At 43.8% G+C, this 72,089-nt stretch overlaps 1 protein-coding gene across 1 annotated transcript; it reads right to left on the bottom strand.

Moving 5' to 3' along the window:
* Window positions 1-31,564: 31,564 nt before the first annotated feature.
* On the bottom strand, window positions 31,565-51,490 carry OPRK1 (opioid receptor kappa 1). Its single transcript, XM_084848076.1, has 3 exons — window positions 51,237-51,490; window positions 35,000-35,352; window positions 31,565-32,097 (listed from the first exon to the last, which is right to left on the bottom strand). The coding sequence occupies exons 1-3, from the start codon at window positions 51,488-51,490 to the stop codon at window positions 31,565-31,567; spliced, it is 1,140 nt and encodes a 379-aa protein (XP_084704202.1).
* Window positions 51,491-72,089: the final 20,599 nt, after the last annotated feature.

Below are 72,089 nucleotides of genomic sequence, written 5' to 3'. Positions count from 1 at the left end.
TTAAAAGGCTTTATTTATTGGGGGGGAGGTAGTATTTGATTTAGAATTTGATGAATGATTCTGTTTCCAGAAGAACTTTGTTGCTGGGATATAAATAATAAATTCAGAATGAAGAACTGTCCCCTTTATCAGCTGTACTCATCCATGCAGTAATGGAAAATTGCCTAGGCAACAAGTCTAACTGTTGAGGTTAAACACCATGAGGTTTTTTTTCTTAAAAAAAAAAAAAGTCAATAGCAGAAAAAGTCAAGGTTATTTTTTTCCATTAAATAGACCACTGTGTCAAAATCTCTTAAATGCACAATTAAAGCACTTGTTGTATGTTCTATTGAGTGTGTGTGTGTGTGTGTGTATAGATAGAGGTAGAGGTAGAGGTAGAGGTAGAGGTAGAGGTAGAGGTAGAGGTAGAGGTAGAGATATTACAGCTGTGCACCCCTTCAGTCCAAGGCCAAAACCCTGGGTCAAAAAGGGCCACTTTGGGCCATTTTGGGAGCCTTCCGAGGTGAAGTGGAGGGGGCACAAAGTGACCCAAAGTAGGTGGGGGACTCTCCAAAGTGCTCAGTGCACTTTGGAGCTTCACACCCTGGCCCAGCTGTTCTGGTGCCTCCAGCTCCTTACCTGAGGTGAACGTCACCTCCGTCGCCACCATCATCACCACCTGCCACCACCAGCTCCTGAACCCTGGACGCACACTGGCTCTTGTTGCAAGGAGTCGCCATTTTAAAAATGGCAGCTCCCGCTAAAAAGAGCCGGCATGCATCCAGGGCTCAGGATCTGCCGGCAGCAGGTGATGATGATGGTGGTGGGAGGTGATGATGGCAGTGGCAGTGATAGCGGTGGTGGTGGTGGAGGCTGCCTCCCCCACTGCTGCTGCCTCTATCACCACCGCCGTCATCACCGCTGCCCGCCGCCTCTACCTCCTGAGACCTGGCTCTTTTCGGTCAGAGTTGCCATTTTAAAAATGGTGACTCTCTGTAACAAGAACCAAAGCGTGTCCAGGGCTCAGTGGCTGGCAGCAGCAGGCAGTGATGACAGCAGAGGTAATAGTGGCGGAGGTGGTGGAGGAGGAGGCAGTGGCTCAGGTAAGGAGCTGGGGGTTTGTGTGGGAGTGTCAGGGGGAATGAAGCAGGATTCAGATGGCCGAATCCCACTTCGGGGTTGGGGCTGAGTTGGGTTGGGGACCCCCCCCCCCGAATCAGCTTGAGCCAAATTGGGCCTGCCTCCGAAGCCATAAAGAGGCTCCCGAGTCAGATCGGGGGGGTCCCTGCTCAGCCTATATATATATATATATATATATATATATATATATATATATATATATAATATATATATACAGTCAGGGCCAGAAATATTGGAACAAGGATAACCGTTTTGGCAGTTGGTCTCTGTACACCACCACATTGAAGTTGAAAGGAAACACACCCAGATGGGAGCGAAGTCAGGACGTTCAGCTTATAGGGGTGTACGAAACCCCACTTACCTGGCTCCGCCGGGTTCCACAGGTGGGGGAAGGTGATCTGTTCCTCCCCCCAGAATCCTCGACAAGGGGGGAGGCGATCCATTCCTCCCCCCCCCCCGGAATCCTGCCCGGCCAGGCTGCGGAGCCGCCGGCCAGGCCAACCCGCAGGGGGGCTTCCAACCGCTGATGGGCTGCTGCGGATGCAAATGGTGTCCTGCGTAGGAGATGCCATTTGTGACCCTATGCAAGCCCATGATAGGCTACGTAAATATTTACGTAGCCTATCACAGCTAAAGCTGGAGCTGGAGCCTCAGCCAGGTAGGTTCTGTTTCGCGGGGCTTTCGCGGGGGGGTGGGGCGGGGGGCTCTGTTCTGCCATAAATTCCGGGGGGCCGAATTCACTGGCATTCGGCCCCCCTGGGATCCATGGCAGAATTCTCTAACTTCCCTATTCAGCTGTAATTCGAGGGGTATGACAAAAGTGGGGCACTAACCATTCAGGAAGTACAGCCAGTGGCATACACACACACCCATCGTTGGTGGCTCATAAGTAATGGAACAAACCAACATCATTTCAAACTTAAGGATCGCCTTTACTACCTGGATGAAAATCCTTTGCAGTCAATGACTGCCTGAAGTCTGGAACCCATGGACATGTCCACATGTGGAGTTTCCTCCTTCGAGATGCTTTGCTAGGCCTTTACTGCAGCTGCCTTCAGCTGCTGCTTGTTTGTGGGTCTTTCTGCCTTCAGTCTTGTCTTCAGTAAGTGAAAAGCATGCTCTATTGGGTGGAGATCAGGTGACTGACTTGGCCATTGAAGAACACCCCACTTCTTTGCCTTCAGAAACTCTTGGGTAGCTTTTGCTGTATGTTTTGGGTCATTATCCATCTACAATATGAAGCGGCGTCCTATCAGTTTGGCAGCATTCAACTGAATCTGAGCAGAACGTATAGCCCTATACACTTCAGAATTCATCCTGCTGCTTTGATCAGCAGTCAGGTCATCAATAAACACCAGTGACCTGGTTAGGGATGGTGGAGAATTTCTCCATGAATCTCCAGGAGGCCGAATGCCAACGCATTCGGCCCCCCGAAATTGGTGGTGAAATTCTCTGCCACCCCCCCGCCACCCCCCCGGGATGGGACTTACCTCCTTCGAATGTCCCTCTCGGCGGCAGGTCCCAGCGGCATTTCGGTGGCGTTTTGGCAGGGGCGGCGGCCGGTCTTCCGACTGGCTGCCACCGCCGCCATTACAAAGTACATTTAAAAAAAAAACACACACACACATGTGATAGGCTACGTAACGATTTACGTAGCCTATCATGGCTAGATTTCCAAAGTCAGCTGTGATAGGCTACGTAAATCGTTACGTAGCCTATCACGGGTGACTTTGGGGAAAAAAAAAGTGCGTATGCAAATGGCGGCGCCCATGGGCGCCGCCATTTGCGTTCCTTATTTGGGCCCGGGAAGTCTACGTAAAGATTTATGTAGACTACGGCGAAAATAAGGGCAATGCTATTTGCGTTGCCCTTATTTTCGCCGTAGTCTACGTAAATCTTTACGTAGACTACCCCTGCCCAAACAAGGAACACAAATGGCGGCGGCCATGGGCGTCGCCATTTGCGTACGTGCTTTTTTTTTTTCCAAAGTCACCCGTGATAGGCTATGTAACGATTTACGTAGCCTATCACAGCTGACTTTGGAAATCTAGCCATGATAGGCTACGTAAATCGTTACGTAGCCTATCACGTGTGTGTGTGGGGGGGGGGTTTACATTTACTTTTGTATTTCGCGGCCGGGGAGACGGGGCGCTCCTCCCCGGCCTGAATTTCGGGGGCGAGGGATGGGGCGCCTCCCCCCCGGCCTGAATTTTGGCCGGGTGGGGCGGGGCACCTCCCCCCCCGGCCTGAACTTCGGGGGGAGAACCAAAGCGCCTCCCCCCCACCGCAAAGCAAGCTGCGGGACCAGGTAAGGGACTTTCGTCCATCCTTAGGCCTGGTTCCATTGGCAGCCATACATGCCCATGCCCTAACACTGCCTCCACCATGTTTGACAGATGATGTGGTATGCTTTGGATCATGAGCTGTTCCTTTCCTTCTCCATACTTTTCTGTTCCTATCATTCTGGTACAAGTTAATCTTGGTTTCATCAGTCGAAAGAATCTTATTCCAGAACTGGCCAGGCTTTGTTAGGTGTTTGCTGGCAAAGGCTAATCTGGCCTGTCTGTTCTTGAGCGTTACCACCAGTGGTTTGCACCTTGTTGTAAGGCCTCTGTATTTACATTCATAAAGCCATCTCTTGACTGTAGATGTTGACAGTGACATGCCTACCTCCGCAAGAGCGTTCTTGACCTGGCTAGATGTTGTGAAAGAGTTCCTCTTCACCATGAGCAGAATTCTGCGGTCATCTACTTTAGTTGTCTTCCATGGTCTTCCGGGCCTTTTGCTGTTGCTGAGCTTGCCAGTTAATTCCTTCTTTTTCAGGATGTTCCAAACTGTTGTGCTGGCCACTCCCAATGTTTTTGCTATCTCTCTGATGGGTTTATGTTGTTTCCTCAACCTAATGATGGCCTCCTTCACTCGCATGGACACCTCTTGCACATTCCTTTTCAACAAGGTTTCCTGGCACAAATCCTGGTAAAGCTGCACTGAAGATTATGAAGATTCCATAAGAAGAAGTTGCCCCCTTCCTTGTGCTGCCATTAAGATGGGGTCTGCCAGGACTTCATTTGCAATTTCACGATGTCTTACAGCCTGGCGCTATCAGGAGTTCAAGCATAAAGTGCTCTGTGAGCGCAAATAATGTCAGCTTGATTTCAGGGAGGCATTCCATCATCCATTCTACTAAAAATTTGATAACATCTTTGCCCTCTGACCATTCTTTGATTCCTCTAAAGCAAATATTTGCCCGGCAGCTTCTGCTTACCAATGCTTCAGGTTGCTCCCCAACTTGTCATTGATTTCACTAGTTTTCTGATTGTTTTTTGTTGGTGTCATCCAAGGTTCATGGCCTCACTAGCTGTTTTGGAGATGTCATTAAGTCTTTAGACCACCCCTTCTATTTGTGGTTAGAGTGGGTTTATCACCAGGGACCAATCATTCCTAAATTGTCTAATCTGCTCTGCCACCTCCGCATTGAATTGTATTGTCCTTACTTGTTTTGGCTGGCCTTCTCATTATCTCATCCTCTCATAGAATCATAGAATAGTAGGGTTGGAAGGGGCCTACAAGGCCATCGAGTCCAACCCCCTGCTCAATGCAAGAATCCAAGTCAGAACATCCCTGACAGAGGGCTGTCCAGCCTCGTCTTGAATGCTTCCAGCGTGGGAGAGCCCACCACCTCCCTAGGTAATTGGTTCCATTGTCATATTGCTCTAACAGTCAGGACATTTGTCCTGATGTTCAGCCGGAATCTGGCTTCCTGTCACTTGAGCCCATTATTCCGTGTCCTGCACTCTGGGATGATCGAGAAGCGATCCTGGCCTTCCTCTCTGTGACAACCTTTCAAGTCCTTGAAGAGCACTATCATAGGCTCCTAGGCCCCATTTCATTGGTCTGGTTTGTGGCCAAAAATAGGCCTCAGCTGCCCATCACAATAGCTAGAGATGCACCAGGACATGTCCTTTTCAGTTCCACTAGTTGTGTGAAGGTATTGCCTTTGATTATTATGCTAGTTTGGATGAGCTGATTTAGAGTGCCATCTTGGAGGATGATGTCACCCACTCCCCCCACGCCAAGCACATCCTCACCGAGCATGTGAGGAGGCACTACTGGACAAGATAATTTTCAAGCCAACAAATTGAAAGAACTCTCATAAACTCATGAGCAGGGCTGGCTCCAGGTTTTGAGGAGCCCTTGGGCAAGACATCCTAAGTAGCCACTTTTCCTCAGTGAGTCTATCTTCTCATTGCTATTGTCACCAGCTGTTATTGTTCTGCATCCTTTTTTTTAATCATTGCTACCACTTCATTGTGTGACAGGCAGGGAGCCAGTAAGTAAGCAGGGAGTGGCATCTACTGCTCCTTCTTCTCAACACCTTCATTGACCAGACCACAGCAAGAGGCAGGTGAACAAGCAGGTTGAAATGGTGAAGAGGATGAGCAAGTCCAGAGGGCTGTTTTTAGTGGGCCCCTGCTGGGGTGTGGGCCCTTGGCAGGTGCCCAACCATGCCTACCTTTGAAGCTGGCCCTGCACATTAGTTGTTAATGCATCTGGTGAACAAAAGGAGGATCCACCACCATTACAATGGCATATAGCTTGGAGCTCTCATTGCTAAATTTACCCCATTATCTGAAGCATGTGGAAAACATGGATTCTTCTATCTGATAAAAGATGCACACACATGAACACATTTTCTCCCAAATTGAAGCCTTGGTAGAAAAAAATGTTGGTATCCCTGTTCCCAGATCCTTTAAACAATTTGAGTATCTGGCTTGAGCTGTCTGGAAATACTATATTGATGTGTGTCTGTGTCTAGAATGGATGAGGTATTTATGGGATATTTGTCTTCCCAGACTGACTTTATGAATACATTAGAAATCCAACCACCAGCACTACCCGCAAAAAACCAGAGGCTGTAACATTTTTGCCTCCTGAACGTTACATCACAGCCTCATAAACATTCAGTTGTCCATTTCTATCTGATACTGTGTTATGAAAATCTCCTCTTCGAAGCTTTGGAATGGACCACCACACATTTGCCACCCATTTATCATCTCTGATATCTGGTGTTTTTTGTACTTTTGTACAACGCCTTCCTCCATAAAGATGATATTTATTTATCTTCCTGCAGCAATGGAAGGCCTGAGAATGGTAATCATGAAGAATCTCACAATTTTGTTTTTATTTGTTTTCTCTCTGTTGTATTGTGCATGCAAATAAATGTTTCCTTCAAAAGATGTTTTATATCTTCTTCTGCATGCTTACCCTGGGAACATCTTTCAACACTGGAACCAGATTGCGGGTGATGTTAATCACTTTGTTCCTGTTTCATCCAAACTTGTTCAACCCTGTTTAAAACAAGCACCCCCTTTCTTTAATCAGCACTCCTACTACTAACCAAAATCCATACTGGCTGGAGATTATCTGACTTGTAGTCTAACACACCTGGAGGGCACCAGGTTGGGGGAGGCTGCCTTACCTGAATACCAACAATGTGCGTGGCCAAAGGTGAAGTGTGCCCAAGTTAAAAAAAGGGAAAAAAAGATCCAAGCTGCCTCTTTGAATTTAGTCTTCATGGATAAACCTACCTGTACACTACGCTCAGCATCTAAGGCCCTCCTCCAGGTACCTCCTCCAAGGGAGGCTCAGAAGGTGGCAACAAGGGAGAGGGCCTTCTTGGCTGTGGCAACTGGATTGTGGAACAAACTCCCCAAAGAGGCCCACCTGGGCCCAACACTGTTATCTTTTAAGCTCCAGGTTAAGACCTTCCTCTATTCTCAAGCATTTGGCAACATACGATAAGGTTTTTAATCAGTTCTTGGGGTTTCTTATTGATTTTTAAAATTTAGATGTGTGTGTCTGTGTATATGCTGTCTGTTTACATGTTTGTATGTAAACAGTTTTTATATTATACAACATTATATTCCAGACACTCTTGGATAAAACTGATTATCTAGATCCATTTCAGTCAGAGTTCAGGCCAGGTTTTGGCACAGAAACAGCCTTGGTCACCTTGTATGATGACCTGTGTCAGGAGAAAGACAGGGGGAGTGTGACCCTGTTGATTCTCCTTGATTTCTCAATGGCTTTCAATACCATCGACCATGGTATCCTTCTGGGACAACGATCTCAGTTGGGAGCGGGAGGCACTGTATTGCAGTGGTTTCATTCCTACTTGGAGGATTAGCTCCAGAAGGTGGTGCTTGGGGAATATTGCTTGGCCCCATGGATTCTCCAGTATGGGGCTCTGCAGGGGTCAGTTTCGTTCCCCATTCTGTTCAACACCTACATGAAACCACTGAGTGCAATAATCCGGAGTGCACTATCATCAGTATTCTGATGACATGCAGCTCTATTTTTCATTTTCATCTTCTTCAGGTGAGGATGTGGATGTGCTGAATCAGTGCCTGGCTGTGACAATGGATTGGATGAGGGCTAAAGGTCAATCCAGACAAGACTGAGATGCTGTTGGTGGGTGGTTCTACTGTTCTGGATGGGATTGCACTCCCCCTGAAGAAGCAGGTTTGTAGCTTCGGGGGTCCTCCTGGAACCATATTTGGTCTCAGTGGCACAGAACGCCTTCTGCCAACTCTGGTTGGTGGCCCAGCTAAGCCCTATCTGGACAGGGATAACCTGGCTTCAGTTATCTATACCTCTAAGTTAGATTCCTGCAATGCGCTCTACATGGGGCTGCCTTTGAAGATAGTTCAAAAGCTGCCTCTCATGCAAAATGTAGCAGCCAGACTGATAACTGGTATATGAGTTTTAATCGATCTTGGATTGTCTTACCATTACTGTTGATTGCTTGAGATTGTGTTCTTGGAGGTTTTTTTAGATATATGTTGTCTTGTGTATATTGACTGTTCATGTGTGTTTTTATGTAAATGGCTTTTAACCTCTGTATACTGTATTTTTAATGTTTTTCATCTTTGTAAACTGCCCAGCAAGCTCTGGCTATTAGGTGGTATAGAAATGTAATTAATAATAATAATAATAATAACAATAACAATAACAACAACAACAACTGGGACTAGAAGGTCCGCATATATAAGACTCTGGCCCGCTTGCACTGGCTGCCCATATGCTTCCAAGCTCAATTCAGGGTGCTAGTTTTAATCTATAAAGCACTACATAGCTTGGGACAGCAATACCTGATGGCACGCCTCTCCCAAAATGAACCTACCCATACTCCACATTCAGCATCTAAGGTCCTCCGCTGGGTGCGTCCTCTGAAGGAAGCTCAGAAGGCAGCAACAAGGGACATGAGCTCCCCAATGAGGTCACCACCAACGTTGTTATCTTTTCAGTGCCAAGTTAAGACCTATCTGTTTTCCCAGGCATTTGGCAGCACATGATGAGTTTTAATAGGTCCTGGATGTGTCTTTAGTTATGACTGACTGTTCAAAGTTATTTTTAGTTATATCTTGCTTACGTATATTGTCTGTGTGCTTTTATGTAAATGGCTTTTGAATTTTTATATGATATTTTAATGTTTTAACTTCTGTAAACTGCTCAGAAAGCTTTGGTTATCGGGTGGTATAGAAATGTTAACAACAACAACAACAACAACAACAACATTGCATTTTTAAGGTATTTAATTGTGTATAACTCCCAGACAGCTTTGGCTGTTTGGCAGTATAGAAATATAATAAATGAAATGAAATGGGGAAAAAACTGTGGAAGGTACTGTAAAGTACTTTATCATGCCAGAGCCACACTGCCCAAGCCATAGGTTGCATTAAAGTCTTTTTTTATCAAGCTAACTCCATCTTCAATTCAGAACAGGTCCTCACTACCATTACATGATTTTCTTTACTGCATTAGGAGCTGTCATTACCCTCTACTTCTAAAAATATATTGTTTCAGCTCCACAGAGCTCTCCGTTTGCTTTCCTTATCTTTTTGCTAAACAATAACTTTAAACAATGATTTTAAAGCATTGGCCCATTGGTTATTTTGCGCTGGGATAGAAAATGTGTCGCAAATGTATTCCAGAGAAGATAGATGACCGTGTGACGGAATGAATTCAGCATCTGGCAGGGATGCTGAACGTCATTAGTGCCATTCCACAGACTTAAAAAAATCTACATATTTGACAAAGAACTACCAGAAATTGCATGCAAAAAATACATGAAGATGAAATGTTTATTTTCCTAGCATCTTCATAGGTCTCATCTGACAAAACAGAAGTGCAACAAATCTACAGTTTGTTTGTTGTCTCCCTGAAGGAAAAGGGGATCACCCTACCATCTACTTTACATTGTGGGGAATTTTAAATGGTCCAAAAATAAGAATACTTTTGGTCAGTGCAAAGGAATGGGCAATGAAGCATAACATTTCACCAAATTCATTTGGTGTAATTGACAATGTATGTTCTGAAAAAAATCTTAGCTGCTAAATCTAGTAGTGAGAGCAGTCGTTTGGAACAGTGATCCTGGATTTTATTCCCAGCTTTGACAAGGACACTATGTGGTGTTGTATTAATGTCTTTCCATCTGACTTCTAATTCAGAATGCCAGTATTATTATCATTTGTACCAATAAATGGAAATCTATGTAGTGGTCCGTTTTCAAGAGACTTTTTAATGGGAGGGGAAGGAGGCATAAGACATGTTATTTTTGTTTTTAATATAATCACTCTTACTCCACTGTTTTGCCCAAATGGGCTCATTCTTATGTCTTAGAATAAACAATAGCAGTTAGTATTTTAAAAATGAACTGCTCTGGGATTATTTTGATGAAGGGGAGATTTTTGTTGTTTATTCGGTCAGTCGCCTCCGACTCTTCGTGACTTCATGGACCAGACCACACCAGAGCTTCCTGTCGGCCGTCGCCACCCCCAGCTCCCCCAAGGTCGAGTCCGTCACCTCCAGAATATCATCCATCCATCTTGCCCTTGGTCGGTCCTTCTTTCTTTTGCCTTCCACTTTCCCTAGCATCAGCATCTTCTCCAGGGTATCCTGTCTTCTCATGATGTGGCCAAAGTACTTCAGTTTTGCCTTTAATATCATTCCCTCAAGTGAGCAGTCCGGCTTGATTTCCTGGAGTATGGACTGGTTTGATCTTCTTGCAGTCCAAGGCACTCTCAGAATTTTCCTCCAGCACCACAGTTCAAAAGCATCTATCTTCCTTCGCTCAGCCTTCCTTGTGGTCCAGCTCTTGCAGTCATAGGTTACTATGGGGAATATCATTGCTTTAACTATGCAGACCTTTGTCGTCAGTGTGATATCTCTGCTCTTAACTATTTTATCAAGATTTGTCATTGCTGTCCTCCCAAGAAGTAAACATCTTCTGATTTCCTGGCTGCAGTCAGCGTCTGCAGTAATCTTTGCACCTAGAAAGACAAAGTCTGTCACTGCCTCCACATTTTCTCCCTCTATTTGCCAGTGATCAATCAAGCTGGTTGCCATAACCTTGGTTTTCTTGAGGTTTAACTGCAACCCAGCTTTTGCACTTTCTTCTTTCACCTTCGTCATGAGGTTTCTCAGCTCCTCCTCACTTTCAGCCATCAAAGTGGTATCATCTGCATATCGGAGATTATTAATGTTTCTCCCAGCGATTTTAACTCCAGCCTTGGCTTCATCAAGCCCAGCATGTCACAGGATGTGTTCTGCATACAGGTTGAATAGGTAGGGTGAGAGTATACAACCCTGCCGTACACCTTTCCCAATCTTAAACCAGTCCGTTGTGGTCTGTTCCGTTGCTACTTGGTCGTTATACAGATTCCTCAGGAGGCAGACAAGATGACTTGGTATCCCCATCCCACCAAGAACTTGCCACAATTTGTTATGATCCACACAATCAAAGGCTTTAGCATAGTCAATGAAGCAGAAATAGACATTTTTCTGGAATTCTCTTGCTTTCTCCATGATCCAGCGAAAGTTGGCCATTTAATCTCTAGTTCCTCTGCCTCTTCGAAACCCAGCTTGTACTTCCGGTAGTTCTCGGTTCGCATACTGCTGAAGCCTAGCTTGTAGGATTTTGAGCATCACCTTGCTGGCATGTGAAATGAGCGCAATTGTATGATCGTTTGAACACTCTTTGGCGTTGCCCTTCTTTGGAATTGGAATGTAAACTGACCTTTTCCAGTCTTGTGGCCACCGTGGAATGTTCCAAATTTGTTGGCATATTGAGTGCAGCACTTTAACAGCATCATCTTTTAGGATTTTAAATAGCTCAGCTGGAAGACTGTCATCTCCGCTAGCTTTGTTGTTAGTAATGCTTCCTAAGGCCCACTTGACTTCACTCTCGAGGATGTCCGGCTCAAGTTCAGTGACCACACTATCATGGCTATCAGGGACATTATGATCTTTCCTGTATAGTTCTTCTGTGTATTCTTGCCACCTCTTCTTAATCTCATCTGCTTCTGTGAGGTCCCTGCCTTCTTTGTCCTTTATCATGCCCGTCTTTGCACAAAATGTTCCCTTAAGATCTCTGATTTTCTTGAAGAGATCTCTAGTCTTTCCCATTCTGTTGTTTTCCTCGATTTGTTTGCATTGTTCATTTAAGAAGGCCTTCTTGTCTCTCCTTGCTATTCTCTGGAACTCTGCATTCAGTTGGATATATCTTCCCTTTTCTCCCTTGCTTTTTGCTTCCCTTCTTTCCTCAGCTACTTGTAAAGCCTCATCAGACAGCCACTTTGCTTTCTTGCATTTCTTTTTCTTGGGGATGGATTGAGTTGCTGCCTCCTGAACAATGTTACAGACCTCCGTCCATATTTCTTCAGGCACTCTGTCGATCAGGTCTAATCCCTTAAATCTATTCCTCACCTCCACTGTATATTCAAAGGGGATATGATTGAGCTCATACCTGAAGGGTTTAGTGGTTTTCCCTAATTTCTTCAATTGAAGCCGAAATTTTGCAACAAGAAGCTCATGATCTGAGCCACAGTCAGCTCCAGGTCTTGTTTCTACTGACTGTATGGAGCTTCTCCATCTTTGGCTGCAAAGGACATAATCAATCTGATTTCAATATTGACCATCTGGTGATGTCCATGTGTAGAGTCGCCTCTACACATGGACACTCTACGAAAAGAGTGTTTGCTATGATCAGCGTGTTCTCTTGGCAAAACTCTATTAGCCTTTGTCCTGCTTCATTTTGTACACCAAGGCCATGCTTGCCTGTTATCCCAGTGATTTCTTGACTTCCTACTTTAGCATTCCAATCCCCTATGATGAAAAGGACATCTTTTTTGGGTGTTAGTTCTAGAAGGTGTTGGAGGTCTTCATAGAACCGATCAACCTCAGCTTCTTCAGCATCAGTGGTTGGGGCATAGACTTGAATTACTGTGATGTTGAATGGTTTGCCTTGAATTCGTACTGAGATCATTCTATCGTTTTTGAGATTGTACCCCAGTACTGCTTTTCCCACCCTTTTGTTGACTATGTGTGCTACTCCATTTCTTCTAAGGGATTCTTGCCCACAGTAGTAGATATGATGGTCACCTGAATTAAATTGGCCCATGCTTGTCCATTTTAGTTTGCTGATTCCCAAGATGTCGATGTTCAATCTTGCCATCTCCTGTTTGACCACCTCCAGCTTACCTTGATTCATTGATCTGACATTCCAGGTTCCTAAACAATATTGTTCTTTACAGCATCGGATTTTCTTTTCACCACCAGACACATCCACAGCTTAATGTCCTTTCGGCTTTGGCCCAGCCGCTTCACTCTTTCTGGCACTACTTGGAAATTCCCTCTGCTCTTCCCCAGTAGTATATTGGACACCTTCCGACCTGAGGGTCTCATCTTCCGGTGTCATATCTTTTAGCCTTGTCTTTAACCCTGTTCCATGGGGTTTTCTTGGCAAGCATACTGGAGTGGGTTGCCATTTCATTCTCCAGTGGACCACATTTTGTCAGAACTGTCTGCCATGACCTGTCCATCTTGGGTGGCCCTGCATGGCATAGCTTATGGCTTCACTGAGTTACGCAAGCCCCTTCGCCACAACAAGGCAGTGATCCATGAAGGGGAGTATACATGTATGCACCCCTTTTTAAGACATCCTTCCAAACATGCAGCCATTGGGGTTAGAGTCAGCAGGATGTGTGATGTTGGGGGAGGGGCCAGCAAGGACAGTCCGCATATAGACAAAAGGCACTGAAGTACCAGGTCAGAAGCACTGCCAAGGCCCTGCACCAGAGCAGTACTTTGGCTTCAGAAATGGGGGCAGGTCTAGTATACCCATGAACCTTCTCATGCAACCGCTGCTCCTGATGATAACCAGGGAGAGACATATCTTGCCTTTGGTGTTCCTCCTCAGAGGAAAGCCTCTGATGCTTCTTAGCTCACTTTATACTGGGGCTCAGAACCTCAGGCCTGCAGGCTAGATCCATCCTGCCTGTAGTCCCGATCTCCTTCACTCACCTAATGACTGCTGATCATTTGGTGGTTTCTTGGTTAGCACAGTTTTTTCCCCATTCTGAAAAGTTGAGAAGCTTCTCCCAAGGCTTAGTTAGCAGCAGTAAGAGCTTTACGCTAAAACACGCTGGTATTTTTAGTATTTTGGCCCTCCCTGTTTGCCTTTGGCTCTACCCACCACTGGAATGCAGTCCCTGAGAGCTTTTCCAAAATTGAATTTCACCCTCAGGCTGAAAGAGGCGTAACATCTTTGCTTTGTGCTGTGAGTGTCTCGGTTTCCCTGCCCTTAGCCATTACCCGTGATAGCTTCATTCTTCATTCTTCATTCCATGCACCCCTACCCCACTCTCAAGAGCAATCCTGGAGATATCGCCACATCACATGTGGCCATGGTTTCTTTGAGATCATGCTATGCCCCTCCTTTGCGATTAAAGGAAAGGCAAAAACATTTCTGTTTCCTGTTTACTTGGCAAGTACCTAAGCAGGAAACTAATATACAGAAAGATTACCCAAGAATTGAAAATTAATACTGGGGCAAAGCAAATCTGTGATTTGATTCCAGAGTGCACAGCTGCTACATGTGCCAATCAAATAAAATTAAAATATGCATGCGAGGAGAATAAATTAACTTGAAAGTGTGCAATGACTATGATTTCCACAGTGAAGATAATAATTCCTAATTACAAGAATTAGCAATTTAATACTATGTCTTGATCCTAAGCATTGTAAAATGCTGAGCATGAAGAAGATAGAGCTCAGATCTTTCCAGCCCTTCCTGACTTTCTGTCATAATTAGAGATATGATTGCCTCCTCCCTCTCACAGGTTCTCCAGTTCCTCCCATTTGCATGCCTAATCCTACCTCTTCTTCCTCTTCAACATTCAAAGATCTCATCTTCCCTTCTATACCATTACCATTGTCTGTATTTGAATCATTAGTTATCTAGACTCATCTTCCCATCACCTCTTTTTTGCATTCTATCCACCTCATGGTATTCCCCTCATTTCATTCACAATGTTTCTGCTAAATTCACCTCCTTCTCCTGCTACAATAAGTATATTCCACCATGACCTGGGTCCAGCTGATCCAGGGACTACAGAAGCAAGCAAGCTCCCAGAGAGAGAGCGACCAGAGAGAGCGAACAGGGGAAGCAAACAGGAGTTGGCCAGGGGAGTTTCAGTGATAGAAGAGACAAAGGAAAGGAGACAAAGGAGACAGAGGCTAAGAGGTAAGTGGGCTGCAGGAAGCCCAGAGGGCTGCCCTTTATCCTTCTGACTGGCTGTGAGCTCACCAGGTGCTTCTGAGAGCTCCAACTGAATTGGGGGTGTGTGGCCTGAGTACTCCCAGCAGCTAAGTGGGCAGGAAGCTTCAGTCTGTTTCCCGCCTCCCAGCTGAGCAGAGCAGAGCAAGCTGCTCCGGCTGGTCCAGGGACTACAGAAGCAAGCAAGCTCCCATACTATATGTGTATACTTCCATATACACATATAGGAAGTAGAAATAAAACAATACGCAGGTGATACCACCCTATGCAGAAAACGAAAAGGATCTAAAAGGATCTAGGTCTCATCCTAGGGGGGATCCGCGGGGGGGTGGCAGGCCGTTCCGCCACAGATTTCAGGGGGCCGAATGCACTGGCATTCGGCCTCACCGAGATCCGTGGCAAAATTCTCTGCCATCCCTACAATGTGTTCTTTGCAAAGGTTTTCCATATCCCCAGTCACAGCAAGCCCACTCCGGTACCAGTGGAGGGGCTTGATAGCTCACCCCTGTTGTCCGGGCCTGTCATGCATGAGATGTGCCCCTTGGTGATGCTGGCTGCTCCTGGTCATCAGGAACTGTTATCTTGCAACCTCATCGGGACCCCACATTATCCAGTAGTTTTGGGAATCCCATTGTTAATTAAACACAACCCCACCATTTCCTGGAGCCAGCAAGCCTTCACATTTGTTTCCCTCATTGCCAGATCTGCTTCCAGTCAACACTTCTGTCCCTGGCGAGTATGGGATAGGGTTGGCAGAGAATTCCGTCACGGATCTCGGGAAGGCCGAATGCCAGTGCATTCGGCCCCCCGAAATCTGTGGCGGAATTGCCTGCCACTCCTCTGCCCCCCCCCCCGCAGATCCCCCTGGGATGAGAATTACCTGGAGGGGGATCTTCCAGGAGGCGGCGGCAGCGGCTGGTCTTCTGACCAGCTGCTGCCGCCGCCATTTGCAGGTTTTTGTTTTTGCACCCACGTGATAGGCTACGTACGTTTTTACGTAGCCTAAAACGTCTGGGTAAAAAAAAAAAAAAAGGCATACGCAAACGGCGGCGGCTACGCTATTTGCGTTCCCCTTATTTTTGCCGTCTTAGTCTACGTAAATATTTACGTAGATTAAGATGTCAAAAATAAGGAACGCAAATGGCGGCGGCCGTAGCCGTCGCCATTTGCGTATGCCTTTTTTTTTTCCCAGAGCCCTCTGCGGCCGGAAATCTGGCTGCGGACGGCTCTGGCCTGGATGGGCCTGGCCGGCTGCTCCGTGGAGCCACCGCGGAGCACAGCCGGCCAAGGAGGATTCCGGGGGGAGGGACGGAACGCCTCCCCCCCACCATAAACATAATCCGCGAACAGGTAAGTGATTTTCGTACATCCCTAGTATGGGAGCAGGGAATCCACAAGCCTCAGAGGCACCTCCACCCATGCTCCATGGTACTGCTGTGGGAGAACCCCTGCCCCAAGATCTAGTCACCCTCCCAGCTCAGTACCAAGACCTCGCAGACATCTTTGAGAAGAAGGGCGCTGAGACCCTGCCTCCATGTTGGCCCTATGACTGCCCCATCGATCTACAACCAGGTGCGGAGAATCCATTTGGGTCACTTGCAGCCCCCAAATTAGAAGCCCTGTGGGAATACCTCCAAGATAACCTGGCCAGGGAGTTCATACACCCTTCGACCTCCCCAGCTGGAGCCCCGATCTTCTTTGTGAATTGATTACTGTGCATTGATTACCGGAAGTTAAATGGAGTCACAGTCAAGAACGGGTTCTGCCCCTTATTTCAGAGCTCTTTGAACGACTACAGGGGGCCAAGATTTTGGTGGGGGCGGCGGGGGCGGCGGCGGCGGGCAGCGGCGGAAGGTGCGGCGGTGGGGGCGGCAGGTGCGGTGGGGGCGGCCGCTGGTGGACACAGCGAACGCAAATCAATGGTGGGGGCTACAGCAGCCGCCATTTGCATTTGCTATTTTTAGCCATTCTAGCCTACGTAAATATTTACGTATATAAATACGTAACTGTAGCCGCCACCATTTGCGTATGCATTTTTTTTTACTTTGCCATGATAGGCTATGTAAATATTTACGTAGCCTATCACGTTTAAGTACAGGGATGCAAACGGCGGCAGCAGGATTCCGGGGGGAGGGACGGAGCGGATGAAAATGGCATCCACTATGCCATTTGCGTCCCTGTTTTTTCATGCAATAGCCTACGCAAATATCTACGTAACTATAATTTGCAGAGCCTATCGCGTGAAAACAGGGACGCAAATGGCGTAGCGGACACCATTTGCATCCGGACTTAGCACAGCGATACGGCACAGCAGTAGCGGCCGGCCGTATTGCCAGTGCTGCGGAGGCGGCGGCTGGCCCCAGAGCATCACCACGGAGTGGAGCCAGCCTGGACAGATTCTGAGGGGAGGGACAGATCACCTCCCCCCCCCGTGGACCCTCCCACCCAGAATGGGTAAGTGATCCGCCTATCCCTAACGATGCCCCTCAGAGGCAGAGTCCCCACTGGTCTGGTGGCAGTAGCTGATCTGGCGTGCCCTAGGTCTCTGGGGATCCAGCTCCTCCTCTGAGGAGGACTCCTCCACTGGGGTGATGACACACAGGTCGAAAAAGGTTGGGGAGCCCTGGCATAGAGTGTGACAAGCAGGAGCCTGTGAGGTAGAACAGGCTGCAAGACACCTTTTGTTGTATCTCTCAGAGGCTGACTGCCACCACTCACATGATTAATAATAACTTAGCCTGCACACACAGGCTTCTGGCTTCTGTTTATGGTGAAGGATAGGCCCCTCTTCAGAGTTTCCTTTAAAGCCCTTAAAACTGTGGTAGAATGTACCAAGCAATGTAGGCAGGTGTCATGTTTCCCTTGGGCCCCCTCCTTCCCAATGCACTCACACACACAAATAGAGAGGTTTCAGTCTCATGCCTTTAATTCATTATTAACAGGTTCATTACAGATGCAAATTCTCGAAGACTCTCCAGTGTAGGCAGGCTGCATAATGCCAACTTCAGGCTAGGCTAAAGAACTAAATCCACTCCAGTCTCCCAGTTGAGCTTATTATTTATTCAAGAACCAAGCAGAGAGAAGTTCAGAAAAAGGCAGTTGCTTTTACAATAAAATGAAATACAGAATTGGCTAACTACAACTTACTTAACTCACCAAAGCAGGTGGGAAAGGGACTCCACAGTGTGGCTTAGTCTTGTCTTGACTCTTTGCCAGCTGCTCAAAGCCAAAGGAAGATTTCACAAAGGTATTTCTCTGAAGGCTGCACAATTCACAGAGAGAAATATTCAAACTGACCAATGAAGGCCCGGGACAATCTGATCACCCTCTAGGTGATTCCTGCATGTAACTTCCAATGGGATGAGTCATGAGGTGGGTGGGAGAAGAGCAAGGGCTGGATGTGTAGAAATGCAGCTTCTGCTGCCTATTCATGCATGGTCATGTTTATTAAGAGATATATTTAGAAAGGATGGTTGGTTTCATCACAAGAAGCTAGACAATAACTTTATTGTCTCTCTTAAATAAGAACAGAACAACAACAGGAAACTCCTGACTATCCATTGTCCATTTCTTTTTTTGAATATATGTATATGTTTGAAAGAAAGAATCATGGAACTGTCCATGGATGTGGAGTCTGCTTCCGTGAGCAAGTAGTATGGTTGTATGGGAGGATGGGTACGGGGGCATCAGAAGGTGAATGACTGAAAGTGAGAGAAGAAATTGTGGTTCCATTTGATTAAAAAAAAAAATAGACATGTTTCCACTCCTCTCTTGTCCCATCTGCCCCATTCTGCTGAGGAGATAACAGATCATATCCACCCACTTGGCCTCATTTCGAGGCATCCCGTATCCCACCAATTAGAGGAGGTGTGATAGCCTAAGTTTATTTCCTGCTTTCTAGGCCACTGGAAAGGAGTGTAATCAGAGGAGATTCTGGTATTCCTAGTGAATTGGGGGCAGCGGAGGGTTCATTCTTTACCTGAGTCCTGAGAAGGCCACAGATCTTGTGTACAAACGTACATGTTTTATGCCCATAAACTCTGTTCTCAGCTTCAGATCAACAAATGGACAGGGGATAGGGACCAGCAGCAGGTGGAATTCCACCCATCCCTGTCCCTGCATTCTGGTTCCAGGTGTAAGTCATGTGAAGAGGGGTATTGTATCCCCACTTCAGTTGTTACATTATCAGCAGAAATTCCGAAGCACAAGTGAGTCTGTGTAATTAATTGTAAAATTAATTTACAATTAATTTTTTCCTTAATTAAGGAACTGTTATAGAAAGCTTAGCTGAATCTAGCCTGCTGGCGAAACATATGGCAATGAAGATTTTCTAATAGGTTTCATTGGTTAAGGGTTATGATACATACATAGTTTCTTTAATACATCCCAGAATGACAATTCTGCAGCTGCCTCCTGCCAGTGTTTTTATAAATCTAAAGGTACTGGGTTCTTCTGCACTTTATAGCTCCCTGCAGCTCAAGCTCTATATACATCACAGGGCTACCAGCCAGTTTTGAAGAGCACATGGTCACTCTGATTCCCAGTGACCCTCTATCCTTCTGAAGTCCTGAGAGGACACGGCTGCATAAATGTTACCTTGCTTAATTCCCTCGAGATTCCGATGGCAAGGAAGTAATGAGCAGATTTTGATGATATAAAAATGACATTGAAAAATCTAATGTAAATATCACACAAACTAAAGCTAAATCCAACATTACACAAACTGACTTACACTTGAGCAACAGGAGCTTCCCTTCCCCTCCTCCTCCTGCAGCCCCCACACACCTACGCCCCATCTACATGGCACTGACTGGGTCTATTGCATTGTTGGAGCTGCGCAGCTCCTGTGCTCTGGATGCTCAACAACCTGGATATATGGGGTGAGTTACTGCGCAGTTTTGCTGCAGCACAGGAGTGCTGCAAGCGCTGTCACTGCTGCTGGCACCTGGCAGAGAGGGACGCAGTTGCTCATGGCGGTGGCAGCACAAAGCTCCTGTTCCCTCTCCCATCGCAGCTGCATCCCTCTCTGCTGAGAAGAACCCTAGCAGAGAGGGGTGCAGTGGTTCATGGCGGCGGTTCCCATTGCAACTGCAGGCAGGATGGGAAGTGATTGGGACGAGAGAGAGGGAAGAGAGGGGAAGAGGAAAGAGGCATCATACTGTCACTCAATGCCCACTCCACCCCCCACCGCAAACCACGCTGTCACCCTGAGGGATAGTTAGGCAGTGCACCATGCCGCGGTGAAGCCACAGCAGCTGAAAAATTTGGAGGAAAACTACACCTTGGAAATCCGTATTTTCCAGGCGGAAAACACAGAAGACTGCGAGATGGTGATTGCGTCGTCTAATCAAAAGGACCTCCACTCGCACCGGCCCCGGAGTAAAAGGCACGTCTAGATGTGCCCAGAGTCTCCCCCACCCACCACCCACCCCTCAATCTTGGCTGTCCCAACGCTCTGGAACTCCCTTCCCAAGGAAGCGGGAGTGGCACCCTCTCCTTGGTATGTTTTTGCAGGAGGCAGGCAAAAACTTTTTTGCTCCAGCAGGCCTTTGGGGATAGATAGTCTGGACCTGTGAGAATATGATGGATTGGTACTATTGGTTATATTGTTGTTGGCTTTTTTAAATTCTAAATTTTTATACAATTTTAACATGATTGATGATTTAATTATATTTTTAACTTTTGAATATTTCTATGTATATGTTTTAACTGTACAAGTTTTTAATGTTGTAAAGCTGCCTTGAGTCCCGGTATTGGGGAAAAGGTGGGGTAATAATAACAACAACAACCCTCTGGAGCAGAATTGGGGTATGTAAAGGGGGCTATGGGACTATGGAAAATTCAATCCACCAGTGGAGTCTGTCCCACTGGCAGAAGGACACCACTGGATAAAACTAAATAGGTCAGTGTTATTATGCAAATATTGTGGGGCAGGGGAAGACATTGAGGCTGAAGATGCAGACATTGGGGGTGGAGTTAGTAGGGTGTTGGGGAAGGGCCAGCATGCCTCGTCCCCATTCCACACATAGACTAAATATGCGGGGGAAACAGGCCAAGGTGCTGACACCAGAGCAGTAGGTTGGCTTCAGAAATGGGGGCAGGTCTAGCATACCCATTAACCCTCTCATGTGGCTACTGTTCCTGATGATAGCCAGGGAGAGACATGATTTGTCTTTGGTGTTCCTCCTCAGAGGAAAGCCTCTAATGCTCCCTAATCTCACTTTATACTTTCTGAGTATCTTGGCTTCCCTGCACTTGGATAATACCCACTATGATCTGGTGCTTTGTCTAAGGTCAACCAACGTTGAATTTGGGAATCAAGCTCACAACTCACATTTACAGAAATAAGAGAATGCCTTTGACAAATGTCGGATCTAGAAAGCTGAGTCCTGATTGTCAAACAACAAATATCCAGTTGTTTGGATATGGCAAACATGGGATTTGAAATTCCTTATAGCTATTTGAGGCTGAAATCTGAAACTAATTTTTGAGGGGGATGTCTTATATCAAAACATACAAAAATATTTTAATATATAATTTCCTAGTATGAGGAGGTGCAAGCAACCTCTCTCAGCCCCTTGTTTTTATGTATTATTTGTTTACAAAATGTGCAGACCACGTTTCAGCATCGATTGCCAAGGCAATTTACAGCATAAAACAAACAATACTAAAACCCTAAAGCTAGTTAAATATAAAAAACAATTGGTTCTAAAAATGACTGACAGAAATAATACTGAAAGAGTCGCTTACACAAAAGTTACTCGTAGGATATCCTTCCATTCATTCTGTTACCTTGTATCTTTATTAGGCATGAGCCCCGCCTAGCAATAAAGTATGTTATTGTTGCAATGAAGTATGTTATTCTCCAGTGTGAGCTTACACACGTAGCCCTTCTGTTAGTACAGCTAACAGATGCCGAACTGGCTTAGTTGCAACCCATATGCCATTCTAGTCTCTCAGAACAGCTGGTCCCATATAGCCATACTTCATGAACTTCTCTTTTTCATGCTGCCTGTGTCGATGGGGCTGTTTTCTCTGCCTTTTCTCTACACTAGCACTGTGCTAGAGTTGCTAAATTTTGCAAGTTATTTGTTTCTTAAAGTCAGAGAAGGAAACTGCAGTGTTTACCCACTGAAGACTGAATCATATAATCTGAGAAGTAGTCACCCCCCTGCCAAACCACCAAAGGTCACTGGTACAGTGTGTCATTGACATTTTTAGTACTTCTTTTTCCTGTTTTTACATTGATGCAGGGTTTTTTACTTGATTGGTTGTTTTGCATGTACACTTCTTATTTTTATTAGCTTCTTATTTTAATCCTTATGGATTTTTTAAAGTTAAAAAGATATTTTTTAAAAAAATCAATGCTGAAACATGGTTAAAAAAAACCATGTGTCAACTATGTGTCAAACCTATGAATGATCTATATGGAACACAAAAGGAAGGGGATTCACACAATTACTGAGAAGTAGGGCTGGCCTGTCCCTCACATTGCATTAATCACAAATGAAATGAAATGAATGCATCACCAGAGGTCTTGATTGTGTGCAGCACCTATGCATGTTACTTGAGCATAAGCCCCAGTGCCAGATGTCCATGCTCAATACATGGATGCCAGTGGGTGGGACCAGTGATGTGCATGATGCCTGGGGTATGACCAGCAGAGCAGCCCACCCAAGTAATCACATGGAACCCCTCCACACAATTTCAGGGTGAGGGGGCTCAGGAAATTCTGAGAGCTCATACTCTTCTCTAGATAAGAGAAATATAAATATATCTCTCATTTCCCCCCAGCTACTGTGAGGATTGCAGATAACCTCACAGGGAAGAGGGAATTATGAGGGGGTGTGGGTGGCAGATGACATCAGCGTCCCTGCTAATCAAAAAGCCCTGGCACTGTATCCCTGCATGCCCTGGCTGCTGTTAATAGATCCTATACTTTGAGAAGATCAAAGTATAATACCAAACCCAATTCAACTGGAACACATATGTCTAAATTAATTAAATGTCAGTTTCATTGCAAAGAGTGCAAATATTGTTGGACCATGATTTACATACCGGAAGGGCCAAACCTACAGTTCTGACACCACATTCAGAATATTCTACCTCTGCCTGTGCCCACCTTCCTCTGATTGCTCTGTTTTCCTGGACACTCTTGGTTTAAATGAAAGAAAGTGTTTTTGGTCAACGGCAAGTTGAGGGCTGCAACTGAATGCTAGGATGTCAGAAATATGGAATACTAAACAGGAAACAGAGAAGCATTTCATTTGAAGTGGAAAACCACATACTGCTCTTATGCTTTATTATGTGCCTTAAAAAGAACTGTAATATTTGTGAATCATTAACATCTATCTTTGTACCATTACAATTATTGCTGGAGAAGAGTGGGTGTTAAGTGTTCTCTTCAAATGAAACTCTCTTTTGTTTAATCTGGAGCATCTACTACACCTGTGTGCTAGTTCATGTACACTCACAGACTACGTCGTATTGTTACAGCAGTCTAAAATATTATTTATTTATTTGATTTATATCCCACCCTTCCTCATGAAGAGCCCAAGGCAGCCAACAACCTACATAAAAACCACATGGACAAAATTAAAGCCATAACTCTAAAATCACATATATTTAATAAAATACAAGAAAACCATCAACAAAATCAATCAATATAGATAATATATAGATGAAATTGCAGCAGCCATCTGCACTTGTATAACTGTGTGATGCAAGTGACTTAGGGTGCAATCCTGTGCATGTTTAGACAGGAAAAAGTCCTACAACTCCCATCATTCGCCAGCCGGCTGGGGAATGCTGGGAGTTATAGGACTTTTTCCTGTCTAAACATGCACACAATTGCACCCTTATTTAAGAAGAGGCAGGGCAGGGTGAGTGCCAGGGAGGTGACTGTGGGTAATCACAGACAGGTTATGTCCCTCTTGCTACTTATTGACCATCTCACTACATGGATAATAATCCACAGAGAACATTTCATATCCCAAGAAATGAGCGGATAAGAACAGTGCTTTCTATTTTCAACCCATCTGTACAGATTTGGGAAAAACAGTCTATGGCAATGAGCTAAGTCATTGTACAATCTTTGCAAACTATGCAGACAATGCTTCTAGCCATAGAAATCTGCAGAATTACCTCGGAAAGGGTTCAGCAAACCTGATATTTTCATCCACGGTTCTGTCAAATATTCCAACCCCCTTCTGGAATCCATTTTGTATTCTGGAGCCCCCAGTATGCCTTTGAACTTAACAGAAAGCAGGACATGTATACATGTGAGAGAGGAGAACAGGCAAATATCAGCATTTATGAAGCCTTTGTGATATAGTGGATCTCACTGTACATCTCCAGAGGCTTCTGTGCCAAGATGGTAATATGTTGTTTTTCCTCCCACAGACTAACACAACTACCCCTCTGGAAACCATTTTGAAAATGATCACCTAGGTTTTCTTTAACACCTACTATCATGGGTACTGAAAACAATAGTATTACCTCACTATGAAATTATTCACAGAGGCTAAAATTGCACACTGTTTTATTTTAGATGTACAGATATGTACAGATACAATCTGTTCTGGCTGTTGCTAAACAGTTCTGTCTATAATGTGTGTAACTTATTATTTTTTCATAGTGAAATAGAAATAATAAGGAATACTTCAACAAGAACTTCTTATGGTTTAGCTATAGAATCTGTTTCCCAGTGTTAGGACATAGCCCTGGATTGTGGAATTGTAATACAGAGAAAGTGCATATGCCCTCACTGGCTCTAGTTACTGCAGAAAGTCCCAACTTTTCTTGTACCTCCCTGGTAAAACACTGTTCCTACTTGGTCTATATTTTTGTCTTTGGGGAAGATATCAGAGATGCCTTTTAAAAATTGTTATCAGTTTGCACATGTGTGCTCTAGTAATGCACCCATATGCTCTAGTAGAGCTATTCAGGCCTCAGGCCTCTCTCATTAAACCCCTGGCAGGACTGGGCTGTAGGCACCAGTTGAGGTGAGCCAGAGGCTGGGAACAAGCCAGTGGGACAAGCCAGAAGTCAGGACCAAAGAACAGGAGGCAGGGTTGAAGAGCAAGTCAGAAGTCAAGACCAAAGAACAAGTCAGGACTGAAGGACAAACCAGGATCCAAAGGGTGAGGAGCAAGCCAGAAGTCAAGATCAAAGAAAAACCAAGCATACAGGAACACACCAGAGCTCAAGAAGACTGTATTGCTTGAGCAAGGCTATACGAGAAAATCCTCTTATACCTCCTGCCAGGAGGATCCAACAACTAGCCTGAATAGAGAAAGTCAGTCCAGGCCCTAAAGGTACTTCAATGAGAAGCTGCCACCAGAAGTTTGGTGGTTCACCACCTGGAGAAGCTGCACACACAGATCCAGTAGCTCCTGACAGCCTTTGAGTGGAGAGCAGATGCATCTTGACTCTAGTGCACTTGCATAAAAAGGGACTAAGATAGCACATCTCACCTCCCATAATTGCCCATCCACATACACTTTTACATGCTGTAGGTGGAGAACCTCAGCATGAGAACAGAGGTGTTACAAGAACACATGAATATCCCTATTTTTATCCATGATATTTTAGAGGGTATTCATGTGTAGAGTGCCTTTTGCCACTGATTACCTGCTACATTGCATATTTTTAGGACAGATGGTACGGGGGGGGGGGGGACCTCCAGGTTTGTGTTACAGACAGCAGAGCCCGCAGATGGCCAGGAAGGCAGGAGACTGTGGTGTTGTAGGGAATCAGGGCCAACAAGGTAGATAGTTCACTATGGTATCCACCATCCTGGAAAGCTGGTGACCTTCAGACTCACACACACACACATACACACACTCAAGCATAATCATAGAATAGTAGGGTTGGAAGGGGCCTACAAGGCCATCGAGTCCAACCCCCAATGCAGACATAGCTCCAGGGTCTGAGGAATAAGAATGGCCAGTCGGACACACGAAGCTTGCAGGATCATGGGCTGGGAGTGAGCAACGTGCTTCGGTGTAGTCTCTGCTCCACCCATGGCCATGTCACTCCAGGCCCTGACTACCCACCCCTCCTAGATTTGCTTGAGGAGCTGAGACCTTTGAAGCATTCGCCTATGAGCCTCATGCTAAGCATTCAGTCGCCATTCTGTGACTTCTCACCTGGTGCACTCCTTGCATGGATGAGCAGGCACTGGGGAATGAGAGGAGGAGCTTGACATGATTGGGGCACCAGGCTCAGGAGCCAGTGTCTCTGGGAGGCAGAGCTTGAGCCCTTCTGGTTCCAGGTGCTCCTGGCTGCCAGACTCAACTTAGGTATCAGAGTCTGGGTCTTACAGCTCTACAGGTGGTGCTGGTAACCTGGGGCTAACTGGCTCCTCCTCCTCCATGTCCAAGTCCTGGCTTCTGCTCGAGGCCAGGGCCATGACACTTTGAGGCCCAGCATCTTTTAGAAACGAAGCACTGCATTCAGCTTTCCCAGGAGCCTGATAACCCACTGGCAGGACATATTGTACTCTTTGGGAATCACTACAGGTCTCTCCATTAGTTCTGAAATGACAATGGCAAAATCTATAGTTATTACATGGAAAAAGGAAAGGATCCTCCTGTGCAAGCACTGAATCATTGCTGACTCCTAGAGGGATGCCGCTTTTGCTGGCGTTTTCATGGCAGACTATAGCGGGGTGGTTTGCCATTGCCTTCCCCAGTCGTGACTACCTTTCCCCCAGCAAGCTGGGTACTCATTTTACCCACCTCGGAAGGATGGAAGGCTGAGTCGACCTGAGCCGGCTACCCGAGACTCAGCTTCCACTGGGGTCGAACTCAGGTCGTGGGGAGAGTTTCGGTTGCAATACTGCTGCCTCACTCTGCGCCACACGAGGCTCAGTTATTACATGACTCAAGGTAATAAGCCCCATTCCTTTTTGTCCCCAGCAGTTATGGGTTTACCAAAAGATGGTAAAACAGATTTCCCAACTTCAGAATGTCCACCTGTGGGGAAATTGCCAAGGTGCATGCAAATTGAGAGCCGTGCATGCCACTTGCATTGGTAGTCCTTAAAATAGAACACTGGGTCATCAAGAACAAAGTCAAGAACTCTTTTCCCAAGAAGCACAATGACTAAACTTACTGACTGTACTGCCCATCTACTATAGAATACCAGTTAAACAATATCACTGCTGAGTATGTATTTATTTATTATCATTTCTATACTTTTTAGCTAAACTTTTCTATACTCCCTTGCTAAAAAGCTCAAAAGGAGTCAAGATACCAGTGCATTCTGCCACACATTGTATATAATGTACAAACACTATGGACCTAGGGATACTACTGGAGAAATTCGAGATGGACTAAAATGAGCTCAGATGAGATTTCTAAGAATCTGACCTGCAGAATCCACTGGTAAGTGACTCCCTCAGGCCCCGCAGAGTCCATGGACTTTCAGATCATTATTTTTTTACTTTCCCAAAATTTATGCATACTTATTCATAGGAAAATATGCAAGTTTCTGCTGAGAAAAAGTTGAATGGAATGGGAGGACAATACACTAAATGTTACGTACTAAGGTAAATTATATAAATTGTTAAGAAACCTCTTACGTAAGTATTTGCATATTTTTCCACATCCATCTATGAGCAGGTGATGGAACAAAAGGCACCTGACAATTCGCAAATCACAGATGGAGTGGATTTTACACAGTCCATACATCCCTATACGGACAAAATAATCGCTCTCCCGTGAATCAATGAAGTCCACATTGTTATCTAAGTTTACATCTTGAAAGCCAGTGTGATGTAGTGGGGAAAGTGTTGGACTGGGAGCCAGCAGATCTGGGTTCTAGTCCCCACTTGGCCATGGAAGCTCACTGGGTGACTTTGGGACAGTCACAGACTCTCAACCCAACCTACCTCACAGGGTTGCTGTTGTGAGGATAAAATAGAGAAGAGAAGGAGGATAACGTAAGTCCTCTTGGGTTCCTTGCAAGAGGAAAAAGCAGGATATAAATGCAATAAATAAATAAATACAAGTCTGAATTAAAAAGTTTAAATAAAAAATTCAGCAAAGAAAGAAAAAAAATGATATTACTAACCTGCACTGGAATATTCTGGAAAATAACATAGTAGCTTGCTATGGAAAATGACTGTTATCATTTGCTGCACTCATTTTTCATGGATAGTTTTGACAACCAAACAATGGGCTTTGACAATCAGTAATTTGACTGGGTAGTACTAACCTATGGGGGGGGGGGCTTTGTCTAACAAAAGTCCTTAATTTTGGCTAGATGTAAGGTTAGCTATTTTACACTGAAGTCTTTGGCTGGCTGTGGAATGCTGGGAGCTGTAGGTCCTTTTTCTGTCTAAACATGCATAGGATTGTGCAGCACAATTTCTTAAGAGGAGTAAAGTATTTGAACACTCAGTGACAGAATTAAAAAGTGGCACAGTTCTATGCAATTTCTTGTTATCACAATCTAAGAACAAAAACCTTAGTAAAAGCCTGGAAGATAAGTGCTTGCATGGTTAAAAAATGTGCTTCTGTCATCAGTGTTTAAGTAAGAACACTTTTTCTTTTCTTTTTTACCATATTCTACTCTAGATGATTGATAGTCTTTATCAACAATGCAATGTTGATGAAAGGCAAACTGTCACTCTCACAATCCGTAGGCTGGAACATTTTTGGAGATTCACACAAAAAACTCTAATTACCGCAGTGCATTATATGTGCTCCTGTATTTGTAATTCGTAAAAATAAAATAAAAAAGAGTGCTGAAATACTTTTCGTGAAGACAGACACACATACAAAAGTCAGGGATGATGCTGAAACCAGAAACCTCGCCTTGCAAACGTATGTAGACAGTCCACAGTTTTTCAGGCAGAAAATCCTAATTGGAATAAATTCTGCTTATTTACACAATATATTTTTGGCTAGGAAATGTGTGTGGCTTTTTTGTGCATGTCAGTTTTGGACTATTGGAGGAAAATAACAGATGGGAGTGGGAGGCTAGGATGCTGGGAAATGTTACATCTCAGGACAGGGTGAAGGCTTCAGAGGAGAAACAAGAAGGACAAGCATTCCCTCCATGGCTGGCATCAAGGGTAGGCCATGGTTGGAGATCTGCCTTGGGCCCACACCCCTGCAGAGGCCCACGGACAAGAGCCCCCTGGAGTTGCTCCTCCTCTTCACCATTGCAACCTACTTTTTCAACCACTTCTCACTCTGACCCAGACAGCAGCGGTAGTGGTGAGGAGGAGGAGCAGTAGATACCTGCTGGGTCATTGTTTCTCTGCCTATCAAGCAGGCAAGTGGTAACAAAGATGGGAAAGAGGATGAGGAGCAATAGCAGCTAGTGACAATGGCTCTGAGAAGGTAGACTCACTGAGGGAGAGGCCCCACTGGAGGTGTCTTGCTCCAGGGTCCTCAAAAATCTGGAGCTCGTACTGATTCCTTCAACTTGGCTACTCCCTTAAAGCTATACTGAGATGTCCTCTGGCTGCTGAGCCTTCTGGAGATGAATATTTTATCTCCACAAATAGCATTTTGTTTTGTCCACATGACTGGTGCACATTCATTTTTGGTCACACAGTTTCCATTATGGAGCTCCTGAAAGAAGACCATCCACAGCCCAACATTATTATAATCTCTTTTTTTAAGTGAAAACCCTCCACATTATTTTGGCAGGCTAGTTAAATCATTAGCTGGCTTGTTTACAGCCTCTGTTTGTATTTAGTGTATGGTGAGTGTGGTTATTTTAATTTAGAGCTCAGTCCTAACAGATTGCTGCTCAATAGGCAGATGGTACCGATCTCGGAGCCCTCTATATATCCAAAGTCTTGCCAGCAAGAGCCATGCAGGGAGGGAGAAAGACAAAGGTTTTTACAGCTTCTCCATCCTCCATTAACTTTTGTTTTAGCCAGACAGGCCTCTCAGCCCATCTAGCTTTCTAACCAGGGAGTGAGTGGCCAGCATTGGTGATGGAGCCACTCTTGAACTGAGTAGATCTAGGCCTCTCGTCCTCCCTCCCCTCCCTGCCCACCATTCTTTCCCCTTTTCTCCCTCTCTGACATCTCTTCTGAGGTTGCAGTTGTGACTTTGGAAGAGAAGCTGCCACAGAGATTTCCACAGAAGCTGCAGGGAGTGGGAAAAGATCCATAATTGGGGCTTCTCCTCCACAGTCATAGTTCTGTCTACAGCCATGTGGAAGGAGATCTACACCATCCAGTGCCTCCCCAGACACAGTGATGTTGGAGAAATCCATTGGAGGGGTGAAGTTCAATGAGTTTTCCTCAGTTTGCACACCCCACCCCAGACTTCATTTCAGTTTCTGCTGTGGTGGCAGAATTGATCTGCAGAGAATCAGACCAGTTCGTGGATTTTCCAGAAATTTGGCACATCTTGGGCTGGGGGGAGGTGAACGGTTCTGCACAAATTTGTAATTTGCACAAATTGCTCATAAATTTGTGCAAATTGCAGAACCTTAAAAAAAAAATGAACAAAAGTGTTCCTGGAGTTTGGGGAACAGCCCACAGCTCAGGTCACTGACACAAAGCCAGTCGTACATGCTGCAGAATTCCATCAAGCCAAAAAAGAACTGGATTTCCCAGGGACAGACATCCCTACCCATACACTGTCTGGGAGCCACAGGATTGCATAATGATATTATTACACTGAATGGCTGAAATTTGGTGCATCTAACAATCCCAGACAAATTTTATGAATGTATCAATTTTTGAATATTTATGAAGTTCATCTGGGATTGTCACCATTCAACATATTTTGGCCATTCACTGTTAATAAGAGAGAGGGAGAGAGAGAGAGAGCTGCCTTACCCCTGGTCAGTCTATTTGTCCATTCTGCCCGGTATTGTCTACTTTGACTGCCAGTAGCATTCCAGAATCTCTAGCAGAGGCCTTTCCCATCACCTTCTTCCTAGACTTTTTTTGCTGGAGGTACCAGGGACTGAACCACTAAGCTATAGTTCCTCCCAGCTGGGCTTCCTAGAGAAGCAAGGAAGTTGAGATATAATAATTCACACAACCCATTCGTGCAATAATTATATTGTATCATGTATGGTTCCCCTGGGATGAATCTCTGTTAACTGCACATAGTAAAAGCGCTATATTCATAGTAAAACTGCTAGGCGTTTTAGCTGATCAGCATATCAAGTAATAGATGCCAATCATCATAGAAAGCGTGATTGTGTGAATCCAGCTTTGGCATCCTAGAAAAGCTCCCAGATTGTTTCAACAGAAGACTAGATTCTGTAATTCGCTACACAATTCATGGTCATATGTCTAAAAATATGCTTTTCACTCCATGAATATAAGGAAATACTGATTTTGCAGTTCTGGCAGATTTGATAGGCTTCAAATTGACTGACAGTGTTCATTGTAACATAGTACAGTAAAATAAGATCCTTAGTCCTTAATTCATTTTTCATCAGTCACTAAAAGCCACATTTTAGCTTCCATATGGCATCTAAATAGGAACAGAAAGCAGCTGCTAAATGGGAGCAGAAAGCAGAAAAAACTTGCTACTTCCCTTGCTATAAAGACCTCAGCACTGTAAAGGGCTTTTCCTTCTTCTGCCCAAAATGGATATTTTGCTATGTACAAAGATCTGTTGTTAATACTATCCAAAAATTGATAATCAGTGAACATATGTGAGGAACGAAAGACTTATCAGCGGTAGCCATATTTCAGTTCAGTCTGTGGGAGTTCTTACATATTATCAAATCTGTCTATGATTGTCCATTTCACACTGCAGTTGTTATTTGAGTTAGTCCAAGATCATTGGATTCCTCTCGTCCAGGAGGACAGTAAGATGACATTTCCACGACTAGTCATACCGGCTTGTTTGTACCATCAGCATCCCCAGCATAAGCAGGGTCTTGAATGGTGCTTCGGACTCTGCTGGCACTTTGTCTGTCTGTCTTCATCTTAAAAGGAAAGCAGAAATCTTTGAAACACCGCTTGAAGTTTTCATCCAGAAAAGCATACAGGATGGGATTTAGACTGCTATTGGTGTAGCCCAATGCAATGCAGAAGTAATAGCTAGAAATGGCTGCAGTGCTGTGTGATACGTCCCCAAGAGCCTCAACCAGCACAAAGATGTGGATTGGGGTCCAACAGATAACGAAAACTGCAACCACAACAAGAACCAATCTGGTGATGCGACGGAGGTTTCGGTCTTTTTCTCGAGATCCAGACAGAAGTCGCACACTCTTCAAGCGCAGAATCATCAGAGTATAACAAATAACTATAATTAGCACTGGGATGATAAATGCAAAAACAAAGACACAGATTTTCATAAAGATGTCCCACCAGACATAGTCATTGTCTGGAAACTGCAAAGAACACTCGGTACTGCCTGTATCTGTAAATAAAAGGGCCAATAAGAAAACACATGAATTAAGTTAAGCTAACAGTTCTACAGTAAAAGATAGAATAGGTTTTATTATTTAAAAATGGTGTCATTCCAAGATGTGCCATATTGCATAGTTAGACTCAAGCACTGCAGGGCTTGATCAAGAGAAACCCTACTATCTTTTTTTATTTATTTTTGGATTGGCAATCACTGTTTTTATGGAACTTTCATTGAATATGTATTTGTTGAATTTCCACTGTATCTCTTCTGTATAGTTTTTCTCTTGTAAAACTATGCAGAGAGTTGAGAGGGTTCCACCCTTAAAGGTGGCCTAGAAATAATTTTAAATAAATAAACATTACATAAATACCATGCCAGGCACCAGTTCTCTTCTCCTCCTCCACTACTCCTTGGCTGAATCTACACATAGCAGTTATATGTGTATCATACTGTTATCATAACTATTGGTGCCCATTGGTGTCATATGTACCAATAGTTATGATAATGGTATGACAACGGTATAACAGCTATGTGTAGTTTCAGCCCTTGTCCTGCCCTACCCTCCACTAGGCATAGAAAACTACAAGCAATTCAGATCAAGAGAATTAAGTGACCTGGAAAAGCCAATCTGATGCCATGGTCTAATTTATAGATCCAGATCTGCTAGACTTCATCAGCCCACTCAATTCATTGCTTCTGAAGACCACTGGGCTATTCCTCAGCACTTCCATACTACTTCCCTTCTCCTCTCCTTGCTGGCCAATTGTCTGCCAATGCCCTCTCTGTCCCAGGACCTGCTGCCTCTCAAATGAGGATAGGGGGTTAGGGTTGGCCCTTACTAGCCCTTACTAGTAGTCAGGCCAAGGCACCTGACAGTTGGTGACTTTGGCTATATATATATATTAAATCAGAATGTGATATACCATGTAAAAACAGAGGGTGAAATCCAGTTAGGTAGTTCTGCTGATGGAACTGGATCAGCAGAATTTGCTGATTCATCAGCAGAACTGGGAGGGGACAAATCCCCCTCCCTCTTTCAGCCCCCCACATTTCCTCAAAATCTCCTCTGGAGGGCTGGGAGGGTCCTCCAGAGCAAATATGCAGGGGGAGATGCAGGGGGAAGGAGAGAGGAAGAAAGTCCTGTCACGCAAGTGGAAGCGTGTTCTCGTGAAATTGGATTCCACCCAGAAATTCAAATAGAACAGCAAAAGATGGGGCATTAAATAGTAGGGTGCACTGAACATTTGGTCTGGACTCTACTCAGGACACAGAAAATTCAGATTAAATGGAAGCTCCCTCCATCCCCCCTCTCCCCAATGTGAGGTCAAATATAGTGGGCTTTGCAAGATGTTTTGTGAGATGTTTTCCCAATTTAGTGCAAACAGAGATAGAATTTTGCACAATCATGCACAAGAAATACTTTGTTCACATGAAATAGTCATGAAAGCAGGGTAGCCCTGCCTCCTTGGGACCCTTTACACCAGTGCAAAGTCCACTGTGTGACAGAAAGTGACTTTAAGGGTCCATCCTTTCTAACTGCAACTGCTGATCCACAGTTCATTCTGCAACTTATTCAACTCTGTGCTTCAAGTTTGCTGTTACTGCTGATTTTAGTGGATGAACCTAAGCATGACCTTGCAAATGTATTTCAAATAGGGAGTCTATTGTCTCTACCTACAGGCAATTCTGCACCTCTCTAATGAACTGGAGCTCTTTCAATTACAGTGGTTGGAAAGAGAAGCACTGGCTTTTAGAGGGATGGTTCTGTAAGTAATGAGGAAGAACAGCTGAGAGTGGAGATGCATGATTTACACTGATGAGAAATCTATGGTGCAGGAGAAAGAAAGAAAAAATTCTGTGGAGTACAATATTATTCCAGCCCACTTGATTGAAAGGATGGCCTAACAGGCAGTACTCCTTTGCAACAAATTATGTCTTTTGCTGTTCATTAAAAAACAAGAAAAACATGGGCCAGATGATGTAAGAGTGGTGGGGCTTCACCCCCAAAGCCCCGCCCTCTCCCTGCCATGATCTGGTTCCTCCCCCGCCCTGCTTTGCTTTTCTCCATGCAGCAAGAGGCTCTGTCCTGACCGAGATGACAAACTGCACAAGAATGGACTCAGCTGGCACTTAGAGGAGCCACTCCTAGCACCTGCTGAATCCTTTTCTCTCTTCACACACAGAGAGGCATGGAGCTCCAATTGGAAATGCACTAAGAGGGATCCCCAGTGTTATCTCTGATCACTGTTTGGTGATAACAGTGGGAAGTTGGCTTCACACACCACTCATTATCCCCAACTGAGAAGGGAGTGGTGTGCAGGGAAATCCCAGCTGTTTTGTCTGAGAATTGATCGGAGATAACAGTGAGGATTCCTCCAGGGGCAGAGCTGGGCTTCCTTACTCCTGGAGGAATCTAAGGGGCTCCATGAGTCAGATGGGGAACCTCCACAGGCCAGATGAGCCCCATGGGGCAGAAGTTCCCTGTCCCTAATCTACAGGATGTAATGTGTGGTATAAATCCCATGTAGAATACCCACATTGTATGACACATCTCTACACCACTTCCAGATGTATCTGATGATGGCCTGGAAACTCTCCACCCAAAATGGGCAGTCCACATAGCAATCTGCTCATTTTGGCTGCTGCATGGACAGTCAGACAGTAACACTATTTCCAGCTTCCTCTGTGTGGCTGGGCCAAGTCTTGCTTTGCTATCTGTAACTAATGTGGTGACCTAATAGATAGACTTGGACATATTTTAGAAGTAGTGTGGTATACTGAAGTGCAGGGACGCCCAACCTATGGTTCCCTTCACCTGTCTGGCAGCATGCTAGCATGAATCTGGCTTCTGAAACAATTGCATTAGGCCAAAGGGCAATCAAGACATGCAATGGACAGAGCCTGTACTCACCTTCCCTGACCTTGGTGCCTCCAAGGACTATGGCCGATATGCCAACTGATGAGGATAAGAGCCAGATACAGATGTTGATGATCTTTGCCTTCAGAGGTGTACGGAAGTCCAGAGCCTTCACAGGATGGCAGACAGCAATGTACCGGTCAACACTCATCATGGTCAGTGTGAATATGCTGGTGAACATATTGTAGTAGTCAATGGAAATAACTATTTTACACAATGCATCCCCAAATGGCCAAGAGTTCATTAAGTACTCGGTACTTTGGAAAGGCATTGTTGTGGTAACCAGGGCATCTGCCAGAGCCAGATTAAAAATATAAATGTTGGTTGCTGTCTTCATCTTTGTGTATCTGGAACACAAGAGGAAACTAATAATAATAATAATAATAATAATAATAATAATAATTTCATTTATTATATTTCTATACTGTCCCATAGCCAAAGCTGTCTGGGTGGTTCACAAAAATTAAAAAAACATTAAAATACATTACATAAAATATAAAAACCATTCACATAAGGACATAAAATAGATCTCACACACAACAAGAACATATATCTATAAGAATTTAAAGCAATCAGCCAGAGATTATCCAGCACCTGATTTAAAAAAAAGAAACCACCTCATCATATGCTGCCAAATGCCTGAGAAAAGAGAAATAATAATAATAATAATACCCACAATTCAGTTCAGTATGGAGAATATTCTGAAAAGGCTATTTAACTGGGTTGTAATAGGGGTGTGTGAGAAATAGGTGCTTTCTGTGAAAGCTTTCGCACACAAATATTCAAGTAACCCCCCTTTCAGTGATTTTTAGGTGGAGTGCACTAACAGGGGTGAAAGTATTTTCCTGTTGTGTGGAGCCCATGGGAAAGGAGCACATCCCTGAATTTCCAGGGCAAGTGGGTGAAGTTCCCTGCCTGTCCATGTAGCACTTCAGCAGTTTCACTGTCTACCTCAGAAATGCAGAGGAGGAGATAAATTCCTGCCTCCCTCATCCCTGCACTCCCACCAAAAGACAATGCTTCCTTTTTTGCCCTCAGTGATGATGCTATATATAGCCACATCTGAGTGGCTGCATTGTCCTATCTGAGACTTAATCCAAAGGAAAAGACAATGGGTTGGATCAAGCCTTAGTCAGTCATACTTAGAGGACTCAATATAACTTAAGTTAGTCATGATTAACATAAGCCCCATCAATTTTAATGAGAACACTTGAAGTATTACTGAGGGTAGATCCAACACAGTGTGTTGATTATTTGTGTTTGTTTATAATTCAGAAAAATAATGGGGTGAGGGTGCCCTTGTAAGGAAAGCAAAGATGTTGTAATTATATTCTTTGATTTTATTTTTGTATCCTTTTACATTTTTCTGATATGTACATTGCTGGACTGATTGTTGGTTTTATGCTGTTAGCTCCTCTGGATGTAACTTGTTACAAGAAAACAGGGTATAAGTAGGTAGGTAAGTAAGTATAAATAAAATCATCATCATCTAACTCACTACTTGATCCCTGATGGGCTGGAAAGATGCAGTGTGTGAGAAGAAAACTGTGCTGGAGGAAAAGCAGAGGGAGGAACATTGTAGCTGCAACAACAATGAGGGGAAATCTTTAAATAAAGTATATTTGTGGTTTCAGGGGACATTTCACACTTCCTGCAAGACCACTTTTCACCCCCAATTTTTTGGCAGGAGAAAAATTGGAGCAGCTTTAGGCAGGCTATCATTTCTACTTTAAAACCAGAAGTATTGACATTTGCCAAGGCTTGAATTGCAATCTGTATATTCTATTAGGTCCTTTCACTGATTTATTGTTACATTGCTGTGTTACAAACTAAATTTTACTTGCCACAGGCAGAACTGAATTGATGACTGATTTTAATTAGATTATGCAAATTAGTCAAGCTATCATAAAGCTGCTAGATTTATTTTCACCCAATAAAATCAAACAACAGCTAAACCAGGATATAATTTCCTCTGTTGGTGACAAGTAGACCTTCCCAGCATTTCTCTTCTTTATAGGAACCTTTGGGAGTTATTAAGGAAGCACTTACCATCATCCTGTCTGCATTTAGTGGCATAAAACAATATTCATTATTATTGCTGCATGATCTAAATTGAACAAGAAGAAAAGGTTTCTTCTTCCAACAAGAAGAAAAGGTGGAAGACAACAGAAGAAGCCAATGTGGCTTCACAAAAAGCTTAGGGATGACCTGAAAACAAAAAAGGACACATATAAGAAGTGGAAAGAAGGCCAAGTAACAAAGGAAGAGTACAGGCAGGTAGCACAGAATTGCAGGGATGGCGTCAGGAAGGCTAAAGCGGAGAACGAGGTGAGGTTAGCGAGGGATGCTAAAAACAACAAAAAGGCTTTCTTCAGCTACGTGCATAGTAAAAGGCAGAGGAAAGAAATGGTTGTTCAGCTATTAAATAAGGATGGCAAAATGATAACAGATGACAAAGAAAAGGCAGAGGTGCTCAATTCCTACTTTGGCTCAGTCTTCTCCCAAAAGAGGGTCTATGACCCCCCTGGCAAAGGCGAAGTACAGGCTGAAGGGGCAGGATTGCAGCTTGAGATCGACAGGCATATGGTCAAGGAACACCTCATTACTTTGAATGAGTTCAAATCTCCAGGGCCAGATGAACTGCATCCTAGAGTAATAAAGGAACTGGCAGAAGAACTCTCAGAACTGCTGTCTATTCTCTTTGAGAAATCATGGAGGACCGGGGAAGTGCCAGATGACTGGAGGAGGGCTAACGTTGTCCCTATCTTCAAAAAGGGTAAAAAGGAGGAACCTGGGAACTACAGACCAGTCAGTCTGACATCAATCCCTGGGAAAATTCTGGAGCAGATCATAAAGCATCTTCCATCTGGAAGCACCTTGACAACAATGCCGTGATTACTCGAAGCCAACATGGATTTGTCAAAAACAAGTCCTGCCAGACAAATCTGATCTCATTTTTTGATCAAGTCACCTCCCTTGTAGACCGTGGGAATGCTGTAGACATCATATACCTCGACTTCAGCAAAGCTTTCGACAAAGTGCCCCATGATATCCTGATGAGCAAACTAGCTCGAAGTGGGCTAGATGAAACAACGATCATGTGGATCCACAGTTGGCTACAGAATCGGACTCAAAGAGTGCTTATCAATGGGACCTTCTCAAGCTGGGGAGAGGTAACGAGTGGGGTACCGCAGGGCTCAGTCCTGGGCCCAGTGCTCTTCAACATTTTTATTAATGACTTGGAGGAGGAGGTGCAGGGAATGCTGATCAAATTTGCAGATGACACAAAATTGGGAGGGATAGCTAATACTTTGGAAGACAGAAACAAAATTCAAAGTGATCTGGATAGACTGGAGTGCTGGGCAGAAAACAACAGAATGGCATTTAATAGGGACAAATGCCAAGTTCTGCACCTAGGAAAAAGAAACCAAATGCACAGTTACAAGATGGGGGATACATGGCTCAACCACACTACGAGCGAGAAGGATCTTGGAATTGTCGTCGATCACAAGCTGAATATGAGCCAACAATGTGATGTGGCTGCAAAAAAGGCAAATGCTATTTTGGGCTGCATTAATAGAAGCATCGCTTCCAAATCCCGGGAAGTACTAGTTCCCCTCTACTCAGCACTGGTTAGGCCTCATCTGGAGTACTGTGTCCAGTTCTGGGCACCACACTTTAAGAAGGATGCAGACAAGCTGGAGAGGGTTCAAAGGAGGGCAACAAAGATGATCAGGGGACTGGAAACAAAGCCCTATGAAGAGAGACTGAAAGAACTGGGCATGTTTAGCCTTGAGAAGAGAAGACTGAGGGGAGATATGATAGCACTCTTCAAGTACTTGAAAGGTTGTCACAGAGAAGAAGGCCAGGATCTCTTCTTGATCATCCCAGAGTGCAGGACACGGAATAATGGGCTCAAGTTACAGGAAGCCAGATTCCGGCTGAACATCAGGAAAAACTTCCTGAGTGTCAGAGCAATACGGCAATGGAACCAATTACCTGGGGAGGTGGTGGGCTCTCCCACACTGGAGGACTTTAAGACGAGGCTGGACAGCCATTTGTCAGGGATGCTCTGACTTGGATTCCTGCATTGAGCAGGGGGTTGGACTCGATGGCCTTGTAGGCCCCTTCCAACCCTACTATTCTATGATTCTATGATTCTATGAACTAATGATGGAGCATTGCCACTCCTATCTGATGATATTTATACATATTTTGGTCTATCATGTTTAGAATATTCACACATGCAAACCATAGCATGTCAGCCACTGTGAGTCAGCACATGTAGGGGCTTCTCCACATGGTAAGTTGTATCGGAGAAACAGTGTTCCCACTCCATACTGTTGGTTTTCCTCCTCACAATTTCTGCTAGTATTTGCCATTTGCATTGGTGAAAACCATTCAGACAGCATGGCTGGTGAGCGTTTCATATAGAAGCTTACTATGTGGAACAGAATGCAGGTTGTTGTATTTCAAGGGGCCACCACATAGTGGGTTGCATGTATGGAACAGACCTCAGATAACAAATTCTTTATCTACTGGACATACTAACAGCACATACTTGCTTGCACTGCACCAAACCAATGCAGTACTAACTCTAAGGGGAGCTGTTTAGTTCTTTAAGGGGCTGATGGAGACACCGAGATATCTAGGTTGTCATCTGCATACTAATTTTAAAGAATCTGGAGATACTATGGAGATGCTTCAATAGTACTGAAGCCTCAATAGTATGCTTCAATACTATTGATGCCTCAATAGTATTTGATGAGTCATGCAGATTTAACAACAAGTTTGAAGACAGGACAAAACTGCTTTCTATGTGCCCAACTTGACAAGTTGAAGTCAACAAGAGATACTTGATCAGATTTCTTGTCTGTATAATGTTAGCATATAGCACCCACAGAGGAACCCAGTTTGAATTGGGATCACACATCTGGGGGATTTAAAGAAATGAGAAAGCTCCAGAAAGTTGCCGACCTCTGTTATCCCATGTAGCTATGCCCTAAGTTAAATTAAGAAGCAAATGGATGTTCTTCTACTCATCGCACGTTCTAGCAGAAGAATGAGGTCCAAGAAGCAGAGATTTCTGGGCACTTTGTCTTCTCCTGTGCCTCTGGGGAAGAAGCTAAGCCAGCCTTCCCCTATCCAGGCCACTCCATATGAGTTGAACTACAACTCCCATCATCCCCAGACAGCATGGCCACCAGGTAAAGGAAGAATGACCTAGACATTTGCTGTTGGAAGTGTAGAATGACCTGCAGAGATTAAAGAGTTGTTGGGAGCTGGGACAAGCAGCTGAAATCTGCATAGATAGAAATGACCAAGTCTTAGGGATCTGCACTGGTCAGATTTTCTGCATGTTGGGCAAAAACCTAGCAGTACAGTACTATGGAAGTCACTCAGGGCAGTCAGTAATAACGAGAGTGAAGCTTCAGCCACAAAGACCCACTCTCTGTTTGAAATCCATCCTGCTCCAGAACTGTCCTAGCTGCAGTGATCCAGAAGCAAACATGCTTTTTCAAAGTCTCTCTACTGGCACAAAGTTTGCACAAAGACAGCAGGTATCTTGACCCCACAAGAAGATAGGCTGTGTTTGGACCATCATGTATGTGATATAGCAGGAGTGGAACATCAAGAAATAGACATGAATGGGTTTGTTTTATTATTAGGAATAATGGTGTTTTGTGGACTGCGTAAGGAAATCAGTTTGGTTTTCAAATCTGCAGTGAAATTGGGTTGTAATTTTGTGCATACTTATATCTAAATTGTTTTAGATATATGTTGTTGTGTGTGTTATTTGTTTTATGTCATAATGTGAATGGTTTTTATATTTTATATAATGTATTTTAATGGTTTTTAATTTTTGTGAACTACCCAGAGAACTTCGGCTATGGGGTAATATAGAAATATAATAAATGAAACGAAATGAAACGAAAGCTGCTTAGCCATTGAAATCAAGGAGCAGCAACCTTTTGTGGGTGCCTCTAGAACTGGGCTGCCATGCATTCATAACTGTTGTTAGGCTTATAGTCACCCTTTATAAGTCCAGTTAGAACTGTTATAATTTGCAAACACAGGACAACTTCTATGCCCATCTGTCATATTGGAAAATTCAGTCAGCCATCTTGGAATGAGGAACACATGGTATTCAGAAATGTGTGGGTTCAATGGATGAAAAGCCATGCATGCACATTGCTAAATCTGACACCACTTTGGACACTGGAGGGATTTGAAGGAATCAACCTCCATTCTTAAACTGTAGTGTAAATAGCAGCCTTCAGTCCAGGAGCGGGCAGTCTGCAGCCTGTGGGCCATATGCTGCCCACAGAACCCCTGGCTGACTTTGCCCAAGCCTTCCTTGGCTGGGCAAGGAAGGAGCAGTCGCTTCCCATCTGAGCAGGGAGATGAGGACATTTTGAAAGCTCAGATCTTGATCAGTCAGCACTTTCAAAAGCCTTCCTACCTAGGGGGGTGTCCTGTTCCAGACCGAGCAACAGTCTACAGGGCTCAGTAGCAGGCAGCAAAGCAACAAGGCAGGCCAGGTGCTGCAGCACCCAGGAGAGCTCCTAGTGAGCAACTTCCATCATTGAGGTCTGAAACCAAACTGAAGTCTTCTATGCTACAGTCCCAGACTCCCCACTTTCCTGCAAAATGGAAGCCGTAAAGGGACAGGCCTCTGACCTGTAGCATAGCTCTCCTCCATCTCTCCAAGAGCTCATGCTGCCGGCACTGGTGCCTCAGTTCCATGGAATGTAGGACTCTTGTAGAAGGGGGGGGGTGCTGGTCCGGTGCTGGGACTAGGCTCGGGGGTCTCTGGAAGCTCAGGGGTCGGGGGTCTCTGGCAGTTCTGCAGTGGTGCTTGGACCTGGAGTTTCTTCACTGCTTCTTCAGCCTCAGTCCATGTCACTTCTGGAGTCCTGTGTCATGACAGTGGGGAGGAGTTGGCTACCTCCCCAGCCAAGCACAGAAAGCACAGAGCACTATGACAGCATGGATCCCACTGGATTACAAATTGCAACCATTTTCCTTAATTAAAACTATATACAAAAACACCATTATGATTAATCGTCACACTTAAGGATGGCGACAGCTCGTTCAAATTAGTGTCTTTGTCAATATTTGGAAAGCGTAATGATGAATGTCTCTTCATACAGTAGCATCTTCTGAAGAAGAAGCCATTTGCCAGAACCACAACAAAAAACCAGTGTGGCCAGTGAGAGCCAGTGTGGTGTAGTGGCAAGAGTGTTGGACTAGGAGCTGGGAGATCCGGGTTCTAGTCCCCACTCAGCCATGGAAGCTCACTGGGTGACTTTGGGCCAGTCACACACTCTCAGCCCAACCTACTTCACAGGGTTGTTGTTGTGAGGATAAAATGGAGAGGAGGAGGATAATGTAAGCCGCCTTGGGTTCCTCGCAAGAGGAAAAAAGGTGGGATATAAATGCAATAATAAATAAAAATAAAAAATAAAAAACAAGAGCATGCAAACAAGAATTATAGGATTTCATTCACATCCAAATGAAACCTCTGGCTAGTGTGGGTTAACCAGATACCAATCCAAAAGATGGTTCATTTACTTCAGTGATGGATAGCCTGTAGCCTATGGACCACATCTGGCCTCCGCTGCTCTTAGTGTGGCCTGGGAAGCCTCATCTACTTTTACCTGGAGAAGACCTGTGTTCCAGCACTGCTGTTTGCAATGCCAAGAAAGCAATCCCAACTGGGGTCACTGGGGCAGGGGAAGATGCTTTAGTCTCTCCTCCTTTGCTGCTGAGACCATTGTCCCCCCCCCCCAGTAAAAGTGGTGGGAAAACAGCCGTCTTAGAGGGGATCACTGGGTGACAGGAGTCTTTAGCCTCCTGCCTCCTCAGCAATCCTGGCACTGCCATGATTGCTGCTCCCCTGCTGCTAATATTTTTTTATTATTATTATTATTTATTTATTCATTCATTCATTCATTTTATTTCTATACCACCCAATAGCCAAAGCTCTCTGGGCTGTTCACAAAAATTGTAGTGGACTTGGAGGGGATTGCTGGAAATGGGAGAGGGTTTAACCTCCCGGCCGCCACCACCACCCCAGCAGTCCCATCTCAGTGGTCAGGGAGGGGAAGTTTAAATCTCCCCATCCCTGCCCACTCAAATGTGAGTGGCTGGGGGAAGACTCTGTGTGCGTGTGCATGTGTGTGTGCATGTGTGTGTGTATGCACACAGTCATACAGCCCCTGACCCTACCATTGCATGTAGCCCTTAGGGCCAGAAAGGATGCCCAGCCTTGTTTTACATTAAGATGCTTACATCCAGTAGCTCATGTCAAGTCTCCATTCTAGCTACCAGATCACATGGAGAAAGTGCTAACTCATGTACAGTTGCACTAGAGATGGCCAGTGTTCCCTCACTTGTCTCATAAATAAGCCTGGGCTATTTCCCTACTTTGGGGAAAATAGCTTGGCTTATTTCTGAGCCAATCTCATGCAAGTTCAGGGGGATGTTGCCCACCTCTAGTTCAACTATGCATGAGGAGGGATTTCTCCATGTGAGTAACAGCCGTGATAAAGCAGGCTTCCCTAGGGTGCAGAGTGAGCCCTATACTCATACAGTAGTACACATGTAGGTTCTGTTCTAACCTTCAATTGAACATGCATAAGCTGGCACAGGGGGAATCAGTGGGCATGATCCTTCCACCCTCTCCCTGTGTGCCTTTGGTGTATACATTCAGACCATCTGAAAGGGGCCTTTGTCATTTTGTTTATAAAGTAAAAAAGCCCCAAACATTTTAGCCCTTCCTTGCAGGGAAGGTGATGCTGCCCCTTGATAAGTTCCAGATGCAATCCTATGTATTTTTAGATGGAAAACACTGACCAGTTGGCATGAGCTGGAGCGGCCAGTGTCCCCTCAGCCCACCTTCATGGTGGGCAGGCAATAATAAGTCCAGATTGGCTCATGACTGGACTGTGGCTTAGAGTCACCCAGCCCCAGACCAGCAGACATTAGCGGAAGTCTTCTGGGACTAGGGGAGGTGCCCACACTTGTCTCAGGTATGTTACCAGCTGAAGACCTTTGTTATTAATTATTACAAGTTGTAATAATTAATAACTACTTGCCTCAAGTTTTAATTCCAGTAACAAAAAGCACATACAGTGTAAACTGAAAAACTAACATTAAGCAACAAATGTTCCCACTCAGGTCAGCTAGAGAGGCCAACATCTGAGGTGTGTTTGGTGGAGAGCATCTTCTGAGGTGTGGCTGGTGAGAGGGCTTTCTCCCTTCCTCAGGGAATCCATGTGGCACCACCCCATGGCATTCCAGCACCAGCTTAAAACATATCTGGGCCCCATCTACACCCAGTTTTTACTCCAGGGCAGGCACAAGTTGAGGTCCCTCATGATAGATGACACAGTCGTGACTTTGCAACCATCTGTGGTTTTCGCCCAGAAAATGCGGACTTCCAAGGAGTCGTTTTGCTGTGATGTTTTTTGTTTGCTATGGGTTTCCCCGCACTTGTGAGCCATCTGTCCCTTCCCCAAACCGATGTCGCATTTTGCAGTGGACATGTAGTCATGAGTAGCGCCTGCATCACTCTGTGATGCCCCTTTACGCCCCCCATCCCTTTGCAGCTACACAGTTACAGAGGCACAGAGGGGCGTTTTCATCTATTTAATCTCACTTTCACATATTTTTGCAGCTTTGTATCTTCGCAACAGTTGCTTTTGGACTCAGTACCCAAGGGCCAGCGGGGGGTCTTGGGGGAGGACCAACATAGCTCCAGCCACCATTTCAGAGTGATAGCTAGGCACATAGCACTCACATTTGTGAGTGCGAACCATCGCGAGAGTCTCAGGCTAGGGAACTGACAGACTGATGGTGTGGAAATGAAGGAGCACGAAACAGCCTCTTTTTACCTAAAAAGGGCCAGAAAGACACAGCAGAGCCCCTCAATTACAAAAGAGCCACTGAAGTCTCACACCCCCACACTCACAGGACTGCACAGCTGCACATTTCAGTATAATAGCAAAAAAAGGGGGGGCTACAGCGAGTCTGTTAGGGAAACGCGCAGTACATTGCGAGTGTATCGCAGGGGATGCTGATTCGAAGCTGCATTGCTGTGCAGTTGCGACAGAGTGGGGGGTCAAAGCGGTGCCATATAGATGGGGCCCTGGTCTCTGGCAGGCTTTTGACCTGACTAGTATTTAATTGTAGTATTAGTATATTGAAATGGTATTTAGTCTATTTAACTGACCTACCTGTTTTTTGAAATTTTTCTCTGCTGCACTTGCTTGCATTTTTTTTTTATTGTTTTAAGGCTCAAAAGTATAAAAATTATTGAATTTTGAAAACTGCATTGGGCAGTCCTAATGATGTGGAAAGGCAAGGCATATGTATTTTGATAAAGTAAATATACTTCAGACACTATTCTTTTTATTAATGGAATATACAGGAATTCCCTAGCATTTTTAAAATAGGGGGTGAGACTAGGCTTCCCCAACCTGCTGCCGTCTAGGTATGATGGACTACAATTCCCATCATGACCAATCACCATACTTGGGATTATAGGAGTTGCAGTCCAACACATCTACAAGAAGGATGAGGAAGGATGGGACAGTATTCAGTACTTCCCATATGTGCTACTGGGGCCTGCCACTACTGTAACAGGAAGCTAGCAGTCCCTGAAGCATTTAGAAATGAACAGAAATGCTTGTTTCCAGAATGGGACAGATTGGCGGAGCCCACAGATGGGAGCTCCTGCTCCGTTAACCTGTACCATTCCATAATGAACATTACCGGCATTGATTTAGGAAGTGCTAGTTCCTGTGTTAATGGCTGGTCCCATGGGCACAATGGAATGAGCAGAGATGTAGCAACAATATTGGATACTGCCCATGGAATAATAGACTGATACCTAGATGGAGGTGTCATGTGTGTGTACGTGTGTGTGTGTGGTGTTGTTGTTATATAAATTCAATTAATATTTCTGTTTCAAAAACATAGCTGTTTTGCATATTCATATGTCAATTTCAATAGGTAAAGATTCTATATTGTGAGTTAAAAAGTTTTTAAAGTTCAAACAATTGTCAGAGTAATGTGTGTGTACTGTTGTAGAATAAGACATTTTACTCAGGATCTCTTAATGCTCATGTAACAGTAGTGTAACTATAGTATACACATGCAGTCGAGGTGCTAAAAGGAGACTTTTCCCACCCTTTTCATATATTCTTATTGCTGAAGGGGGGCTTTTTAAAGCCTGACCCCATGCAAACTCCATATGGGATTGGGCTGTAACTTAAACCAGTGATTGTGAGTACAGCCATATCAGACACATCAGAGAAACAAACCACCTTTTCTCCCATCTAGACTGTATCCATATATAACAGTAAAATGATCCTTCCTAAAGCCATTTTTATATACCTAGAAAATTATGCCTTTCACTGGAGGCTCTCAAGATAATTTGAAAAAGTGGCCATCTTGGAGCTTGACGACTGCCAGTTCTTCTATTTAAATGATATCCTGGGGCAATGGGGACCAGTACTCTGGGGAAATGGATTTGGAATTCCTGGATGAGTCACACTGTGCCTGTGGTAGCCATTACCAGGTGATAATGGCATCATAATGGAAAATTCATAATGTCAAAGCTCCACTTCCGTTGCAAGCTGAAATTTGAGTCCATCCCTGCTACCCCCCAAAATTATGTAAGCTAAAAACATCTCCAGTGAAGACCCTACTGTGTAAAGAGTATGTGTTAAAATTACAGCTGGGCTGAAATGACCTCTCACAATTCTCCACTCTATTTGCGGGCAGAGAAATTAGAGAAACAATTTCACTGAATTTCTCCAAGGGGAAGATAAATTCTCCCAACATTTTCTCCCAGGTTGGGCTCACCATTGGCAGGGGTTGTAGTACAGGTTCTGTCTTTTCTACTAAGGCTTTTTTTCCCCCACTGCTACTGCAAGTGGCAACACTGGCAACTGTGTTGGCACAGTCTGGCCCCCATTTTGCATCCTCCACAATGCAGGTATGAGGGGACTAGTGTTGTATTCAGCTCCAGGGAAGAGGTGGAGCTGGTGCTGTGCCAAAATCTGCCCACAAATTTCCTGACAGTTTTCTTCCCGCATTAAAGAGAATTCTGCCTCACTGTTCTTCCTCATTCTCAGGGAGTTTTACAGCTTATTTTGCATTAATTTTGGTGGTGGTTTTGAGCTTAATCACTATGAGGTGACTGAGGATGGTGTGTGTATTTTTTCTTTCTATTACACATCTCTCTATTGCTCCTCAGCCTCCCAGGCTGCCTGTGCTTCCTGATCTGAAAAAAGCCCCATGGGAGGAATTACCTCATGATGCCTTCCCCTGGGCCATAATTGAAGTGTGGGAAGCTGAGGAAGCTACAGGATGCCAGAGAGATGGTTATACAATGAAAGACAAGACACTCACACACACTGCTCCACCACCTCATAAGTAAGGAAAGCGCAAGAATCCCAAATCCAACTCCTTGAGAATTTCTCCAAATGTTTCTTCTCCTTTGAATTTCTTTTAGAAAGCAATTTCTTTTCTATCAAATTGAATGAGAATGGTCGAAAAAAAATGTGGGAGACATTTTCAGCACAGCACTAGTGTCTTTGTTGACTTTTGATTCAGTATAAGGCAGCTTCATATGTTTGTTTTCGCCCTCCCACTTTCTTTGTGCAGCCACCATCACGAATTCCAGTCTTCTTGTACTCTATCCATTCTTTGTCATCCAGTCAGGGCTCTTACCTTGACCCAAATCACAACTATGTTGCTCAGGTATTCACCCAAGGTAATCAGAGTTAAATATTCCTGCACATGCACTCTTGATGGACAACGAGGAGTAGAACAACACAATAACATAAGAAGAGCAGCTCCCTTATGAGGAACGTTTACAATGTCTTCGACTGTCAAGCTTAGAAAAAAGGTGGGTAAGGGGAGACATGATAGAAGTGTACAAAATTATGCATGATGGTGTGGAGAAAGTGGAGCGGGAGACATTTTTCTCCCTTTCTCATAATTCTAGAACCCGGGGTCATCATCCCACAAAGCTGATTGGTGGGAACTTCAGGACAGATAAAAGGAGGTATTTCTTCACACAGTGCATAAACTATGACATTCACTTCTACAAGATGTAGTGATGGCCACCACTTTGGATGTCCTGAAAAGGGGACTGGACAAATTCATAGAGGAGAAGGCAATCAATGGCTACTAGTCCTGATCACTATATGTTACCTCCAGTATGAGAGGTGGAATGCGTATGTACAGTATACCAGTTGCTGGGGAGCTTTATTTGAAGGGGAGGACAGTCCTCTATTTGAAGGGATGCCAGAGGACCATTCTCCATTGAAGGGCTGTCCTGTCTAATTACAGTTTGCAGACAAAGAAGCTTAAGAACTGTTGCCCATCAACCATGAGCACCTGCACAGCAGGCTGAACCAGCAGGCACACAGGTCAGCTGGTCACAGTTCTCCACAGTGTGGTAAGATGTACTGTATTTCTGTTGAAATTACAATAATTACTTCTAAATTTGCATCTATGCATACTTATTTATTTCTTTGACTTGTACCCTGCCTTTCTACCAAATATGACACTCAAGGCAGCTTACCATCACTAATAAAACTTGAATAAAAATAATAATAAGCAAATACATTAAAACACAATTAAGAAGATGACAACAACAGGGTAAAAAAAGCATCCAGCTCAACAGACCCACTTACATACCAAAGGCCCACTTGAATAAAGCAGTCTTTGCTTGCAGAAGGACAACAGAGAGGAAGTAAACCTTGCATATAAATTAACATATGTAAATGTTATGCAAATCATTGTCCCCTTTTGTCTCTCTTTTTCAGCAATTCACATGTGGCTCGCCTAATGGTGAAACTGACAGGAGATCCGCACACAAATCACTTTCCCACCACTGCTAGCAATGAGGAAACAGCAACCTATATCAGGATCACTGGGATGGATGTGTGCATGCACATGGGGGCCCTGACCCCTGAGCCAGCATCGCATGTGGCCCTCCAACCTATAAGATCAAAAAGCAGGAATGTTAGTATTCCTTATCTTGCCAGTGATGCCTATCAACACTAAAGCAGAACCTACATGCAAGCAAACATGCAAAATGTTATTCAGTTGTCTGCTTAATTCTGTTCTGAAACATTTTTCACTGTTTGTGTATTTCTTTTTTGCCTATTCTGTTCATCAGTCTGGCTTGCTGAGGACTGATACATCAACCTGAGACATGTTTTACCTTCAAACAATCAAACACAGAACAAAACTGTAGGATTTCAGAACTCTGTGACAGACAAGGCCAACGGTTTCAATCATAATGTGAAATAACGCTGGGAATTTTTGTTACTGTCTGCCTGCAAAATTGGTAAAAAGAAAATATTTTTTAAAAAATACAGAGAAAACAAAGAGAAACAGACATGATGTGTGGTATCTCTGATACCAGCATTGTATCACTGTGTACCACAACCAGCATTGTGGTTTTTCTTTAGTTTAAAATAAGTGCTTGGGACTCTGGTTTTGACTTAAGAAGTGCAGGGGGAGGGGATGCTTAACCCACTCCCATCTTTGTCTTGCTCTAAATTACCCCCTGCTGAAGCTTCTATTAGCTCTGCTAGGATGGAACATACTGTAGTTACCTGTACGATGCCTGTTTTTTTCCCAGCAGGGGTGGGAGGATTTTAGAACAAGAAAATGGCATGGGTTGAAAAGTTAAACACCTCTCTCTCAGCACCAGGTTTTCAATCAAAATCAAACCCCACAGTTTTTACTTTGCTTTAAAGTAAAACCAAAACAGCATGCCTGCCCCCAAACTACATGAGATACAATCACAGATTTTCTGCATTACATCGGGTTTTGCCCTGCCACCCAAATATGCCTCATGAATACTGGAAACAAAAGTGCATTTACACATAGGCTTTATATGGAGCACAAACCTTTAATAATGATGATTTTATCAAACCTAAAAGTAATCTTGGATTCAAACCATAAACACACACCTTGATAAATCTAGTGCACTGTGGGAGCAATGTCCATAGATGGATGATTCCCATAAGCTCAAATGAGCTCCCTATCCCCAACCTACAGGGGCATACACAGAGGCACTGTTCGGGGCTGATACCATGAGTGGGAGGTCACTACACACCTCCCATATTCCCTCCCAGTATCTCCTTTCCTTCCACTCAATGCAAGTTACTCATGCACAGGAGCATAAGCAATTTGTATTGAAATGAGAGGGGGCTGGATGGAATGGACCTCGCAGCAATTTCACATTCACTCCAATGACTGCCTGCACGTGTATTTGTGCACACATAGAAGGGGGTAAAACAGGGGTCTATTGAGCTAAGGGAAATCCTCCTTGCACAGGTTCTGTAGGGTGGACTGAATCATACGTCTTAATATTCATAAACTGCATACAGATTTGTTTGTTGTTGTTTTTTAAAAAGAGACACCATTTTCTTTGAAAATGAGAAGTAGGAAAGAAGAAAAAAATATTATAAACACTAGATCTGTGGGCAGTTGGTGTGTGTATGTATGTGATACAGACACACACACACACACACACACACCTATATTTTATATATATATAAAAATTAGTAATAACAGAAAACATTAACTGCTTCTTATCCCTGGGGGGAGCTCCACTCACATATTTCTGCTGTTCTTTCCAACTGCTCAACTACATTGTCCAGCCTGTACAACTTTGAAGTCCGTTTTCTGTTTCAGTTTTCACTAACTATAATCTCACAACCAAATAGATACAGTCTTTGACCAATGCATAAATAGCTATGACTGCATCCATATGGCAGATTCCCCCATGGTTGGTTTAGCTCAGTAATGCCAAACCAGAACTGTGAGGAAATATATCACAAGGAAGAAATGAATACCATATAAAGTGAGATTGTTTCCCCATAACAGTTACTCTTTGGGATTATGCCATCTGCAAGGAAGCACTGATCCTGCTACACACTGCTCTGTTGTTTGGATCTGGCACTCAAAGATCCCTCAACCAGAATTCTAGAACTAGAGCAGAATTGTAGAACTCTCCAGAATTCTAGAATATCCTAGAACTCCAATATCTAAGGGACTCAGCGATTAACCACCAAAGAGCTTTTTTTCCCCTAGTCACCTTTTCTCGTAGTTTATTTCTCCTTCTAGCTATGTGAATTTTCCCTGATAATGAGACCTAAAAGGCCTACCATAAAAACTCCCTCATACCTCTTACCTTATGATGACAAACATGACCAGAGAGTTGCCAACCAAGCCTACCACAAAGACCATGGAGTAGACAGCAGTGATGATTATGGGAATAGCTGGGGAGATGTTGGTGTGATTCTGCTGTAAGTCCTCATACATGCCACTGCTGTTGTTGCCATATTCTGCCCAGTCCACAAGCCAGCTACTGCTTGGAAGTGGACAGGGTCCTGGGGAGCATGTGGGGCCTGGCTCCTCACGAAAAATATATACTGGGGATTCCATGGAGGATTCAGCTTCCAGCCCAGGTATCAAAGATGAAGTGCAAGGAGGAAGATAGGCACAGATGAATAAACTGGAAAAAAAGAAGAGAGTAATAATATACATGTGCAATTGGTGGTGAGATCACTAAAGATGCTAAAGTTGTCATTCCTACAGTTCTGAGCAGCTTCAGAAACATTTTAAGAGGAGAGAACAGGACAGGAAAGAGGGAAGCTCATAGTACTGGCAGGCATTCATAAAAACATAGTTTCAATTACACCACCCTCTAAACAAAACAAAACAAAAACCCTTAATCCACATCCCTGCTGTCCCAAAGTATTTTTGATTTAAACTAATTTAGTCCTGCAGAAATCAATGAGACAAAACTGGATTTGCTCCAGGTTCTTCAGACAGTAGGCTAGAGAACAGAACCACAATAATTAAAAGGTTTGAAACACCTTTGGACTATTAAAATCCTGGGTAGTGGCACCAAAAGCTTGATGAGTTGTGTGGATAAGTTTGATCTACTTTAGACTGAGGCACACCATAACACTGGCTCAGGATGCAAGGTACATTTCAGTCAGGTCCCTTCTCATCAATCCTTTAGTTTGCATCTCCAGACAATAAGGGATTCTTTCCTCTTAGGTAAGTTAAGAAGGGGATCAATAAGCTTTTAAAGGAACGGGTATTTCTCAGAAATCAGGGGAGGACACAGATTGCATTTCAATAAAATAAAAATAATAAATAAAAGGAGAGAAACAAAACAGTAGTAACATTACCTTAAAAAAAATCAGGAAAAGGGGGCAGGGACCCCCAAGAGATATTCTCATAAGTTGAAAAGCATCCTCTCCTTGTCTGTCTCTGTTTCACTCTTGGAAATTGAGTCTTCTTGTATCTGGAGGGTTTGCACTCCTGGGGATGAAGAACAGACTGGGCACCAGCCACGCTGTATCACAAGCATTAGCTCCAAGGCTGCAGAAGCAGTAACTGCAGCCTGCACTTTACCTTTGTACCAAGCAATCTCTCTCACACACACTGTCTCCCACTCTCACTCTGCCAGCTCAGTACTCTGGCAGCCCTTGCACGCATACCCTTCCAAGCTCACATGACTTATCAAAAAGCAGGCAAAGTATTAGTCAAGAGTGAGGCAGCCAGTCACACAGCACCTGGAAGATTTCATACCCTCCTCCAGGATGCTTTCCCCACCCTATCCTAATCTTTCCCAAGCATTTAAAGGTTTTAAGCAACTGGATTTCCTCACCCGTTTCTGTTGATTGCCTTTGTGTGAATTATATAACAGACAATGAAAAAGAAAATTAAGATAAAGCATATTTGGCTGCCCAGATGATACATTTTGTAAGCTTTTGGGTTTGTTTTTTGATGTGCAGGCATAGTGTCTCCACTTTCATTCAATCCATATTAAGGAAGCAAGATAGAAGGGTCTCCCCTATAATGCCGCAGAAAGGATAGAACAAAATCACACTAGAACCTGTTAGATACATTACATATGATCATGATTTTGCCATTTTTTCATATTATATCATAAGTACATTTGTGAAAAGAACAAAATATTCTGACACTCTTCATCTGGTTCTAGAAGCTATTCTACTTTGAACAAAGTTTGAAAGAATATCCTCATAAATCAACAGTTGTTCAACTTCGTTGCAATGAATGTCCACAAGTCAAGGGGGAAATTGTTTGTCTGTCAGGACCCAAGGCTTGAGCTCACATCAGCTTCAAGCCTGATGAGACCTTCTCCAAAGAGGAGGAGGAGGAGCAGGATTTTAGTGTGGCTCCAGCTCAGACTGAGACCACCACACCATATGATACCCTGTCCCAGTAAGCTGTGAAACTGAATGACCCAAGGATGGTGTGCCTCCACCATCACACCCAGGACTCCAGGAGCAGAGGAGATTGTGGGCCCATGCCAAACCCCAGCACCAGAGACGCAGTGCCCATTTGGCAGCCCAAGGCCTCCTCTCCTTCAGCTCTACACATGAGCACTAGCATCTACCGCAGATCGGGGCCTGCTGAGCTCCAGGAAGATGTGGAGCTGCCAGGTCTCCTATAAAGCTCCTCAGTCTCTGCCTGTTAGTTGTTAGTGCAACAGTTCAGCGAGGAATAGCCTTGCTAACCCACTTCTAAATTATCTAGACAGCTTCTGTCCCCACCTGGTCCAGGCCACCGGCTCAGTTGCTGATCTGACTACTGGTGGCCTCTACCCCACTCTGGGTTTGTAGAAGCAGACAGCATCTCCCCCATATAAGATAAAATAAATCAACTTCTCTCAACCAGCAGTGCTCAGTCATATCTGGGTTTGGGATATGGCCAAATAAGGCTTTGTTGGTATTACTGTCACACTTACACACTACCATTAAATTGCAGAAAGTGGGGGGATTATCTGAAATACTTCTGTACCTTGTTAAGCAAGAACCATGTGGTGTGAAATGACCCAGGACTGCTCCAGACTTCATGTAGATTTCAATGGGGTGACCATGACATTGATTACTCTGGGATGCTATTTTTATCCTACTAGTCCATTTACAATTCACCTGCAGTAGTGTGTTAGCTGGGAAGGAGTGGGTCAAGAATCAAGATTAAACTTCTCTTGCAGTCTCCCAGGCACAAAAGCTGGAGTAAGATAGGGTAAAAACAGAAAGGAACTCCTGTCTTTTCTAGCAATTACCCTTTCCTCCATAGATGACATGGCAGGATAGATCAGGGACCAGATGCATGCTAGCATACTGTTTCTGCTACATGCAGTGTGCAGGAGAAGGTTTCAGCTTCTGCTAGTCCTCTCACTGTGAACACATTTTGGCAAGCTGCAGATCTTCCAAGGGAGAGGTACCTGCCTTCACTTGGGATAACTTCCTATGTCATCCAGGTGTTTCCAAGGAGTCATTCTTTTGACTTTGACAGTCAGAGCCAGCTTCTTAATCAGGACAGCCAATTAGAACCCAAAATGACTGGTTATCAGGGTAGAAAACCACTGTCTGGATAGTGAATATTAATTTGGAACTCAATTTCATGAGTTGTAGATGAAGGGAACTGAATAGGTATCCCAGAGGCCTTTTCACCTATATTCACTGATAAGTGAATATATATATATTCACTGTATTCACCCTAAGGCCAAAAGCATTCACTACAAATAAAATTACTTGGCCTATATTCCCTCTAATTGGTAACATGGGAAAATGTAACCTGAAAGGGAGTAGCTTTGTGTCATTTTATAGAGACACTATATTGTCTACCCTTGCATTATACACAAAAAGCCACGTTGTCCATAAGCAAAATTCCAAATACCTTTATAAGGCCAATACAAGGTCACAAAAATGTGCAGGCATGCAAGATTTCCAGACCTCTTCATTAGGCAAGATGTTACAAAATGCAGATGGGGAGGACAGGAGAGGGGAAAACATGTCTGTCTTGATGCTCAAGTCATGAAGTCTGCATGATGAATTATATTTTCATGCACATTATGTTTTCATGCATTAACCATGTGAAGGGGGATCCACACATTAAAAGGACGGTGGTCATGCCACTTCTCCAGCATTCATGTGTGGATGTCTGCAGTAGGGAAGCCCATGTATATAGACCTAGAAGAGTGTGATAAGGTTAGAATGAATGAATGAATGAATGAATGAATGTACTTTATTGATTCACAGCTAAAGCTCATCAAAATATAGAAACAAATCCATGGCAGGGGAGGCATTAATTGAGTTAGTGAAGCAAATACATATTTAGGATCAGTTCAGATATCCCCAAGTACATTCAGATTACTTAATCTTGAAGACATGACTTCAAATGTTGTGGAACAAATTTCCATTTCATTTCTTGATGGCAAAAGCAAACAGGGAGACCCTATAAGCTTTAAATGTCTCATGATCCAGTAACTGGTAGAAGAGTTTATTTTATTTGTTTAAATGTCACATACAGACATTATGAAGAGAGTATCAGCAGGAAATCTCTCAATTTTCCCGCATAGGCCTAAAATAAAGCAAGCAATTAATAACACAATGTGCCACACCTTTTAGGAAATGCTTTGGGAGAAGTCCAGTCCTCAAATGCATAATTGTTCACTAACAGGCCATTTGACATACCAAATATGCCAAGGGCATAGATTGACAGTCCAAAGAAGCAAATGGAATGTACAAGGTGCAGAAAGTTTGATTATGCAAATATAACTCCAGGGCATGATTAAACTTAATGATCCTATGGCACTGAGAAATTTGCAATGTCAACATATAATCTATATCAGACTGTATGTCAAATTCTTTCATCCTGTTCTTAATACTCTGCATTGTTGTCATTACCAAGACAGCTGTTTATTCGTTAAGGGATAATCTATAATTAAGCATTGTACCATCACATATCTTGGCCCAACTATGAATGTTATCCTTAGTTATTATTTCCAAGAAAGCCTTCTTGAGGAGTCTGTCACCATTCATATGTAGTAGCTCCTTACAGAAGAAGTACAAAAAGAGATGCAAGATTTACCTGAACAAATCCTAGCCTTTGCAGAAGCCACGAATAAGGTGAAATCACGGGGGCTGGATCAATTCCCCTATGAGGAAATGTTTGGGACTGTTTAGCTTAGAAAAAATACATGAAGAGGGGTACAAAATTCTGCACTGTGTGAGGAAAGTGAGGAAGACGTTTTTCTCACTCTCCTGTCATATTAGAACCCAGGGTCATTCCAGGATGCTCAATGGTGGGAAATTTACAACAGATAAAAGGAAGTATTTCTTCACAAAGCTCATAGTTAAACTATGAACTTCGCTACCATAAGACGGAGTGATGGCCACCAATTCGGATGGTTTTAAAAGGGGATTAGACAAATTCCTGGAGGATAAGGCTATCAGTGGCTACTGGTAATGATGGATATATATTACCTCCAGTATCAGAGGCAATGTGCCTCAGAATACCAGTTCCTGGGGAACATGAGCAGGAGGGCGCTATAGCATTCATTTCCTATTACTTGTGGGCTTCCCACAGGCAGCTGTTTGGCCACTTTGGTAACAAAATGCTATACTAGATTGACCTTTGGTCCAATCTGTCATGGCTCTTCTTCTGTTCTTATATGGAACTTATGAAAGAACACTTCAAAAAAGAGTTCTGAAAAACCTTTAAATTGTTATGTTTTGCCAGACACCAAATAGCAATACCATAAATCAATTGAGGCTCAATTGCCCCAGAAGAGCCTTCAAGTTAGGTGATAACGTGTTACCCTCTCTTGTTCATGCAAAACTTAAAACAGCATTAAATGTTCTCAGAGCCTGAAGCCCGGCTATTTTGACCTCTCCAGCTCGATTTTCCATGAATTTCCCCTGCCATATACTTGAAAAAATTAGACTGTTCAGTGAATACGATAGATTTTCAGTTTATGAGTACTAGGCCTTGTGTGTGTGTGTGTGTGTGTGTGCGCGCGCCTGCGTGCGCGTGTGCACACGCGCATGTGTATGGAGTCTTGTAGTTATATAGTGTTGTTATATAAGGATCTGAGTGGTACTAATAACTTTAATCTGTAGAGGAGTTCTGCAACTCAGCTCCATCTGGGATTTCAACATCTGTTCTGGATGAGTCCCAATGTGGGACAGGTGGCTGGATCACATCTGAAACTAGATTTAATTTCAAGACCCTGGACAGCAGAGCTAGACTACTGACAAGTTACTCCAGCAATAACTGGGAGCAACTGGGATTTATAGTCAGGCTGAGAGAGTCCTTCTGGAAGCTCTATCCCCTCAAGTGCTGTATCTGGCTGTGAAAGGGTAAGCAGCCTTTTCCACAGGACATTTGCTTCTCCTAGGGAGCAAAGGTCGGAGGGATGAGGAGCTGGTTGGTACTGCTACTCAGCATCTCCTTGTTCCCTAAAGGAGTTGGAGGTCCACTTCTCAGAGTCAGGGATACTGGCACCTCCTGGGGGTAACATGGTTAGGATATGAAATCCAAAGCAACATGCCACAGAAAGACACTGGTTCTGGTGCGTCCTCAGAGTCACTGTCACTGGAGGCTTCAGTCTCTGAGGGCTTCTGGACATGTGCCGTGTCAACAGGGAACTAACTTCTACATGTTGTTCACTATAACAGATAATATGTGTAAATCTGATCTCCTGAAGATCAACTTATGATGATAAGTACTCATTGCACAACCATACAGGTGAATACCATAGGAAAATAATTTCCCATTCTTTTGGTGGCACTTGAACATTCAGTCAAAACTTAGTTTTTTGCAGGCCTTGAGATCCTTAGGCCCACAACTTAGCTGAATTCTTGTTTTGAGAAAAAACTCCCAAATCCAACAAAAGCTGCCCTTGGAATGCAGACTTCTTTGTCAAAATACTTTTATAAGGTCTCCATTTCTTATTAAAATTTGCCAAGCTTTCATTCATTTTTTGGTATCTTTCTTTAAATTAACCTGTTATTGTGAATTTTTAAAAAACAAAACAAACTGAAAACATTACAAAACCTAAAAAAAAAAGAAATAAAAATACAACAACATATTCAAAATCCTCAGTTTCCAACTTTACAATATTTGAGAAAAAGGGAAGAAAAAAAAGGTTACACATAAACTTCAGTAAAAAGCAGACCAAATATCCACACATAAGTCCATTTGTAAGTTACGTCTATATACCACTCCTCCAAATGTCACTAGTGTTTCTAAGTCTTCAGTCATTATAAGTGACTATAATTATAAGTGGTGAGCTTTAATCTTTACAGTATCATAGTATCAGTCTTTTAGCAACCAAAAGGGTGAAAAAAATCCATTTATGCTGACCATGTGTTACATTCCAAGAAGCAGGTACGTAATTTAAAAGAACATTTACATCAGTAAATACTAAAGAGCTTTCCAATACAAAATTTATCCATGCAATAACTTCCTCCCAAAAGGAGGCAGCCATTGGGGATTTCCAAAACATATGAATAAAAGAAGCATTGACTACATTACACCTCCAACAATTAGCCGAATTTGATAAGCCTTTACTAAAAAGATGTTGTGGCATCCAATAGACTCAAAAGAAGAGCTTTTGCTGAATAAGGCGTAACGGAAGATCGATTGAAATGTCCGATACAGACGCCAAAATGGCAGTCCATTAATTAAGCAAAATAGGACATTCCGATTCCCTATTCCATTCCTGCTGTAAACCACTTTTGTCATATTTATTCATTGATAATAAATGTTTATAAACATGAATTGTAGGTTGATACATCTGATCAGCTTCAATAAGTATTTCCAATAGCAAAGGAGACTCCGAGGCAGAATCTATATACCAACAGATGTTTCAATTGCAAATACTGCCATACTGCTGAAGCCAGCAGATCAAGTTGATCTTGCAAAATTGAAAATACCAAAAACTCATCATCAACCCCCACTCATTGATCTAAAGTAAAGATCATCTTATCTGTTCAAGTCCACCATAAAAACATTTCCTTGCCGGTTCTTAAATCTGGATTTCCCCATAAAGTCAATTTAGCATGGGAAAATGGATCAAACTATAATTGACATGATATTTTACGCCAGACTCCCCTAACTGCCAAAATTGTGGGAGGAGCTCTGTCTACCTTAATATGATGAGAACCTAATGCCATCCATTTAAAGAGAGGCTCCAGACAAGAAGATTCCAATACTGACCATGGAGGAAAATCTAATTTGAGTGGAAAAGACCAAAATTTAGTAGAGGTCAGCAAATAGGCCTGATGATAGCTAGATCCGGAAAGCCGAACCCACCTTCATTAATTGGAAGTTGCATCCTTTTTAAAGTTATTCTTGGTGGAGAGGAACCCCAAAAGAATTTACAAAACAAAGCATTGAGTTTTTTGGAAATATTTGCCAGGTATAAGTATAGGTATCCCTCATATAATATAAATAATTTGGGGTATGGTGTTCATCTTAACTGTATTCACCTTACCCCATAAACTCAACTTTAAAGATGCCCATCTATCTATATCTCATGAAATATCATTGATCAACTTGTTTAAATTTAAATCAATCCTTTGAGATATATCTCTAGGAATAATTATTCCCAAATAAGTAATAAACTCTAGGCACTGTCAAAATTGCCAATTGGCTAATACACTAGAGAATTTTGTATGTCCAATCGGCATTATTTCCAACTTTGACCAATTAATTGAATGGCCAGACAATTCACCAAAGGTATTAATCAATTTAATCAAAGCTAGAACCTATGACTGGAGTCTTGAGATAAACAACAAAAGATCATCAGCATAAAGACTAATTTTAAATTCTAATCCAAAATGGACGAATCGATGAATACTATTATTTTGTCTAATAGCACATGCCAGGGGTTCTAAACATAAATTGAATACCAATGGGGAAAGTGGGCAACCTTGTCTGGTGCCCCACCCTAGTAAAAAAAAAAAAAAAAGCTAAGAATAAACCGTTGGTCAATACTCTCACTCTAGGAGCTGAGTATAAAATGTTAACCCATTTCAGAAATTCTATAGGAAAACCAACGTTAGTCAATGTAGTAAAAATAAATTTCCTATGAATTTTGTCGAAGGCCTTTTCTGCATCAAAGGAAATAATGGCCACCTGATCAGTTCTTTCAGAGTTTAAAGCAACCAGATCAACAACTAATCTAAGAATATCAGCCCCCCGTCTATTTTTAATAAATCCCACCTGGTCTGGTCTAACCAAAACAGCCATGAACTGTTGTAATCTATCAGCCATGATTGCTGTTAATATTTTGATATCTACATTAATTAATGATATCAGCTGACAGTTTGTGCAATAGGTATGATCCTTGCCTGGCATCACAGTAACGTAAGAATCACTTAATGATGAAGAAAGGGAGCCCACTTTAAAAATATAGTTATAGGGGTGATACAACTTTGGGGCTAAAAAGCTAGAAAATGTTTTATACCATTCAGTTGTAAATCCATCCGGTCCAGGTGATTTCCCAGGATTCATTTTCATTATTGCATTCATGATTTCCTCTAAATGCAGAGGAGCTAAAAGGAGCTGTTGCTGTGAAGAATCTAAATGTGGAAGACGAATGGGGGACTTCAATTTCTCTGATATTTGTTGGGAGACAAATTCTGCAAAACATGGCCCCTCCAGGAAATTCCTGACTTGTGTGGCGGATAACTTCCTCCTACAGAAAGTAGAGGTAGGAACTAGAGGATCAGCTATCCTTGACTTGATCCTAACCAACAGAGATAAAGTAGCATACTGGATAAAGTACTGGATAAAGTAGTAGTTACAGGAACTCTGGGGGAAAGCGACCATGTTGTACTTGAGTTCTTGGTTCTAAGGGAAGCAAAAGCTCGTGCAGCCAAACATGTACCCTGGATTTTAGGAAAGCCGATTTTAATAAATTCAGAACAATGATAAGTAAGGTCCCATGGCAAGCGAGTCTAATGAGAAAAGGAGTCCAAGATGGGTGGGAGTTTTTAAAAAAGGAAATTCTCAAGGCACAATTACAAACAATTGCAATGAGAAAAAAGGTGGAAGACAATAGAAGAAACCAGTGTGGGTTCACAAAATGCTTAGAGATGACCTGAAAACAAAAAAGGACACATATAGGAAGTGGAAGGAAGGACAAGCTACAAAGGAAGAGTACAGGCAGGTAGCACAGAATTGTAGGGATGGCATCAGGAAGGCTAAAGCTGAGAACCTTTGCTGAAAGCTGAGGTTAGTGAGGGATGCTAAAAGCAACAAAAAGGCTTTCTTCAGCTACAGGCAAAGTAAAAGACAGAGGAAAGAAATGGTCGTTCAAATAAGGATGGCAAAATGATAACAGATGACAAAGAAAAGGCAGAAGTGCTCAATTCCTACTTCGGCTCATAATTCTCCCAAAAGAGGGTCTATGAGCCCCCTGTCAAAGGTGAAGTCCAGGTTGAAGGGGCAGGATTGCAGCTTGAGATTGATAGGCATATGGTCAAGGAACACCTACTTACTTTGAATGAGTTCAAATCTCCAGGGCCAGATGAACTGCATCCTAGAGTAATAAAGGAACTGGCAGAAGAACTCTCAGAACTGCTGTCTATTCTCTTTGAGAAATCATGGAGGACCGGGGAAGTGCCAGATGACTGGAGGAGGGCTAACGTTGTTCCTAACTTCAAAAAGGGTAAAAAGGAGGAACCTGGGAACTACAGACCAGTCAGTCTGACATCAATCCCTGGAAAAATTCTGGAGCAGATTATGAAGCAATCCATCTGTAAGCACCTTGAAAACAATGCAGTGATTACTCAAAGCCAACATGGATTTGTCAAGAACAAATCCTGCCAGACACATGTGATCTCATTTTTTGATGAGGTCACCTCCCTTGTGGACTGTGGGAATGCTGTAGACATAATATACCTCGACTTCAGCAAAGCTTTCGACAAAGTGCCCCATGATCTGGTGGATCCACAGTTGGCTACAGAATCGGACTCAAAGACTGCTTATCAATGGGATCTTCTCAAACTGGGGAGCGGTAACCAGTGGGGTACTACAGGGCTCAGTCCTGGGCCCAGTGCTCTTCAACATTTTGATTAATGACTTGGAGGAGGAGGTGCAGGGAATGCTGATCAAATCTGCAGATGACACAAAATTGGGTGGGATAGCTAATATCCTGGAAGACAGAAACAAAATTCAAAGTGATCTTGATAGGCTGGAGGACTGAGCAGAAAACAACAGAATGAAATTTAATAGGGATAAATGCCAAGTTCTGCACCTAGGAAAAAGAAACCAAATGCACAGTTACAAGATGCGGGATACGTGGCTCAATCACACTACAAGTGAGAAGGATCTTGGAATTGTTGTCGATCACAAGCTGAATATGAGCCAACAATGGGATGTGGCTGCAAAAAAGGCAAATGCTCTTTTGGGCTGCATTAATAGAAGCATAGCTTCCAAATCCCGGGAAGTATTAGTTCCCCTCTACTCAGCACTGGGTAGGCCTCATCTGGAGTACTGTGTCCAGTTCTGGGCACCACACTTTAAGAAGGATGCAGACAAACTGGAGAGGGTTCAGAGGAGGGCAACAAAGATGATCAGGGGACTGGAAACAAAGCCCTATGAAGAGAGACTGAAAGAACTGGGCATGTTTAGCCTTGAGAAGAGAAGACTGAGGGGAGATAGGATAGCGCTCTTCAAGTACTTGAAAGGTTGTCACAGAGAGGAAGACCAAGATCTCTTCTCGATCATCCCAGAGTGCAGGACACGGAATAATGGGCTCAAGTGACGGGAAGCCAGATTCTGGCTGAACATCAGGAAAAACGTCCTGACTGTTAGAGCAATATGACAATGGAACCAATGACCTAGGGAGGTGGTCGGCTCTCCCACACTGGAGGCATTCAAAATGAGGCTGGACAGCCATCTGCTAGGTATGATGCTCTGACTTGGATTCCTGCATTGAGCAGGGGGTTGGACTCAATGGTCTTGTAGGCCCCTTCCAACCCTATTTTATGATTCTATGATTAATCTGAGAAAGAAAAGCATCCATATCTTGCACTGATATCTTATTACCAGCACTATACAGATCAGCATAAAACTTTAAAAATTGTGAGTTTATGTCTGTAGGAGTATATACTTTACCACTCTCATCTTCAATAGCTGAAATAACATTTTGATGTTGGTGTTTAAGATGTGCAAGGAACTTACTAGGATGTTCACCATTTTCCCAGTGTTTCTGTCGTAGACATGTCAGAGCAAATTCCGCCTGTTGTGAAAGGATATTATTTAACTCACACTTAGTATTCTGTAGCTCTTGATAAAGTTGTGCTGTAAGGGAAGTGGCAAACTGAGTTATGAGAGATATCAGCTTCTTATTTAAGTGCGTCTGTTGCAGTTTTGTAAAGCTTTTTTTGATAGGAAGCATAAGAGATAATTTGGCCCCTTATAAAAGCTTTATTAGCATCCCATTCAATGGTGCACGAACCTGCTGTACCCTCATTAGTACTGAATACTCTGTTAGTTCAGCTAACATCTGGGTTTTAAACTTTTCATCATTAAGAAGTGAAACATTAAAACACCAAAGACCGGGGGCCCTAGGAGTATCAGAAAATTGCAGTTCCAAACATACTGGGGTATAGGGATGTTGGAGAATTCCACCACGGACTCAAGTGAGGCCGGATTCTTTAGAATCTGGCTCCCCAGAGTCCATGGCAGAACAGACTACCCCCCCGCCACCCCCCAAAATCCCCAGAACGGACCTACCTGGCAGCGGCTCCAGCAGTGGCTCTGGCGGCGGCTACAGGTCATCTTCTGGGCTGCTGCAGCCTCCAATGGCAGCCGTCGTAGCGGCCGCCATTTGCATCCCTGCTTTAGCCGTGATAGGCTATGTAAATATTTATGCTGCTGTCCACAGCAGCTCAGCAGCGGATGGAGGCCCCGCTGCAGATCGGCCTGGCCAGCGGCTCTGCGGACTGGCCGCGGAGAGGAGCCAGCTGGGCAGGATTCGGGGGGGGAGGACCGGATTGCCTCCCCCCCCCCCGTTGAGGATTTCGGGGGGAGGACCCCAGCAGAGCCAGGTAAGTGGGGTTTCGTACATCCCTACTGGGGTATGATCTGACACTACCAATGTATCAATCTTGCAATCCTTGATTTGACATACTAAAGTTGTAGAAATCAAAAAATAGTCTAATCTGAAGCAATTATGATGAATTGTGAAATAAAAGTATACTCTCTGTTGGCAGGATATAAAATTCTCCAAGCATCAATTGAACCATATTCCATCATATAAGCCTGAAGTGCCAGTCTCACCACAGACTGAGTCTTGGGAGAAGGTGTGCTCAAAGGATCTAAGACCTCGTTAAAGTGCCCACCCACCATCAAATAATCATAGGTAATATCAACCAGTTTAACAAAACAATCATGAAACATAGCCAGAGAATCAATATTTGGCCCATATACATTGATCATAACAATTAATTTGCCCATTTTTTGGTATCTTAAGTGTCTGATGGCCAGATTAACTTTTGCTTCACAGCTTGGGTGTCTCTGTCATGCCATCCCCTTGTTCACTCCTTTGACAATGTAGATTGGATATGGATGAGAAATAGGTTTTACATTCCATGCAATAGTCTCATATGGGATTCCTTCCTGCTATGATGAAATAGATTATGATTCTCTGTTTGGAAGGTATATAATATTATGAGCTATAATAATATGAACTTGGTTACTTCACCTTATCTGTCTCATCCACCACAAACTATAATATCACACCCCTGAGTAGACTTGTCCTACACACACACACCTACAATGAGTTTTTGTTCACTGTCAGGTCTACTATTACACAATTGGGGGGAAAGGGATGCAGCAGAACATAAAAGCAAAATATATAATTAAGGAAACTTGAACCTGGAGATGTCAAATATGTGGCACCTTGGGGTCTCCTCCCCTCATACCACAAACTGACCTTCAAGTACTCAGTTAAACAGACAGTGTCCAGCCTCATTGATGCCTTTATATATGCAGGCCAAATCCAGCCTGGTCCCACTCTTGCCCTCCGGGGTTCCACAGATGGCCATGCCCCTTCCCCCTGGCCCTTTCCCCCCGCAGCCAATCATTTGATGGTTTCCTGGGTTTTGCACAGTTTTCTCCCAATTCTAAAGATTGAAATGCTTCTCCTAAGGCTTAGTGACTGGTAGTAAGAACTTTAATTTAAGATATGCTGCTATTTGGGGAATTGGGGATAGTTGCCCTGCTCCTTTACCCCCCATCTTGCCTTTGACCCCACCTGCCACTGGAATGTGCCCCTTAGCTTCTCCAAATAGTATTCCTATCCATAAGCCTCTACCAATGGGAACCAGGCACTCTGCTCTTTGTAGTCTGTATTCAGACCTTCTCATTTTCTTGTGAGGTGAGTGGAGGCTAATGGTTTGCATCTATCATCAGGGGATATCACATTGCAGATGACAGCAATCCCCCGAGAAAACATCAACACTGCTGATTAACACCCTGCCCCAGAATATTGCAAGACAGACTAATAATAAACGACAAGCGAAGGATTTTCTTGACTATATTGCACAACTCTAAATTATCTTGTGACAGAAAACTTGGGCTATGGAAGCAGATTTTATTCCCTTGCAGGCTTATACTTTTCTTTCAGTCCTGGCAAATAAGTCACTTGCTAAGAGGCTTATGGATAGGAATACTATTTGGAGAAGCTAAGTCTTTTTTTAATCAATTTTTATTGAATAAAACAAAGCAAACAAACAAAACCATAACAAAACCAAAACATTGAAAACATAACAACATACTCTAAAGTCCTCAGTTTCAAGGTAAGTCTTGAACCTAGAAGACTTGCACTTGTTTCACAATTTCAAAACAGGATTCTTATTATCTTTGTACACATCAAACTTGGTGCCATGCCCCATTCTTATTGCACCAGGTATGGTTTAGATTTACTCTTTTATTCAACAGCGACACTCTTAGAGCCAGTTTGCAGGACTTGACAACCCGCCATGGGTTATGGTGAGGCTGCAGCATGTCAAGTTGCCATTTCGCATATCCAACCCCTGCTCAGGGGTTGTCATGTCATGCAAACCCAGTGAGCATGGGTTATGCAAGGGTTCAACAACCCTCACAAAATCCTAGAACAGACCATGGGTAATGTGAGGGTTGTTATAACCCTCGCATAACCCATGGTTGCCAGGTTTGTATGAAATGACAATCCCAGATGGGTTGGATATGCAAAGTGGCACCTGCAGGCACCGCACCTTGTCATGGGTTAAATAACCCATGACAAGCTGCACTGTGTCATTCGAACCAGGTCTTAATGCCCAGGTAGAAATAGCAGAGCATAGGTTTTTTTGCAGACCTATTCTGGGCTATCCCTCTTTCCAGAAAAGGAAAAATCCTAATATGTGAAACTTTTTAAAGGGAAAGCTTACATCCAGTTAAATTTGAGGTGAAGACATTCATGTCTTGAGGAGTTCATACAAAACTATCCTTTGTTCTGACAACAATATTACAACAGGGATATTCTATTCTCCATAACCACTGGGCATATCTTGGGTTTCCCATGAGGCATCTTTCTATGATCCAGAGAATAATAGGAACTCAATCAGGAAGAACTTGTGAATTACTCCCTCTGGTCTGAGAAAACCATAGCTTCTTTGATTATCTCTATTGTAATGATTGAAACAATGTGCAAGTTTGCAGGACATGACAGCTCACTGTGGGTTATTTAACCCACAGTGAGACTGCAGCACATGCAGCTGCCATTTTGAGTGTAGAAACCAACTCAAGGGTTGTCGTGTCATGCGAATCCAGCAAGCATGAGTTATGCAAAGGTTAACAACGCTTGCATAAACCATGGTCTCTTTTAGGATTATGGGGAGAGGTTATGAGCGGGGTACCACAGGACTCAGTCCTGGGCCCAGTGCTCTTCAACATTTTTATTCATGACTAGGATGAGGAGGTGCAGGGAATGCTGATCAAATTTGAAGATGACACAAAATTGGGTGATATAGCTAATACCCTTTTTTGTGGGTATCACAAGCTGAATATAAGCCAACGATATGATGTGGCTGCCTGGAAAAAAAGGCAAATGCCATTTTGGGTTGCATTAATATAAGCATAGCTTCCAAATCCCGGGAAGTACTAATTCCCCTCTGCTCAGCACTGGTTAGGCCTCATCTGGAATACTGTGTCCAGTTCTGGGCACCACATTGATGCAGACAAACTGGAGAGGGTTCAGAGGAGGGCAACAAAGATGATCAGGGGACTGGAAACAAAGTAAACAGCCAGCTTGGGGGGCCCTGAATCCATACTGGGATGCTCCTGTGTGTGGGAAGGTGGAGGACTTTAATTGGATAATCAGCTGCTGGAGCATGTTGACTCATATCAATATTTGGGTAAAATGTTTCAGGATTAAGCATAATTCAGTATTCATATGCAACACTATGCTGCCAGCGGTGCTATAGGACAGGACTTCAGGGCAGAAGTCTGGGGCCCATTTCAGCAGAGTGAGAAGGAGGGTCCCTCAAAACAGTAGAGCTGGTTTATCACTCTTTGAAATAAGTGAAGTAATACAAATTACCATCTAAAGGAGAGGCATGAGGCCATTATGTCCAGAGTCTAAAATTACTTAATTGCACACCATACGCTCTGCAATTAATTGAAAATGGAAGCAAAATCTCCTCCCCACGATGTTGGCCAACGACTGTAACAGGAGGAGGAGGAGAAGGACAGGGAGGGTACTTCAGGTAAGGCTATATGAGGCCATCCAGAGTAAGAGGTTGAAGCTGTGGGGCTTTGATGCTGAGTCGGGCTAATAGCTCTAGTGCCAAAGGTGAGAAATGTGACAAGTAACCCAACCCACATATATACACTCTGACCTCACTCTTAATTTTTTTTAATGAACACATATTACACTGTAATGTGAAGCTGTGTTTTGCCCTAACATTTTCCTATACTGTATTTCCTAACAAAAATAGTATTTTCACATGTTAAACCTTAGAGAAGTACACACCAACCCATACTGTCACCTGAACTGACCTGAACTGAATACAGTGATCATTTCTTCTTTATTTATAATACTTTTATATCACTTAGGGCACAATCCAATGCATATTTAGACAAAAAAAAAAAAGAGCACTGCTGGCTGGGGCATGCTGGGAATTGTAGGACTTTTTCTGCCTAAACATGCATAGGATTGCATCCTTAATCTGTTAAAATCCCTAAGCAGTTCACATTAAAATACAACATAACATATAAAAACAAGATAGTGATGTTGATGACAATGACATTATATAATATTACAACACTATAAAAATAAAATAGGATGGTAACAGAGTCCTTTACAGGTCAGGGAAACCCTGTGTGCATTGGTATGTTTTCAGGAGGTATTTAAAACTTGCCATCATTTCTGCCTCTCAAACAGAATGTTCCAAAGGGTCGGTGCCACAACTGGGAAGGCCCGCTTACATAATGCTACCTGGCAACATTCCGTAGGCTGTACAATGACCAGTAAGGCATAGCTAAAATATTAGATTTGTATTTTCTTGGAAAACAATATTATTTATTATTAATATAGCACAGTCCATTCACATGGCATTTTACAAATTACAGGAAGTAGGGATGCTAGAGAAGTCCACTACATATCTGACCTGCAGAGTCCACAGCGGACCGGCTCTCCCTGCTGGCACATGGTCCAGATTTCACACGGTTTGTTTTTGTCTTTAAACAGGGCAAGATACGCCAATTGCGGCCGTAATTTACATATAACTAAGCAGTTTATAGCCACAAATGGCATAAAATACGCTGATTACAGCCATAATTTGCCCAAGAAGACACACTAATTGCAGCAGCAACTGGCATATCTTGCCCTGTTTAAACAAACTGTGCAAAGTCTGGAGGATGCGACAGGGCTCCGGGGAAATCCACTGACCCCAAAAGGGCCAGATTTCACCACAATAGATCCCCCACCCACCCACCCAGACTGGATGTTGGGGCGGGGGTTCGCACATCCCTAATGAGAAAACCGATCCCTGCCCCAAGGAGCTCGCAATCTAGAGACAGACACAAGGGAGATAATACATTGCCAAATTAATATAAAGAGCATGCAACTATCTATACACAGCCTGCCTGGCTGATACACTTGAGCTCTTCTAATATTATGTTTTAACATCTCATGGACCAATGAAGAAATAAAAGACTCAATAATGGAAGATGTTTTAAGACCTTTCATGCAGCTCTCGTTGCTAAGGGAACCCAATTTTCCTGCTTATAGTACAGATTCAAAAACCTTAGTTGCTTGTGGGGAATCTGGCTGTCATGCAACTGATAGGGAAAAAAGATGGATAAAAATCTTGGGGAGGGGGAATTATATAAGACCTAGGGATGTGACAGTCTTGTTACTAGATATAAGGCATTGCAAATGCCATGTGCAGGGTTTAAAGTTCAGTCCCAAAGGGCCTTGCCATAGAGATTGTAAATTAAGTCCCTACCGTAATGAGTAACTACCCTTTCTGGTTAGCTTTTCCTTTTATAATCAGACATGGCCTCATGTTGTTCTCTGATACAATTATTCTTCCTCCAAAAATCTAAATCCCTAGACTTTGTCAGGGCATCCAGGACTTGAACCCCAAACATATTTTAAGGCTGGGACCTAACACAGTGAGCCAGTCAAGGTGTGTGTGCAGGAGTTCAGATACATTCTTTCACGCCTTCACTGAACAAGAGGGGGAAGGAGCGGCATCACAACTGCTATCCATGCTCCTGTACACCCTTTGCTGCCCACGTGTTCAGCAGAAGTGTGAAGAGGCTGTGTGTGTGTACAGAGGTTCATGGCAGGGCTCCTCCACATGCATGGAAGTTCAGATTGGCCTAGGTGTTATATACCTGCCTGCTGAGGTTAACACTTCATGCATCTCATGAGTGGACTCCAGTCCAGGAATGCTTACGGCATAATACATGCGTCACTCTTTAAGGTGGTTATGTGAAATGTGAATGTTTCTACTCATGTGCAGGAGCCCTTTCCGCATACATCTGTACGTATGTAGAGCCCCTTCACTTTTCTCCAAACACATGGTGGGGGGGGCTGGCTGATGGGCACTATCCAACTGCTTCAATGCATTGATGAACATGTGAGGGGACCATGTGAACCCCCCTTTATGTGTACTTATATCTAAGCCTCCTTTTCAGACACAGAAGGGACTAGGGGTTCCCCCTTTCATGGCTGCTTCTTCAGCAAGGGTGTCACTCAGGGCTGATGTCAAGGGTAGACATGGTCATGCCAAGGACCAAGTCTCAATAGGGGCCCAATGACCAGAGCCCTCTAGAATTGTTCCTCCTTTTCACCACTGCCACCTGTTTGTTCACTGGCCTCTCACTCTGGCCTAGGAGGTGGTGAGAAGGAGTAGATGCCACAGCCTACTTGCTCACTGGTTCTGCCTGTCAAGCCAACAAGTGGGAGCAATGATGAAAAAGAGGATGAGGAGCAATGACAGCTTTTGGCAACGGTGGTGAGGAGGTAGGCTCACTGTGAGATGGGGGGCCATGAAGGGTGCCTTGCCAAGGACCCTCAAAAACCTGGAACCAGCACTGATGTCACCACTTTTAGACCTGAAGGAGGAGATTAAGGGATTGTTGTTTATTCGGTCAGTCGCTTCCGACTCTTCGTGACTTCATGGACCAGCCCACACCAGAGCTTCCTGTCAACTGTCGCCACCCCCAGCTCCCCCAAGGTCAAGTCCATCACCTCCAGAATATCATCCATCCACCTTGCCCTTGGTCGGCCCCTCTTTCTTTTGCCTTCCACTTTCCCTGGCATCAGCATCTTCTCCAGGGTATCCTGTCTTCTCCTTATGCGGCCAAAGTACTTCAGTTTTGCCTTTAATATCCCCTCAAGTGAGCAGTCTGGCTTTATTTCCTGAAGTATGGACTGGTTTGATCTTCTTGCAGTCCAAAGCACTCTCAGAATTTTCCTCCAGCACCACAGTTCAAAAGCATCTATCTTCCTCCTCTCAACCTTCCTTATGGTCCAGCTCTCGCAGCCATAGGTTACTATGGGGAATACCATTGCTTTAACTATGCGGTTACAAGCTGAGAATTCCCCTGGTGAAAGGAGGAGAGGAGATGGAATGAAAAACCCATGAGTAGAGCGCAATGGGAGGAGGCTGCCTGCCAGGGAAACTTGTTCATGGTGTGGAGTCAACAGGTCCAGGAAGCAGATGGGCCCTTCTGAGCCCCTGGGCCCTCAGCAACTGTCCAACCATGCCTACCCCTAATGCCAGCCCTGAGGGTAGTATGCTGTAATGGCTTGGAGGGGACTGCCCTACCCATTGCCAAAGCTGAGAATATATATTTGTATTTCTTAAAGGATGCAAAGATGATAGTACCATAAATAATGCAGGTAGTGGACACTGTAATTCTCCCTGTAATTCCGCATCAGCCGCTTGCCATCCTACATTATCCCAAATCCAAGGGCCAACCTAAGATTGACGTCAGATCAAGCATTGCATTTGGGGTAATCTAAGACAAAGGACTAAGAATGCCTTGGATGGGCAGCTCCAGAAGTTGGTGCTTGGGGGATATTGCTCAGGCCCGGGATTCTCCAGTATGGGGTTCTGCAGGGTCATTTTTGTCCCCCATGTTATTCAATATCTACATGAAACTGTTGAATGCAGTCATCCGGAGTTTTGGAGTGCGTTGTCATCACTATGCTGATGACACACAACTCTATTTCTCCTTTTCATCTCCTTCCAATGAGGCTGTGGATATGCTGAATTGGTGCCTGGCTGCAACAATAAGCTGGATGAGGGCTAATAAACTGAAACTCAATCCAGACAAGTCTGAGATGCTTGAGGTGGTTCTGCTGACCAGATGGAGGTGCTCAATCTGTTCTGGATGGGGTTGCATTCCCCCTGAAGGAGCAGATTCGTAGCTTGGGGGACCTCCTGGAGCCATCTTTGTCACTTGAGGCTCAGGTGGCCTCAGTGACATGGAGTGCCTTCTACCAACTTGGGTTGGTGGCACAGCTACACCCCTATCTGGTCAGGGATAATGTGGCTTCAGTTGTCTTTGCTCTGGTAACCTCAAAGTTAGATTACTGCAATGCACTCTACGTGGGGCTGTCTTTGAAGATGGTTCAGAAGCTTCAGCTTGTGCAAAATGCAACAGCCACATTGATAATGGGGACCAGAAGGTCCAATCATATAAGACTGATTCTGGC

Source organism: Heloderma suspectum, chromosome 4 (genome assembly GCF_057233095.1).
Source record: "Heloderma suspectum isolate Gila_16-S chromosome 4, 16-S_ref, whole genome shotgun sequence".
Lineage (NCBI taxonomy): Eukaryota > Metazoa > Chordata > Lepidosauria > Squamata > Helodermatidae > Heloderma > Heloderma suspectum.
Note: the sequence above shows the minus strand (reverse complement) of the source record. Positions and strands in the feature narration are given on the sequence as shown.

Excerpts from the sequence above, each read along its gene's own strand:
- OPRK1 (XM_084848076.1), bottom strand. The coding sequence starts at position 51,490 with ATGGAATCCCCAGTATATATTTTTCGTGAGGAGCCAGGCCCCACATGC. Across the intron at positions 35,353-51,236 it reads GTCATGTTTGTCATCATAAG|ATACACAAAGATGAAGACAG; the intron begins GTAAGAGGTATG and ends CTTGTGTTCCAG. Across the intron at positions 32,098-34,999 it reads AGGCACCAAGGTCAGGGAAG|ATACAGGCAGTACCGAGTGT; the intron begins GTGAGTACAGGC and ends TTTTATTTACAG.